Here is a 72,089-nt window from a genome sequence, read left to right on the forward strand (position 1 = left end):
CATATATATAATCATACATAAATAACCAAAATTGGGGTTAGAGATTGAACATATGGACATAAACGTTCGCAATGTTAATTCCACGGAAACATAAATGGTCAGACACGTTACACATGATAGTAGATATCTTTAATAACTGTGATGTAATCTTTAGGTTATCCACTCGATAAAAATGAAAAGTTGACATGCGTTTTTTTCAAAAAAAAAAAATAATAAGAGAGTTGATAGAGACGGTCTACGGAAATGAACAATATAGAATCATACAAATAAACAGTTTAACAATAATGAACAAGCAAGTGGAAAACAATAGCCATGTTACTTGTGATTCCATTTATTTCTTTGCAGTATCTCATAATTTCATGAAAAAATCCCATTGTTATCTACAGGATGATGAACCTTTAAAAGATATAACAAAAGCAAAAGAAAAAACTGAACTCTAGCAAAAATAGAAACCACTCTAATTTTCTTCTTTTTCTTAATGAACTTATCCGAAGAATAACTCTCATAGAATTGTTTGTATCGGATGAGAGTTTTTTTTTGTATCAAATGAGAGTTAATTAATATGCTGATCAAGCAGGATACGAAGCATATAAATTTCTTGGGACACAAGGTGATTCCCTCCAAACCTTTGCGTGAAGCTTAAGTAACTCCTTCGCCTTTTCTTTAGTCTTGTTCCCACAACTCACTTGAAGAACTAAACACATCTTAGCCACAACTCCCAACTGCAACATCTCTTGTAACAAACATGGCGTTGCGCAAAACTTCCCAATAGAAAGCAAAACCCTAACCGCCCTTTCGCTAGTTATCTGAGAGACCCTCAATATCTTCTTAGACACGACCGCAATAGCCGCACCATGATTCAAGAACTCAGCTCTTCCTTCTGCACACTGACATAACATATCAAGAACCACCATCGCCATCTCTGAACTCCTTCTCTCGGACGAGAAACTTTTATCCAGAAGAAGCTCGATTATCATGGAGACCGCTCCAGCTTCCACAGCTTTATGTCTATTCCTTCCCCATGGACATATAATCATCAAGATCTGCATTGCTGATTTCGTTGCCTTATGAGAGATCTGGTCATGCAAGATCTGAACCACCTCATTGAAAAAGTCACGTTCCAACAATATGATTTGCATTGGATCCGCAACTTCAAGAATCTTCTTGAGAAGTAAAGTCGCATAGGCTCTTGACTCGTAGATCCCACGTTGCATAATCTTAGTCAACGTCTTCACAAGATTTGTTCCCTTCTTGTTGTTTAAAAGACTCTTGCGGGCTGTCTCCGATGCGTCGAGATGATAGAGTAAGTTTAACGCTTCGTCCATTAAGCTTCTTGAAGAATCAAACCTACTCTCCAATATGTTTGATATATCATGTAGATTCGATGAGGTATCTACTGCGTTGCTGATGATCTTTTCCAAGAACTCAGGAACTCCTGCGGCTTCTAAACACCGCTTGTTCGTTGTGTTCTCCGATACTATTTGACGAAGTCTTGTGAGGCATTTGACTTGGTTTTGATGTGAAGATGAAGAAACTTTGATGAGTCTTTCGATCTCGGATTTAGAGATTGGAGAGTTAGGGGTTGGGATTGTCTCGATGCCGTGGGATGCGTTGAGAGTACACCAAGATTGGATCAGACGGCGAAGAGTGTGGTTTGGTGTGAGGTCGGTTTCGGTTATGACTTGTTTGGTGACCGGACATGAATCTTTCTTACCGGTGAAGAGCCATTTCTCGATGCTATCTCTGTCGTAGGTTATTCCGGTGGAGACTATCACCGGATCCTTCATGATAGCTAGAGAGATGGGACATAAGAAGAAAGTAGGAATCTCTATCTCTTGATCCATAAGTAAAACTTGGTGAATATATCGACTGACGAACGAATCTCAAATGAAACTTTTGCTTTAAAATGTAGTAGTTGAGAGATTTAAGAGATGAGAATTGGTTTGAATAAGTTAGCAAGAAGAGACAAGGAGGGTTGGGGTTTAAATACGAAGGATAGGAGAAATATTCAGAATTATTACAAAAGTCAAACAAGGGAAATACTTATATTTGTAAACTCTTTTTATATAGCTGTCACTATTTATTATTTATTGTAATCACAGAACAACGAGGATGTATAGAGATTTGACTTTTTAATTATTTTTGGGTGGTGCAACAAAAAACTAAATAATAAATGCTCTGAATAAAAAAAAAAGGTGAAGAGTGTTGACTTGTCAAAACAAATGCGATTAATGCGACGAAAGTGTAAATAGTTAGGAAGTCATTGGTCGAGACGGTGTTGAGCACAAAGTCACTGATTCCTCGCATCTCTTTTTGGACATCCTCTATTTGACTTTTTTTTTTTTGCTTTTTATTGTAAAAAAATTTCGAAGGCATAGTTTTGATTATTGGTGTAACCGAAAGGTCAAATGATATTGGGTTATTAACTTTTTCTTGTCAACTATTGGGTTATTAACTTATTGTCTACAAAAATACGATTACTGTTTTCTTTTGGTGATATATTATCTGGTGCCGACAAAATCTTAAGTGTCATCAACGATCCTTTGTTGGATTTGTACTTTTTCAGGCTGCAACTTTATATTACATTTAAAAGCCTTTTCTCGAAAAAAAAACTTTATATTACATTTAGACCCATACTCCCTTGTTATGCTCACCATGTTTTTTGAAACAATTACACCATAAATCAGTTTTGAGTTTCTTTTTACATAATAGAGCAGTTTATACTATAAAGCAATTTATACTAACAACTTTTCTTTTTTCGTTACTTTGCTTAAACTAATTAGTCACTTAACAACTCTAACCATCAACTTTTTGACTAACTAAAAAATTTTTACTAACTGGAACTTATCCCCACCACACATCTTTCTTTTATCTTTTCTTTTTTTTCTTTTTTTGAATGAATGTTAAATTTTATTCATCAAAAAGCCTTTTTACAAATATTGCATAATGTTTACTTGAACAACAAGCAACAACTTAAGAACTTGAAAACCAACCCTTTCTCTACTACAAACTAAAACCCAAAATCAAGATCAAAAATCTCCTCAAACTTGACCATGTGAAACAAGTCAAGTTTGGAAATGCAATAGGATTCTCCTCATTAAAACCCTCATAAGAGAAAACCCAATTGGGACAAAACTCAAATGAGGGAAAAAGAGTAAGAATCCTAAAGCTAGGGAACCCAACCATTCAACACAACCACACGAGAACTCAACAAAACTCAATATCCCAAAGCTTAGCTCTCCAAGCCATAACACACTTCCCCAGTGTTTCCTTCTTTTTCTCTTTCGTCTTCTTCCTCTTTCAATCTCTATTTTTTTAGAAAATTCAAATCTGACTCTTAAATTTTTTTTCTCAAATTTTTTCTTATGAAATCGTTTTCTCCATCATTCGATCTATCTTTTGAGATCAGTGAAGGTGCATCTCCGATGTTGGTGTACACCTTATTTAATGTACACATGTTATTTTTTGTACGCATTTTGACATATACACGTGTACATTCAAAATGAACCAATATATGTGAATAAGTTGTACTCATAAGGTAGACTGGTTGATTACTAAAAAAATACCAAACTACATAACAATAGGTGTACAAATGGTTTTGTGTGTTATTCATATCAAATGATTTTTAGCTTTGACTTTAGTTCATTTAATTTATTTTCCAATACATTTTATTAGCTTTGAAATTTTGGAAGTAAAAATGAAGCAATAAAAACAAGGATCATCGTGCAATTATGAAGAAGTACTGGAATGAGTAATCAAGGAGTTTGTTGGTTATTTTGTGTACACTTTGTGACATGTACACGTGGACGATATCTAACATCGACGACATCTTACTTTTAAGTCGAAGTAGATCACCAACCTTTAATGTACACATGTACACTAACGAATGTGATGTGCAATAAGCATGTTTCAAATATATGTGTACATAAATAATATATAATATTGTACATAACCACGATTGTACACATGTACATAACCACGAATGTACACATGTTTACACGACCACGATTGTACACATTTACATGTGAGGCCATGACTTCGTAAAATACTTTAAATAGTATGAGGTTGTGCGAGTCTGGTGGTGTGGATGTTGGCAATGGTTGAGATTTATGGCAGAGCTTGATTGAAATGGAAGAACGTGGTGGAAGAGCTGCCTAGAAAAACTTCATGTTGACGAGACGCGACAAAGAGAAACGACCACCGGTGGACGATATCTAACATCAACGACATCTTACTTCTAAGTCGAAGTAGATCATCAACCTTTAATGTACACATGTACACTAACGAATGTACACAATTTTACAATGTACACAATTTTACAATATGTTGACATCTAATATATATTTCAGAACTATAGCTTCACAGAGCTCAGAAGGTAGATTTAATAATAAAGATGCTGATTATAAACATATTTTCTGGAAAAATAACATTCACTTTACAAAAAGAAGAATAAAGAACTCAATAAAAAATGAAGAAAAAAGTACATGAACTTTATTTTATTTAATAGAAATATATGTGATTCATTATCGTCAAAATCATATGTTAAATTGGTTAACAAAGAGTTAATTGCACTGACTAGTTCATTTTAAAAAAAAAAATAATTAGAAAAAACTATCTTCGTAACATAAACTACTTCTTTATGTAATAAAAACTTAAAACTGCCCTATAATGTCACTTATAGTTTTTTTCTAGGCCCTTCGACAATATTCAATTGGTTAATTTATTTTCTCCTGATCTTGTGTCAGTGGAGATAATATGTCCAAATTGGCAAACAATACTACTACTTCCGTTTCACAAATCGTGTCACTTATAAATTTTCATACATTAATAACTGATTGAAATGTATTTATGTTTTCATTAATATCATCAGTTCAACCAATAATATTTTAGATAAATAAATATTTACAAGATCAAGATATTTTGCAATTTATATTGACTTAAAATTCAGTATAAATTACATTGAAATGGTAAAACAACACATTTTATGCAACACGAAAAAATGGTAAAATGACACTTATTATAGGGCTGGGCAATGTATTTTTGATCCGTACATCCGTAAAATGACACATTATAGAGTTATATAACTAGATTTTGATCCGTACATCTGCGTGAATGTATTTTTTATAAATATATTGCTATTTTTTTCATGTTAATATTTAGGGCTGGGCAAAAGAACCTGAATCAAAAAAATCGAATCGATCCCGATCCAAAAAAATAGTATAAAACCCGAATTGAAATTGATTAAATATCCAAATTATTCAAAATTTTGGTATTTAGAGAACTGAAACCGAATCCGATCTGAACAAAAGTATTTTGGATATCCGAATGTATCCAAAATAGAGTTATATACGGATATATATATTAATCATTTTTATATTTAATGTATATAAACACATCCAAAATATATATGGTACTTTTAAGTTGCTTTAAATACTTGAATATATATATAAATAGCTGAAAGTAAATATCTAAAATAGTTAAAGTATACCCAAGACACCAAAAATACTTAAAATAATTATTGATTATCTATCCAAATATTTACATTAAAACAATGTATATGTTAAGTTTAGGTATTTTGACATATGTTATTCAAATTTATATGTAATATATTACTTTGTTTATATATTTTGAGAAATTTAAAGTATATAATGAATTTTAAAATTTAAGAATAATTTAAATAGGTTTATCCCAACCCAAACCGAACATGCAAAGATCCGAATTGAATCCAACGCAAAATTTAGAAATATCCAAATGAAGCTCACATCTTTGACCCCGAAAACTTGAAATCCAAATAGACCCGAACCGAACCAGAACGGGTATCCGAACGCTTATCCCTACTTAAAACCTTAGAAACATAAACACTCAAAAGTAAATAATCATATATTTTATACGTATCATCAAATAAGTAATCATATAATTAATAACATTTTATACGTACTATCATTTAAATAATCACATATACTATATTTTTAAAATTTAATGTGAAATATAATAACCATAATTTGAGTTGGTTTATGAAATTGGAATTTGTATTGTGTTTTTCTTATATATTAAAAACATTTTTAATAATGGTTATTGGATAATACTTTAGTAAAAATAAAATTTTGAATATATGTATATTTTTGAATCAACTTTTGATATAAATCAACTTTAGATGATTATTTTGATTTGAAATACGTATATAAAGTTTAAATTTTATTTTATGATTATTTTAGATAAAATATATTTTCAGATAGTTAGATTAGCTCATTTTCGTATATTTTAAAGCTCGCTCAAATATATAGTTTCTCATAATATAATGAATTTCCAAATTTTCTTAATAACATAAATCGATTTTTTAATATATTGTTATCAATGTTTCCAAACAACATTATATTCTTTTTTATATTGTTATTCATGTTTGCAAACAAACCTCTTTTTTAAACTGTTATATATGTTTTCAAACAAACCTCTTTTTAATAAGGTATCAATGTTCCCAAACAAGTTTTTTAAAAATTACTATTCATGCTTCCAAACAAACTTCTTTTTTCTTTTTAAAACTACTATTCATGTTTCCAAACAAAACCTTCTTTTAATCAGTTATCTATATTTCCAAACAAACATTTTTAAAAAATTACTATCCATATTTCCAAACAAACCTAATTTATAAATCAGTTTTAGTAATATAGACAAATTAATTTCGTAAAAGGTCATTAAGTAAATATTTTGATGAACCGAAATCAAAAATCAATACTATTAAAACAAAAACAATATTATCTACTTGCAAGTAGTTTATGTTGAACTATTACATTTATATGATTTTTCTCTCCTAAACCTAACTTATTATTAAATATACACTATATCCAACCAATAATTTTAATATATCCAAAAAGATTTCTAAAAAGATATCCGTAAGTATTTATTTCTAAGAGTACATTTTAATAATATTTTTATTTTAAATGTAAATATACATTATATTTAATTAAAAATAATAATATTTATAATTTATATTATATTCATTTATTTTCCATTTATATAATAAGAAATAAAATTATATATACATAATTTGTATTCATAAATAAATTACTACACCAAGTAATAAAGAAAAAGTAACTTAATTTATTTATTAAATATTTTACAAAAAAAAAGAAATAAAGGAAAAAAATATTCATGAATTTTACAACATACTTAAACTTAATAAAAAATTAAAGTGATATATAAACTAGTAAATAATTTCATAAGTTAATATATATATATAAATTAAAATATTCAAATATTTTAATATATTTATCAACTATCAAGTATGAGACATGATAAATGACAATAGTTAATTTGTATAATAATGTTGAAAAACACAACAAAAAAATAATATTTTAAAAATATAAAAAATTGAACTATAATTCAAAGTTTTAAATATAAGTAAAATTGTAACGAGGCGGATTGTAAATTATCTTATTTTATAAGAGTATATCATGTAAATTTTAATTTTATTATATAGATTATAAAATATAATTATAATATAAAATATAATTATGTTATAATAGTACTTTTTTACCAATATAAAAATAAAATAATTTTGTACTATAATATAAAGTTTTAAAATATAAGTAAAACTTATAGGAGGAGAGTTATATGAATGAACTATCTTATTTTTATAAATTTATATTCATATAAATTTTAATTTTATTATATATTTTATAAATAAATAATTTTATAAAACAAAAACATATGTATAAGATTTCTAATTTTCAGTAAATAAGTTTTTAAATAAAAAATAATCTCGTGCATAAAAGTGCGGATCAAAATCTAATAATAAACATTATTATTAGATATATAATAAAATATATAAAATTAAAATTAAATATAAAATGTCTAATAATGAATAATGAAATAAAATTTAAAATTTAAAATAAACAAAAAAACATTGAAAAAATACAATCACATGTAGACAATTAAAGTAAACTAAATAAATAAATAAGCAATTATATTTATTTTTGACTTAAATCACTAAATTGTAATAACCGTATATGAATCATTGTTGCTCAAATTTATTTCTATTTTAGTAAGCGTCTTCTCAAATTTTAATCCATTACGCTTACAACAAATTGATAAACTAGTTTGATTACAAATTTGTATGACTAACTTTTGTAAAATTAGAGCATCAGATTTCATAATATATCCACCATTCACTTAAACATTCATGAATTATAAAACTTATGACAATTTAAGTCAAATTATATTACATAATAGGTCACCATAGGTTCAACCGGTATCCGGGTCTCAAGTTTAACGTTTTTTGCGGGTTTTATAAAAATATTTAAAGAACGATATTTTCTTAAACCAATTGGATTACAAATAGAGTCAAGGATTTTATCGGTTTAACCGAGAGTCCGACTCATGTTTCAAACAATGAATATAATGCTTTATGTGTAACATTAAATGCAGATATTAAATAAAAATATAAATTTATATATTATAAATTTGGTTTGTTTTAAAAATAATCATGCACTCTAAAAGCGCAGATCAATATATAGTCTTATCTAGATTAAAAGAGAATTGCAAATTTTATGTACTATAAAAAGTCATATTAGTCTATTTTATTAATTACATTTATTTGATTATTACATTTATCTATTAAATGTATAACATTTCTGAAAAAACCTTAATAGTTATGACGCTATTAATAGTAAATTAATTTAAGGGTTTTTTCAAATATGACTTAAAATTTCAAGGCAAACAAAAAAATAATCCATTCTTTTTTGAAACTTTCATTTTCCATATTCACCCTAAAATTCGAGTTATTCACGAAAAATGTCATTATTATTTTTATTTTTATTTTTAAAAAAAATATTTTACGTTATCATCCTCAGCTTCACCAAATATCTACAATATTGTCATTGTCATTAATACACATACCACCATGAACAATCAATTTGAAGCTCTTAATGCACAAAATAGTCATGGACGTTCGGTTTTCGGTTCGGTTCCAGTTCGGTTTTTTCGTGTTCGGTTTTTCGGTTCTAAAAATATAAGAACCATTCGGTTATATATGAAATTCTGTTCGGATCCGGTTCTGTTCTTTTTGGTTTCGGTTCGGTTTGGGAAACAATTATAAGAACCGACTAATACTCTATAAATTTTTGGTTCCAATTCGGTTAAAGTTCAGTTCCGGTTTTCTGTTAAAATGAAAAACAATAATTGCATTTTTTGTGAATAACTCAAATTTTAGGGTGAATATGGAAAATGAAAGTTTCAAAAAAAAAAGAATGGATTATTTTTGTGTTTGACTTGTAATTTTAGGTCATATTTGAAAAAACCCCTAAAATTAATTTATTACTAATATTGTCATAACTATTAAGGTTTTTTGTGTTAAAAAAGAATGGATTATTTTTGTGTTTGACTTGAAATTTCTTCTATAGAAGTCTTCCCCGAGAAGATTTCCCAAGAAGTCTTCAATAAAAAGTCAAATTTTGACAAAATTTGGTCAATTACAAAATTAACATGTTAATCCGAGAAGATTTCTCGATAAGTCTTTTCTGACATTTTCGAGATTTTTCAAATTCAAAAGTAAACTAATATTTACAAATGAATACTTCTCAAGATGTCTTTTGTAGAGTAGAGTTTTTAAGAAGCCTTCCTTCATAAATTTGCAATTGCAAAAATGACCCAAAGGAAAGACTTTATAGAAAATCTTCTAAGGAAGATTTCTTAAGAAAGCTTCTATGTCAATTTTTATTAAAATTCAATTTTTTTATAAATTCAAAATGGATTTTTAATATTTTTTTGTTAATTCATGTTTATTAGTCAATATTGTGACTTTTTTTTGTAACAAGTCAATATTGTGACTCCTGAATAAAATTCACAACTTAATTTATGATAATTATGAGGTTACAAACATTCATTTTTATTAATTTTTTTAACTAATCCGAGAAGACTTCTAAAAAATTCTTCCCTCACAAGACTTCTGGGAAAGTCTTTTACATTTGTTATTGTATAATTTGTATTTACAAGAGAGTTAAGTAACTTCAAGATATGTTTTTTAATTTTTAAAAGTCTTAAGTAACTTCAAAAATATCAAATCATGTGGTTTAATGTATTTTCTTAGATCATAAGATATATTTTTTAACTTTATGAAATTTAAAATTTTAACTTTAACTTAAAATTTAAGTTTTCCGCTTAAATGTTCCGCTTAAATTTTAGTTTCCTGCTTAATTTGCAAAGAATATTTCTGGAGAAGTCTTCTGAGAGAAGATTTAACTTGTTCTCTGATTAATTTTTAAAGAATTTTATTAACAAATCTTCTGTTATTGATAATATTAAAGGAATATCTCCAATAAGACTTTTAGTGAAATCTTCCAAAAACTATTATAGTGAGACTTATGTGTTGTTTGATCTTTTGTGAGTTTTACAAAGTGTTTTAAGAAGTTTTATCCTTTAGTTTTAGTTAATTTTTGCTATGTAGTATCAATAACTTCACAAGAAATCTTCTATGAGTCTTACAAACCGTATAATCAAATAACTAAGCAAAACACACTCTTAAACTTAAAAAATACTTTTAAATCAAGTTATTAGATAATCAATAAATACATATATGTCAAACTAAAAGAAAGATAAATTTTCAAAATCTAACCCTAAAAATACTAATAATACTATAACATATGTTACCAAATCCTAAACCAAAGACTATCATGACTCAATCTACATACACTTATCTATCTTGAAAATAATTAAATTTTATTAAAACTAAATCCACATCATTCAGAAATGTTTATTAATGCATGATTTCAAAATTTTCTGCTTCAAAATATTTTTATAATATTATAAAATTATTTTAAAGATCTAGTGAACGAGAAAACTTACGAAGAAGTCAGAAGTCTTTTCTCCTTTTTAACGCTGTGTGAACATTGAAAGAAAGGGAGATGAATCTCCAAGGAGCAAACACAAGGTAGGACATGGATACCGGAAGGCCCCTGAACACAAACTAAAAGAGCATAAAAATCAAGACGCCAAAGTGGCATTGAAATACTAGAAACGAGAACAGTTATTCCAAACAAAATGGCTGGAGTCTACTGCAAGGGTGCCTCATGGGTCACTGGTCTTCTCCCAATGCTTCCTCCTGCAACTCCGAAGAGAGCCAGACGGGGCCAGCGCGAGCAATTTACGAGGAGTCATATATAAGTTTTCTCAAGCTGAGGATTGTTATAGTTTTATTAGCCTTTTGGGTTATTTTTGTATTTCACTGAATTTGGGATATACTTTTGTATTCAAAATCAAGTTTTGAGTTATTTTGGAAAATCCCCCTTAATTTTAACTATAAATTTAAATCTTACTTTTAGTTATAATAAAATTTGTTAATAATAACCTTACTTAAAATTCTAGATATTTCTAAAACTAATGCATTAAAATAATAAATGAACTAAATATGAAAATTATATTAGATTTGTAAATTGACATATTTTTGAAAGTACTTTATTTAAATAACTAAAACAAATATAATCATCATTTAAAAATACTAAAATATCAATAACCATTTAAAATAATTAAAATATTTAAATTATGTAATATTTTTCTACCAAAAAATATAGTTGTTAACATATGTCAAACATTATATCTACAAAATTATACAATTTATAAGCTAAAAAGTTATATGTACTGATGTGTGGATCAATATCCAGTCACTATTATAATAAAACAAAAACAAGGGATAGGGGTGGGCACGGAGCAGATATCCAGAATTTTAAAGATATCCGTGACCGATTTGCCCCGTACGAATAATCGATTTTTTGATTCTATTCGATCTGTGATGATTCAGATATTTGGTGTTATGGATATCCGAAAAAATCAATATATTTTACCAGATATCTGATCCGTCGATCCGATAAAAGATAATATAATTTTAATTTTTCAAATATACTAAAATAAAAGGACAAAATTAATATAAAATAATAATATTTCATTACAAATTATTTTTAAAACAGATACTTTTAAAAATTTAATGACCAAATAATTAATTTAATGGATAAAATAACTCAAAAATCTATATAGAGATATTAAATTATATACAATTTTATATATACATGTATATGCATATGTACATTACGGATCAGATCAGATATTTGTTTTTTTAAATAAGTATTTTTAGTTTATTCCTTATTTGACGGATATTAAATTTTAATATTTTCTTTGATTCTTAAAGTTACGGATATCTGGATCTTTTAGATCAAATCAAAATGAATAACGGATCGAATCAAATTTTACAGATATTTTGTCCACCCTAACAGTGGACAGACTATTGTGAATTAAGCACTACCCTTTAGTTATCTAGTAAATGAATATGTCAATTATTTACGCCTTCAGCAATAACAAAGCATTAAACTAGTAGACCATCTATTTGATAAATTAGATTTCCTCGTGGAATATATGTCATAGTGATAGAATGGTATCCGTTCCACAACCGTTAGATGATAGAAGTAAAATGTCCTTTTTCTTCTTCTTTTGAAACACGATAAAAGTAGGGCTTATTGCAAAAGTGACTCAAAACTTGAATTCAAACAGAAAACTAACCTTTTCTTTTGACTCATTTTTTTTTTGAGTTTTTAACCCCACATCTGCATTTTATCTACGAAAATGCCATTAACCCTTTTTTTTTTGTTTTTCGAAAATGGCTTCTTTACTGTCTCAACCTCATTTTCTTCAAGTATTTACAATATTGCCACTGCCGTGAATAGTGGGAACAACCTTGTACGAACTGTTTGGAGCTTTTAATGCCCTTTAATGCATGTAAATCTCTTTACACTCTCTCTGTTTCAATTGTTATGAACTAAAAACAACATTTCTTTCACTTTCTCTCCATATTCATCCAAAAAACTGAAGCTTTTGATTCAAAATATGGTCGATGGTTGACAGAGCCATATTTCTTTCGTTTTGACTTACGGTTGCTTTCGTTTGAGGTTCTGGGTGGTTGGAGAAGACCCTGTGTGCAAACGAAGTCATCTCACCTAGTTTAAGGTACGAATTTGAATTTTTTTCAAAATCTGTTCGCGTAGAAGACTTACAAGTAAGTCATCTGTATGTAGAAGACTTACTGATGAGTCTTCTGGTCAAACGGACGACTTAACCTAAGTCGTCCAGCTTTGTTTGTTGAAAAAAAACAGTCCAGACGACTTATATATAAGTCGTCTACGAGAAACAGGCTAGTTTTGCATTTGACCGAATAGTGTCAGATCTTTGACTATTTCTGGACGACTTATAATTCAGTCGTCTCTCGGAAAGTTAAAATTTCAATATTTTATTAAACTAGACGACTTACGTGTAAGTCGTCTTAGGTTAGTTTTGTAGTTGAAAAATAAAACTTCATAATTTAACTTTTACCAGACGACATAATATAAAGTCGTCCCGTCAGAAGACTTAATTTAAAGTCGTCCGGGGAAAGCAAAGTCGTCCAGAATTTTTCCCAATTAAGTCGTCCAAACCTTGCTTATCCCGAATGACCTTAAATTAAGTCGTCTAGCTGGACGACTTTTAGTTAAGTCGTCTGGAGAAAGTTAAATTTGAAGTTTTATTTTTCAATTACAAAACTAACCTAGGACGACTTACGTGTAAGTCGTCTAGTTTGAATAAAATATTGAAATTTTTACTTTCCAGAGACGACTGAATTATAAGTCGTCCAGAAATAGTCAAAGATCTGACACGATTCGGTCAAATGCAAAACTAGCCCGTTTTTCGTAGACGACTTATATATAAGTCGTCTGAAATTTTTTTTTTAACAAACAAAGCCGGACGACTTAGAATTAAGTCGTCCCTTTTAATTTTCAATTGCAAAAGCGACCTCTTTAGACGACTTACCTTTAAGTCTTCTGGACGACTTAAATCTAAGTCGTCTGCGATAATGTTTATTGAACTTCTTCATTTTCTCTATGTTTACTAATGTGTTTTATTTTGAATATTTGCAGATGATTTTTAAGTTACATGCAGTGTATGGAGAGATGGTTGTTGAGAGATTTCCGTTGGGATTTTGTGGTTGATGATCTCAAAGGAGCAAGATTGTTTTATTGAATGAAGATTCAACACATGCTGAACTTGTTGCAATGGCTCAAGAAGATTATAACCTGGACATGAGATCAGTGACTGTGGAGATTAGCTACTCATTACCAGCAGAAATGATGATGACTCCAGGCAGTCCTCCCATTCATGTTACAAGTGATAGACAAGTTCGAAACTTGCTCGAGATACTCAAAACGCATAGAGTATGTCTTTGTGTATCAAGCCGCAGCAAGGTGGAAACGGTTTTCAGAGAAAAAGAGAAGAAGCTGGTGAATGGGAAAAAGATGTTGGTGATAATGATGAAGCTGGTGAATGGGAAGAAGATGTGGTGATAATGATGAGGCTGATGAATGTTTTGAAGATGTTGGTGATAATGAGTCTGTTGAAGATGAAAATCAAGATGGGGAGGAGGAAAATGGGGAGGAGGAAAATGGGGAGGAGGATGCTGATAACACTATTGTTGGTGAAACGGATCAGAATGGTGGGGATTACAGTCTTTATGGAAAGGTTCTAGATGAGGACGAGGAAGATGATGATAATATTTGTTTTGAAGAAATTGAAAAGACATATGCTAAGACAAATGCTATTGAAGGAGGAAAATCGGATTGTACCAGCATCTATGTCAACCAGAGTTTTGTTAGCAAGGATGCACTGCTTTCAGAGCTGCGGTTGACAGCAGTGAGGGGTAGGTTTTCTTTCAGAATATACAAATCAACAAAACTCTCCTTGTGGCAATATGTCGGGTTAGCGGTTGTGGATGGAAGATCAGAGCGAGTGTGAAACATGGGACAAACACGTTTTGGGTAACAAAGTATAACTTGGAAAAACATTTATGCTCAATTGGAGACCGAATCGCTCGGCGGAGACACTGTACTCCAAAGTATGTTGGTAGTCTTTTCATTGATCGTGTTGGGATCATTGATGGGATAACTCCACAGCATATCACTGATGCAATGAAGAACATGTTTGGCATGACGCTTGATTACACCACTTCATACAGAGCACTGTTATATGCACAAAAATGGTGAGAGGATCAGCAGAAGAAGGGTATTCGCGTCTGCCTTCATATCTCGAGCAAATCTCCATTGCAAATCCTGATTCTATCACGGCTATAGAACTTGATTCTAAGAAAATTTAAGTATCTATTTCTCTCTTTTGGAGCTTCTATCAAAGGTTTTAAGTATCAGAGAAGGGTCATTGTGGTGGATGGAACTCACCTAAGTGGAAAGTATGGAGGTGTTATGTTAGTTGCAGCCGCACAAGATGACAATTTTCAGATATTCCCATTGGCTTTTGGGATCGTAGATGCTGAAGATGAACCTTCTTGGGAATGGTTTTTCACAAAAATTGGCTAGTTGTATATCTCATGACAAGCCTCTGGTGATAGTCTCTGACCGGCACGCGGCCATTAAAAGTGCGTGTGAGAAGGTGTTTCCTTGGGCAACCCGAGGAATATGTTATTATCACCTTCAAGATAACATTGTCAAAAAGTTTAAAGGGAAACATCTCATGTACTTGGTGAAAGGGGCTGCTTATGCGCACACGGTTTACGATTTTAACCGGTACATGGCTGAGATACGGAGTGCAAACCCGGAACTTGCAACGTATTTGGAGAAGGCCGACGCCAAGCTATGGTCAAGGGTTTATTGTAAGGGGAACAGGTTCAACATAAAAACAAGCAACATCGCTGAATCTATTAATTCCGCACTGAAGCGAGCAAGAGGATTTCCGATTCCGTTCCTACTGGAGTTCATAAGGCAGAAGTTAGGAAAATGGTATTGGAAAAGGAGACAAGATGCTTTGAGTCTCCCAACTGTACATAGTCGGGGTGTTGAATACTTGCTTGCTGTTCGATCAGAGATAGCGGATACGATGACGGTCGAACCAATTGATGGATGGCGTTTCTTTGTCAAAGGTGGCAAAATGGACTGTGTGGTTGATTTGGAACATGTAAAGTGTGATTGTGGTGTCTATAGAGTGGAGAAAATACCTTGCTCTCATGCTATAGCAGCTGGAACACATGCTGGTGTGCATATCGACACACTTGTATGTCCACTTTACTCAAAGAATCATCTGTATGCAGGATACTCAGAGAATATATATCTTATCGTGTCACAACATATTGAGGAACGAGAATGCTTTCCTCCAAACGTAAAGCGTGGTCCGGGGAGACAGAAGAAATCAAGATGGCAATCTTGGTTGGAGCTATCTAGGATGAGAGGACACAAACCCAGGAAGAAACACAGGGCACGGAGATGCTCAAACTGCAAGGAAACTGGCCATACGAAACCACAATGTACACAACCAGTTGACTAGTTGTCCAGACGACCTAAATTTAAGTCGTCCAGTCTTGATTACCCGTCCAGACGACTAATTTCTAAGTCGTCCAGTGTTTCGTCTACCTTCTACGAAGTCGTCCAGTGTATTAGACTACCTTCTACTATCCCTTCAAGTGTATTTTTTTTTAGACGACCTTTTACGAAGTCGTCCAGTGTATTTAAGTCGTCCAGTGTATTAGACTACCTTCTACTATCCCTTCAAGTGTATTTATTTTAGACTACCTTATTGTAAGTCGTCCAAACTTCCAGACGACTTATTTGTAAGTCGTCCAGCTGGAAAACCTTCCAGACGACTTATTTGTAAGTCGTCCAGCTGGAAAACCTTCCAGACGACTTATTTGTAAGTCGTCCAGCTGGAAAACCTTCCAGACGACTTATTTGTAAGTCGTCCAGATGGAAAACCTTCCAGACGACTTATTTGTAAGTTAGAAAATCTATACAAGTTAGAAAATCTATACAAGTTAGAAAATCAAATAAATCATACATGCCCACAAACATACAAATAAATTTGTGTAAACAAATAGTTCAAATATACAAATAGATTTGTGTATACAAATAGTTCAAATATACAAATTGATTTGTGTATCTATACAAGTTAAAAAATCTATACAAGTTAAAAAATCTATACAAGTTAAAAAATCTATACAAGACATACAAATTGATTTGTGTATCTAATCATACATGCCCACAAACATACCACCATCCTCATTATCTTTCAGATGCTGATCAACAAGCTCCGTCCATATAACCAAAGCCATATTATCCCTCATAGTCTTCGCATTGGACCTAGCAAAGTCTTTAGGGCTAAAGGGGACCCCAAGAGCATGACATTCAATGTACTTTGCAGCGTACACGCCACAATAACCATTGTTGGCCGTGGGTACATCTTTCAGCAGTCTCTCATATGTGTATCGCTCCAACCCATGCATCTGGTCTCCGCACTCCACAATCAGATAAGGGACCATCTCGAGAAAAGGCTCCATTATCTCATCCCATCTTTCTGGTATGGTAGTTGAAGGTATGCTGTCCCAGACGACTATGTGCCTCTTAGGGATCGATATCCAAATAGCCACCCAATGTTTGTTGTCCAAGTTCAGTGGCGCATAGATATCATCAATGTCCTCCCCCCACTTCTTGTTTGATTGGCAAAATGAAGGCATTGATCCGTCATACAAACTCGCCGCCCCACTAGGTAGCATTTTTCCTAAACCATTGTGATCAGACGACGATGCTTTGAAGACCAGATACTGTTCTCTCCAAGACTGGGTAAAGTTGTGATCCAGGAAGCACATTCGCTCGCTCCGGAAACATTGTGGGTTCTCCTTATACCTCTGCCTCAGCACATTCATCCAAGCATCTATATGCTGCATATAAAATAATACAAGTTAGAACCTTCCAGACGACTTATATATTTACAAATCTATATAAAGACAAGTTACCAGACGACTTATTTGTAAGTCGTCCAGCTGGAAAACCTTCCAGACGACTCATATATTTACAAATCTATACAAAGACAAGTTACCAGACGACTTAAAGATAAGCAGAAGACTTACTACGTCTTCCAGCCATGCTTTGGATGTCCGGAGTTTTTGATACCACCAAGTTGGTGATGTACGTGGTTTGTCCTCTTCCTTAGTGAAATAATCACTGCAAACAAAAAAGCAATCAGTTTTGGTAGACTAAATCAAGCTATTATGGGTAAAGCAATCACTTACGGATCAGTTTTCAACCAATCAGCGAGCTCCTTCATCTTAGGTCTGTTTAGTGTGGGAAATGGATTATACTTTCCCACTCTAAGGAGTTTCCTTCTCTCTGCCGTATAAGGAGATATCTGCGTGGGAGCAGGTTTCTTCGTTCGTTCACTCCTTGCACGCACAGAAGCAGTGGGAGCTGTTTGGTCCAATACAACCAGGCTCGGTTCTGAAACTGGAACGCTTGGATCGGTGGAAGCGAAGCTCGGTTGTTGATCGTTGGAAGCGAAGCTCGGTTGGTCAGTGGAAGTGAGAGGAACAATCTCTTTGGAGGTGACACCATCTGCTTTATCCTCCGGCAAGATCTTATATACCGAGATCGCCTCATCTGCTGTATCCTCCGGCAACAATCTCTGCAATAAAAGAGAACAAGTTAACCCTGGACGACTTAAATAAAAGTTGGGAGAGGATTTGATACTAACCTCTTTGGGCAGAGGAGAAGGCTGTTTCTTTTGAGGAGAAGGCTTTTTCGTTTGAGGAGCAGGCTGTTTCGTTTGAGGAGCAGGCTGTTTAGTTTGAGGAGCAGGCTGTTTAGTTTGAGGAGCAGGCTGTTTCGTTTGAGGAGTAGGCTTTGCCTTTTGAGGAGTAGGCTTTGCCTTTTGAGGAGCAGGCTGTCTGGTGGGAGGAGTAGGATGATTGGTTTGAAGTGTAGGCTGATCCTTTTGAGGAGTAGTCTGTTTGTTACTAACCCCGGTTTCTGGGGCTTGTGGGGTAGGCTGTTTTTTACTAACCCCGGTTTCTGGGGCTTGAGGGGTAGCCTGATTGGTGACACCAACCTTCTTCTCCACAGCTTCCAATCTATCGGAGATCTTCCTAATCTCCCTGATGCACTTCTTAAACCCATCTTTCATCATGTCACCTAAGCCCTTGAACATATTTTCTAACTCCTCTCTGGTCACCCAACTAGCCTCTTCTCTAGCCTCTTCTGTAGCCTCTTCTCTAGCCTCTGTAGGAGCCTCTTCTCTAGCCTCTTTAGGAGCCTCTTTAGGAGCCTCTTTACGAGCTTTCTTCCGAGGTCTCTGATTGTCTTCCTCCACCTCCTCCACAACCATCTCTTTGGCTCTTTTCGATGGAGTCACAAACTTGGGTTTTGTACCAGTGACTTCCCAGCAATCCATGGTCCACTTCCACGGTCTCCGATCATACATGACTTTAATGATGTTCTCCGCGGGCACGTCATCAACCTCAGAGTCCCATTTTGGCCACATTTCACTAATGTCCTTCTCAACAAAGTTGATCACGCGGGTCTGCAGTAAATAGAAGAAGAATCGAGTTAGATATTTGAAACAAAATACTAAATAGACGACTTAATTATAAGTCGTCAACTAAGTCGTCCAGCTGGACGACCTTCCAGACGACTTATTATAAGTCGTCTACTAAGTCGTCCAGCTGGACGACCTTCCAGACGACTTATAATAAGTCGTCTACTAAGTCGTCCAGCTGGAAGACCTTCCAGACGACTTATAATAAGTCGTCTACTAAGTCGTCCAGTTGGAAGACCTTCCAGACGACTTATAATAAGTCGTCTACTAAGTCGTCCAGCTGGAAGACCTTCCAGACGACTTATAATAAGTCGTCTACTAAGTCGTCCAGCTGGAAGACCTTCCAGACGACTTATAATAAGTCGTCTACTAAGTCGTCCAGCTGGAAGACCTTCCAGACGACTTAATTAAGTGAAGATGGAAAGGTACCTGACTCAAGATAGCAGCTTTCATGAATCTGCGGCCTCTGCTGCCGTCGTAAGCCAGAATCGGTGGAGACGGACTGTTTGCTCTGGGTAGACCAATACTAGCACCCAATCCCGGAATAGCTGTGTACGCCCAGACCTGAAGAACTTGTATAAAGCCATCCACGGTGTAACAGCCAGTAATATCTTTGTTCCACAAAGAGTCCATCAGCACCTTAAACGCGACTCTCCCCCATGGATAATTCTCAAACCTTTCTAAATCCATCACTAGCCTTGCGAGAGTAGCTCGTGTAGCGCTTGAGAACTTTTTCCCTTCAATGAATCCAGTGAAGATGGAAAGGTACGCGAGTCGCTTGCGATCTTCCCTGGACCAATCCCCGCATCTCTTCAGTGCTGCTATTATCTGATCAGTACTTGGCCCAGCTTCCCGATGAACTCCCATCATCTCCCAGAAAGAAACCATCTGTGGGGTAACTTCACATTCTGGTGTCTCAAGGTCCTCGATGTAGTCGCAGTTTAGACCAGTGATGTTTTCAAACTCTAACAGTGAAAACCTCGCAGGTTCTGGACCAACGAGACACCACATCTCGTACTTCTTCTTAATGTCCAGCTTTAAACCGAGCAAGTGGTGAACCAGCCTTGAAGCCCAACCAAATCCCTGCTCCTTGAACTTGATGAAAACTCCCAATCTCGACTCCTTGAGCTCTTCAAATTCAGCATCAGTGAGAGCTTCCCTAAGAGCAGTATGCAACTTCGTGTTATCCGTATGATACGAAATGCTATTGTGGGGTTCTGGCTCTTCCCCTAATGTGTATAACCTACGGGGGAGTTCTGGAATATCCATCCTTTTTGTCTGCAAAATAATCAAAGACAACAATAGAAGTCAGAACACAAGCTAAATCAATCACGCCTTAATTGTTACTCCAGACGACTTAGTAGACGACTTAAATATAAGTCGTCTAGAAAGTCGTCCAACTGGACGACTTAGTTGACGACTTATATTTAAGTCGTCTGGAAAGTCTTCCAAATGGACGTACTAAGTCGTCCAGGTTGAAGACTTTCCAGACGACTTACTTACAAGTCTTCCAGTAGAAAAATTTCAAGCGGACCTGATTAGTCGCAGAAGGAGTTCGAGTACTCGTCATTGTGGTTATAGATCTGAAAAAAACAAACGTGAAACGGTGAGAATGAGTAAATTGAAAGAGACAACGTTTTATGTTCATCTTTTCCACGAGTTTGATGACTTACCGGCGTTAGGGTTTATAGAGAAACGGCGCTACGGTTTACAGAGAAGAAGCGGCGGCGCTAGGGTTTAGAAGAAGCGGCGGCGCTAGGGTTTAGAAGAAACGGCGGTGCTAGCTAGTGTTTAGAGTAAGCGGCGGTGAGAACGTTGGTGAGCACGGTGGCGAGGGCGACGGTTTGTTCGGAAATAGTGGAAGCGGGGGCGCTAGGGTTTAGAGGAATCGGCGGCGCTAGGGTTAGAAGAAGCTGCGGCGACAACGGTGAGAATGAAGTGAGATAGATAGCCGACGTTGAGAACGATGGTTGTTCGGAAATAGTGGGAATTCGAATCGCCTTTGATATCGCCGGTGAGAGAGAACTGTTAGGGTTTCTGTTCGCGGAAAATGAAAAAAAAAAAAAAAAAATCACCTTATATATTGGGTAAATAATCCGGTTAGCTTTAAAAGTACATTGGTAAACTTTAAGGTTTGGTCCGGTTTAGACGACTTATTCTGGCTGATAATGTACATCAGACGACCTAATATTTAGTCGTCTGGGAACAGAAGACTAAATATTAAGTCGTCCAATACCCTAAAATGAACCCCTAAACTAAAATGACTAAATTAACTTACTAACCACGTTATAAAATCAAATTATACTTCAATAGTGTTTACTATACACAGAAATGAACACGCCTAGGTAATTTTAAAAATTTTCAAAAACGGTTTTAATGCTTTCCAAAATCTAACCCTAAGAACACATACAATACTACAACATATGTTGATGAAACATAAACTAAAGAATATCATGACTCACTACTTTCACTCATCTGGGCTGAAAACAATTGAAATTTGTTATATATTAATTTATATCTCTTAAGACATATGTTAATTACATAATTCCAATTTTTCACTTATCAAAATATTTTTTACAAAATTTTTAAATTATGTTTAAGAATAACTGTCCAGACGACTTAACTTAAAGTCGTCTGGACGACTTATTTTCAAGTCGTCTGTTTACATACGACTTGCGAGGGGTAGAAACGTAAAAAAAAATCCGTTTTTTTGTTTGTTCACAAGGAGATAGTTGTAATTTCAATAGCCTTTTAGGTTACTTTTGCCTTTGACCCAAGTTGGGATACTCTTTTGGGTTTGACTCCAAGTTTTGAGTCACAATTGATAATTCTCCCATAAAAGTAAAACGTCTAAATCCTCTGTTTGATCAAATAGATGTTTACATAAGAAAATAAAGGTAGTCGCTAGCATAGTCGAGTTAATCAAATAAGTATGAATGGATCACCATTGTGTGGGATAAAGGAAATAGAAAGGTAGATTTATTTTACTAATACTTCTGCAAATTAGGAGACAAATTTATTCATTTTTCAAGTTTTTAGCTTGAACAAGTTAAAATTTTATCTTTTTAAATCAAATGGTAAAAAATTAGAAAGAATGCTATGTTCTACTAAATATTAAAAATCTAAAAGTAGTTCAAATAAACAAAAAGAAAATCTTTTGAATTGAGAAAATAAATAAACTAAAGTAAATTAAACTATTATTATTAGAAAGTCCAAAGGCGACGTGCTATTTTGCTCCAAACAAAATTTAGGTTCACCCTCTTTGGTGAACTTTCAAATTCACTTCAAGTGTTAGCACCAATTAAAGTGTCATGTAAGATTAGTAAAAAAAAACAATTTTTTTTTAAAAAAGGAAAAAGGTGAAAAAGACATCGACTAATTTTTTTTAATGCCATCCATGGTTTCTTCTTCATTATCCACACAGAATATTGAAATCTTTGTTTGTCAAATTGATAAACCCAAAACACTAAATCCTAAATCATTGGATAAACCCTAAACCCTTGGGTAAATCTTAAATATTTGGGTAAACTCTAAACCTTTAGAATATCTCTTTATCCAAAGGTTTAGGGTTTACCCAATGGTTTAAGATTTAATATTTTGGATTTAGTGTTTAATGGTTTAGATTTAGGATATAATGTCATAGGATTGTAGACATCAATTTGACAAATAAAACTTTTAATATTCTGTGTGGGTGATGAAGAAACTTTCTATTATTATGTGTGAGTGATGAAGAAGAAGTCATGGATAGCGTTAAAAAATTAGTCGACGTCTTTTCACTTTTTTCCTTTTTTCTGTTTTTTATTATAGTAAATTTGAGAGTTCATCCCAAAAGATGAATCCAAATCTTGTTCTTTTGCTCCAATAACTTCTGTATCATCGAGAAATAGTAAAAGTGTAGACGAATGTTTAGTTTCACCAATTTATATTTCTTTAAATGTATAATAATCACTTAACATCTCACGGAAGAAAAACTCGTCTTTGTAACATTTAAGTAATTGGACTCCCTCCCACTCAGTATTCTTTATTGCAAATACTACTTTTTGAAGCTTAGACTAACAGCAAAAGTTATGAACGGAGTCAAATTCAAGTTGCTCTAGCCACCACGGATTATTTACATGTTTGTTATTTTTTCCAAATGAAAGCGAAAGCATATAACATGTTTATCATAAAAGAGAGTACCAAAAGTGGCACGTTGTTGCTGTGAGAAATCATGATAGATACAACTTTGGGTTTTCCTAAGTCACTTTTTTTTTTCCATTTGCAATTGTGTGTGCGAATTTTTTCGATACATTAATTAAAAAGGTCAAAATATGCTTTATAGCTTAATAAATTTGGATACTGATTACTTTTATGAAGTTATTAATTATTTGAGAAAGAGTTATGAATATAGTTTCAACTGATATTAGTGTATATATATATATATATATATATATATATATGTGTGTATATGTATATATAAGATTTTCTATAAATTATTTGAGAAAGAGTTATGAATATAAGATTTTCAATATAATTATTTGAGAAAGAGTTATGAATATAGCTTCAACTGATATAAGTATATATATATAAATATAAATTTGAAATCCTGAAATAGTAAACTGAAAGTGATCTTAATGCTTTGAAAAATAACGTAAATGTTAAACCCTATTTTTTTAAAAAAACTAGTTAATAAACACTAAACTTCAACCCCGAAAATTCAAATCCTTAACTTTGCAATCCAAACAAAATGTTTTTGTTCCTTAGTTTCCATAGACTTAAGCAACGAACTTTCCAAATCGCTCTGTATTTGTATTTTCGGGAACAATGAAAGTTAAAACTATATTCTCTTACTTCTAAGATTACGTCTGATCTGATGTCCCTCTTGTCATTTCGGTTCTGGGGATTCTTCATGAGTCATCTAAGCAATATATTCTTCTTTTTATTATGGTCACTCTTTTTTTACATAAAAAAACTTATTAGCCACACATTATTTGAGTGCTCTCCAGTGTTTCAATGCTGGGCTCTATCCTCAATATGGTCACCCTTTTATTAGTATTGTACCTATGTTTTTGTTTATTTTTAGCTCATTTCAGTTAGTTATGGAAACTCATATTTTATAATTTTGAAAGTTTGAAAAATATAATTAAAAGTTCTGACAGAAGTAAACTATTACCGTTGTATTGTTCGATATATTATTGGAAAATGTAATTAAATTAGGCAACTCATGAGCACGACACACCCCACAGAGTCATGAGCAAGTTGCAAACTATGCAATGCAACTAAACAACGATTCAACTAAAGAACGATAATTTATGTAAATAGAAGATTGACTTCATTTTGAGGAAACATTATTTTATTCTTTTTGAGGAAACATTACTTGAGTTCAAAAAAAATATTAGTTGAGTAGTGGTCATATATTACAGCCAGTTAAATAAAAATCTTAATTCAAGTCTAGAGAAGGATGTTTATTTAATAGATGTGCGTTCAAATCTTGACAAAAAAAAATGTGCGTTCAAATCAATTAGGGCATCTCCAACCCTACTCCATTCTCTACTCCAAACATCATTTTGGAGTAAAATCATCTCCAACCCCACTCCATTTTCAACTCCAAAATAGAATAATAGCTAGGGTTACTCTATTTATGGAGTAATCTTACACATTACTCCATTTTAGAGTTGAACTTTTTTTATTTATAAAATATTCCTTTAAATCTTTAATGTTTTTATTTCTTACTTAAGTAATATTTTAAAATGAAAAATAACATGAAAAATAAGATATTTTATTATTTAATAATTTGATATAAAATGCATAACATAATTAAACAACATAAATAATATAAAATAAAAATAACATAAAATAAGTGATTTAAATGTCCGGCTTCAAAATTTGCTTGCTCGATTTAGGAATATCAAAAATAAAGAAGCTCATTTTTTAATTACGAAATGCATTAGTTGATCATTTGTGGAAAGAATATTCTAATACTTATTATTGAACCAACTTATATATTATGTTTTATTCTATTTTTATGATTTTTTGTACCTTTTAATAATAAATATTTAATTTAAATAAATTATATTTTAAGGCATTTTTGCAAACATAAAATAGTTGGGGTTAATTGGTAAACTTTTATAAGTATAAGATATTGCTAACTTTTTTTTTTGTGCAACAAGTATAAGATATTACTAACAATTATTAACTATTTTTGAAGTAAAAAATGGAGTAATACATTGTAGTAAAACCTTACTCCATTTTGGAGTTGCATCATTTTGGAGTAAAATTTGGAGTAATACATTGGAGATGCTCTTACCCCGCGCCGACATATTTTAATAAAAAAATTCCAATATGTGACGTAATCAATAAGTTATAATATGTGATAAAAGTATTCGCAAGGTAAGAGTAAAAGATGTAAGTGCAAAGATGACACCACAATTAAGTAATGGAGAAGGTAGACCAAGAGAGATAATTACACAAGTACACACTAATAGCTTCAGTAGAAATCGCCTTGTACAACTCAATTACAAGTTCTGCTTAATCAGCCTCGCTAGACTGTTAACACCCTAACAGCTGCTACTGAACAATTCCTAAGCTACCCGCTTATGTCTCTCCACCGTTAAGTACTTCAGCCCCTGCTTCAGCACGACTCAGAACACTTCTCTATAAGATCAGCTTATGTGTCTCTGTCTCTCTACAGACGACCACATAGCTATCTTATACTAACTCCACGTTCCCGAAACCCTAGTCTCCAAGGAACCAAAATATGGACATCTTCCATATCAATAAGTGCAACTTTCCTTTTCTTGAAATGCACTTATTCCACTTCCTTTAAGTCATAAACTTACTCCCCAAGTTTATTCCTCTTTGCTTTTTCTCCAAAATACTCCTTTGCTCTCCAAGTCTACAGGACTCCAGCTCAGCATCTCGACTCCACATGGTCTTCACCACTCTACACGACGTCTGCTTTAGCAACTACGTCAGCGACTACTTCAGGGCGGACATCTTTACATCAACAATCTCCCCCTTTTAGCTTTGTGTGCCAATCAAGCATAACCTTCTTCTGGTTCAACAACCATGTTCCCCACCTGGAAACTTCCACGCTTAATGTGCTTTTCTCCCCCACGAAATGTGCACCACACCATGCTTTTCTCCCCCATGAGACAAGCATCATCTACTTCAGGACGTCCATCACTATGCTCTTCTCCCCCATGAGATATGCACTCCTTGGACCAGAACGTCAACATTCTCCCCCTGCTTGATTGCATACTAAGCTAAAACAAATGCTTAGATGTCAAGCCTTACAGACAAAACCGTCTCATATTCCATGTGTAATCATGATACAGCCTCTGCTGCAGCGGAATAGATTACACTTACTGCATCACGATCTGACGCACCTGTCGAGCTACCTCTCGACCCACTTCTGTTGAGGACCAGGCTTTCTTCATGCGTCGTCTCTTTGACCATGAGCCTCTTCTCAACCACCCTGAGTGCCCTCTGCACTCGTTGCTACTGCCTTGGAGTGATTTCGCTATCACCCTCTTGAAGATCCTCTCGCATCACTTCCTGACGCACTTCGATCTCCTTCCTCTTTGTGCTATGGCCAACTTCGTGTCCTAGCTCCAGACTTGATGCTTCTTGATCTTCCTCAAGATCACTCCTACCAGAGCTGCATCCATCTTCTGATGTCTTCTCCTTGATTCTATCAAGTAAGCCACTCTTGGCTATAGAAACCTTTTCAACCCTCTTGGGTTTAGTGAACGCCTTGTTCACCTTCTTGGCCATGTTTCTGCTCTTCTCACGAGCAAAAACTCCACCTTCTTGTATCCAACATTTCCACAGAACCAGCAGCACATCCGATGTTGCTTCTTCTTTGGCCTGACACAGTTGCTGATGCACCGATCAGTCTCCTTCCTTGTACCAGCTGCACACCCATGCTTCAGAACCCCCTGTCTGACCTTCATGTTGCTGCACTGATGTACTACTTTCGGCTTGTTACTCACAGCCACGCGCTGTAGAACTTCCTGCCGTACTTCTTGTCGTACGTCCCGACGCACTTCCTGACAAGTCTCTTTGGCTCCACTTTTTGATGTGATCCCCAGCACAAAATGTGACAGCCCCTTCTGTACTTCCTTAGTACCCTCAGCTCCTCGATATCCTAGACCCCAGTTCACCTTGGCTGGTTGTCCCATCGAGAGTATCTTATCCAACTCCTTGGATCCACTATTGAGCATTCTGATCTGTTTGCGATTCTCAGCCAAATCACGATCCAGCATCCTTACTCTCTCTTGTTCCCCAGTAACAACTTCCCTCAACTCGCTCACCTTCTTCTCTAGAGACTCATTCTTCTCATTCACAGCAGCAAGTTCTTCACGAAGTTCTTCACGAAGTTCTTCAAGCAGCTCGTTCTGCTTCTGAGCCATATCCTCCAATCTCAGATTCTGATCCTTGATCCTCACCACTTGTTAAGCAGCACGTGATACTCCTCATCATTTGTGCTGAGATCTAAATCAGAGGATTCAGATCCCTCCTTGCGTGCACCAAATGCAACAAGATTCACCTTTCCATCTTCTTCAGACTCTGAATCATCAAACGACTGCAATGGACTACCTTTACCCTTCCTTGAGTTTGGACAGTCATAGCCGTGTGTGTCCAACACCTCTACACTCAGAGCACTTGAGCTCTCTTCGTTGTACCAACGTACAGTTAGCCATTATATGACCAACTCCTTCACACTCGTAGCACTTGAGACCTTCTCTTCTTCTGCTACTGTCACGATCACCTCCCTGGCGACCATATTGTTTCATCTCCTCAGGGTGATTCATCCTCTTTCCAAGATTCCTGACTATCCACCCCAAGGCATTTTCAACCTTCCGAAGTCTATCAACTTCTTTGTCAGCTACAAGGGCTATACTCCCTGGCATACCTCCTGATGTAGACACCGAGCCATTGTCTGTCTCCATCTCTTCCGCCTTCAGCATACCCACAACCTTGTCAAACTTGAGCTCATCCGTGTTTGCAGTCATATTTAGGACCGCCTTCTGAGCTCCAAACCTTGCTGGAAGACAGCGTAGCAACTTCTTCACCAGCTTCTTCTCCTTGTACTTATTTCTAAGTACACATGCTTCATGCGCCATAGCACTGAGTTTGGCACTGAAGCTCGCCACCGTATCCGCATCTGACCACTTCAGATTCTCAAACTGCGACCCAAGATGATCCAGACGTGTCCTCTTGACACTATCATCTCCTTCAAACGAATTCAGCAGGATCTCCCACGCCTCTTTAGCTGAAGTACTCCCCTGAATCAGCTGGAACTGCTCTACTTCAACAGCTCCGAAAATCGTCGAAAGCACCTTTGCATTAAATTTTGATGCACTGCGCCCTGCCTCTGACAAATCCTCCTTTGGCTTTGGCTTCTTCCCATCTGCTGTGACTATGGTAGGTTCCTCCCAACCAGTCTCCACAGCTGTCCACACATCTTCATTGATTCCTCGAATCAACTACTTCATGCGAGCCTTCTGATAGAACCAAAATCGGGATCACTCTTTCGGTAAGGTTGATATGAACTCTGATCCGGAAGGATAGAGAACTGGTGGGATGAATGGTGACACAATGGGATGCGGAAAGGCCCAATGATACTACCAGACTTCAAATGTTGCCGGATGTGACGCACCGGTCCAACAAAGGAAGGATCGAGACTTGGAGATAACCTCACCAAGAAACTAGAAATGTTCTTGACAAAGAACAGAGAGTAAAACTCATAAAAAAGAAAGGAAATTCGTTGATTATTTATTCATGAGAGACATCACATATATATAGTGTTTGTGAGTCAAAGAAACATAAAGAGAAATGTTGGAAATGACAACATAGAAAATATAAATCAATGAAAACAAGACATGGATTTCTGAATTTTGACCAAGACTAGTCAATGGTGCGGATGCTCATGTTGACTGGTTGACTGGTCTTGATTCATAGAAATGTCCAGATTCATTCTGTGATGATCAGGTCGTCCGCGGACAGAAGTAGGACGGACGTAAGGCTGCCCGTATGGTTGATCGATGATGATCCATGAACGGATGAAGAGATAGCTCGACCCAAATCTTCAGAGAGCCTAAGTATCATCCCTTTGGAGAAGTTGGATGCATCGATCATCATGAATTCATCAAACTGGTTGGAAAGGTCGTGATCAGCCTGATCCGGGTGATGATCATGATGATCCGGGTGATGATCACGATGATCCGGGTGGTGATCACGATGATCCGGGTGATGACCACGATGATCATGGATTCTGGCTTGACTGTCAGTCCTAGAATGATGAATGGGTCGGGAAAGAAGTGATGTGGGTCGATCAATTCCATCGTCTGGTCGTGGATCCGGCCCTAGGTCCTTCCCGGGTGTACGCGGGTCGATCCGGTACACGGCTTGGTCTGTCTATCTGGTGCGGACGGATGGATGAACCTCGGCTGAACTGATCTGGACGTCCTGAACTCCATGCTGAGCCGGTTCCATGTACTGATCCTTGGGCCGGGGTCTATCATTCCCTCCCTCTTCAAAAGGATTTGTCCTCAAATCGATTGTACCTGTATCAAAAGGAAATAAATCAGATTCAGAGGAATTAAGGTTCAAAGAAAAATCAGTGAATGAAAAGTTTGGACAGAAACTTCCTTGGAGTTTAGAAGTCCTTTTCATCAAGTAAGTCCAAGTCCTTTGGCATCCATCATTGCTTGCTCTCCTTTGAAACTGATCATGCTTATCCTGTTCATCCAAAACAACTAGAGAAACCACATCAAATCTGACAAAGAAATAATCAAAGGGTTTCTCTATCCTTAAGACATCAAAAACAGGATCCAAGCTCTTAGGATAATCATCAAGCACGTGGGCAAGCATCAAGCAAGTAAACTGAGTGCCAAAAATCGGTTTATCAAATTCAAAATCAGGCCAAGGTGTCAAACTGCTAGGAAAAGAATGAGATAATGCCAAATTTGTAAAATTCTCATCATGAACGAAATCAAAAGAATTCTTTGGCCTAAGCAATTTGGGTTCATGCTTGTTCCTACACCAAATCTCTTTCAAAGCACAGCTCAATGAAAACAATTCATGAAAAGGTTTAAGCAAAACGTTTTTCAACCAAGTAAAGACTTGTTTTTGCTTAGAAATTCTCGGTTTCAAAACATTTTCATGAAGAGTAGAGACAATCAACCCATGATCCTTACAGTGCTTTTGGTTTGGACAGGAGGTGGACTGAGGAGACACCTTTGGTTCATGGAGGATCGGTTTTGGCTCAGGTCGTTCCCTTCTTGGGCATGAATCTCCTTTAGAAATCTTGTACTCGCGGATAGATGGGCTGGAGAACCTCTGATTTGAAAAATTCATATCTCCTTCATCCGCGAAGCTTTTCAAGTGATTCCAAGCCTCACAGAATACTTGGTGAGTTGGCTTTCTAGCAAAATTGGAATCAAGACGAAAGACCTTCTGGAAGTTGAGATACCCTTCGTGGACTGAACCTCTGTCGCTGGCATCTCCAAGGTAGCCGGTTTGGACAACAATGCTTCTCCCAGACTCAGGCTGTTGGGCACGATCAATGCTTTCATTCAGAGGCTGAACCTGTCTTTCCTGGATACTCAAAACAAATACTAAAAGACCAGGATCATATGTGCAAGAGAGATACTTGTTCAAATCAAAAATCAAGATATCTTTTCCAAGAACAAGAAGCACACATTTCAGCCTTTCAAGATGATCATCAAAATAGATGTTACAGACCAGAATTTTCTCAAGACATGCAAAAATATTATACATTTTCAGAAAGTGCATATCCTGCTCAACATCTGAACACACAAGCTTAAGTTCAGATTGAGAAACATTTATCAAAGACTTAAGAGACTTATCAAAGAATGTGTTGTAAACCAAAATATCATCAAGGCTCAAAACAACACATTGATCACGAGATGATCTCAAAAGATGACAAGTTTTATCAGTTTCAAAACACACAAGATCAGGCTGCAAAACATAATCACAAGAATCAAGATCACAAAAATCATTTTCAGTTCTAAGTGATTCATGTTCCAGCAACTTCTTAACCAAAATTCCGTCCAAGACAAAAGAGGATGCAAATAAATTATCAGTGATCAGTGCATGAATATAAGAACTCAGATCAAAGCCAATGCCTTTGAAGACAAATAAGTCAAACGGTTTTCTAGCATAGAAATCAGGCAGCTGCAAATCAAGTTCAAGAGTCTCTTCAAAATGATCAAAACATTTGCTATGTGTCAAGAACTGATCAAAGGTCAAGATAATTTCAGAGTTGATGCCTTTATCATTTTGAAAACAGTTATGATCAAGAAGTTCATCAGGTTTAAAGATTTTAAAAGAATTAATCATGTTTTCAAAAACAGACTTTGAAACACAAAATTCTTTCATCTTGTCAAGACCAAAACGAGTCACATCATGAGAACTAATCTTGACAAACATGATAGGCAGAGAATTAAACAAATCAGAGTTCTCACTGTGCTTTTGAAGATCAGGAGACAAAGGGAGAGGAGATGTGCCGGGATCAAAGCATAGATGACTCTCCATAGCTATGGGTATGATGCTTGTTGCTTCCTCATCAAAGACTGGACCAGGGTCGTCCTCCTCATCAAAGATAGGACCTAGATCATCATCCAAAGGTGTCCTAGTTCCAGGAAGTCGTCCATGATGTGGATGGTTGAATGGCTCTTCCTCAAAAACCTGTGGAGACAAAACAAGACTACTCGGAAGCTCCGGTTGCAAAACAGTTAGTTCTACATTAGCTTGCTCATTTTCAAACACAAACTCAGGTTCAAGAGAGGAAAGATCACATTTATCCTCACAAGTGATCAAGCTTTCAATTAGCTCTTCATCAGATTCATCATAAATGGGTAAAGAATCTGAAAAATCTTTAAGCTTTTCAAAATGGTTTTCAGATTCACCTTGAGTTTTCTCACTGATGAACAAGGATGGCTCAGCTACATGTGCACGTGTGGATGTGCTCTTCTTGTGGCTCTTGCTGACGTCCTTGAGGGCTTGCATCATTCCCTTCTCAAAGTTGTCACAGATCTCTTGGACATCAAACTGAAAGGATCGCCTCTTTGGATCAGCCACATCTTTGACCTTTTCTTTGCACCTTTGGTTTGGCTTTTCCTGCACACTAACAAACTCATCAAAATTGTTCAAAGAATATTTAAATGGAGTTTGAGAGACAGATGGTCGTGGGGAGTTCCTCTTGCTACTTCTCCGGTGAAAACCAAACATTTTAACCTGAAAATCTCAACACAAAAGTTAGTAGATAAAATTCCTCACTCTCTCAAGTGTAAAATCTCACCCACTCAAGTGTTTTCTCTCAGATTTTATGGTGATCACACAAGGTTTATACTCAAAGTTCTAAGAGAACAGATCAAGAATCCCAATAGGCAAATCCAAGCAAGATCAAAGGTTTAAGATAGAAAGATAAGAGATTTCAAAGGGGAACCCGCCTTAACCACCTCAAAGGCCGGATTTCTCTTCGGCCAGCAGGCTTACTCTTCCACCACCACACCACAATCAACAAACTTTGAAACTTTTTTTTTTTTTTTATATATTTTTCTTTTTTTTTTTTTTTTTTTTTTTACTGCATAAACTTAGATCTTATTTTTTTTTTTTAAATATGGTGGGTAATGAGGGGCCCGGGTTCAAGATAGATAGATGAAGAAGTGTTTAGAAGAAATGGAGAGATGAGAAATATGGATAGAAAAAGAGTTACCGGAAGAGTGGCTCTGATACCACTTGATAGAACCAAAATCGGGATCACTCTTTCGGTAAGGTTGATATGAACTCTGATCCGGAAGGATAGAGAACTGGTGGGATGAATGGTGACACAATGGGATGCGGAAAGGCCCAATGATACTACCAGACTTCAAATGTTGCCGGATGTGACGCACCGGTCCAACAAAGGAAGGATCGAGACTTGGAGATAACCTCACCAAGAAACTAGAAATGTTCTTGACAAAGAACAGAGAGTAAAACTCATAAAAAAGAAAGGAAATTCGTTGATTATTTATTCATGAGAGACATCACATATATATAGTGTTTGTGAGTCAAAGAAACATAAAGAAAAATGTTGGAAATGACAACATAGAAAATATAAATCAATGAAAACAAGACATGGATTTCTGAATTTTGACCAAGACTAGTCAATGGTGCAGATGCTCATGTTGACTGGTTGACTGGTCTTGATTCATAGAAATGTCCAGATTCATTCTGTGATGATCAGGTCGTCCGCGGACAGAAGTAGGACGGACGTAAGGCTGCCCGTATGGTTGATCGATGATGATCCATGAACGGATGAAGAGATAGCTCGACCCAAATCTTCAGAGAGCCTAAGTATCATCCCTTTGGAGAAGTTGGATGCATCGATCATCATGAATTCATCAAACTGGTTGGAAAGGTCGTGATCAGCCTGATCCGGGTGATGATCATGATGATCCGGGTGATGATCACGATGATCCGGGTGGTGATCACGATGATCCGGGTGATGACCACGATGATCATGGATTCTGGCTTGACTGTCAGTCCTAGAATGATGAATGGGTCGGGAAAGAAGTGATGTGGGTCGATCAATTCCATCGTCTGGTCGTGGATCCGGCCCTAGGTCCTTCCCGGGTGTACGCGGGTCGATCCGGTACACGGCTTGGTCTGTCTGTCTGGTGCGGACGGATGGATGAACCTCGGCTGAACTGATCTGGACGTCCTGAACTCCATGCTGAGCCGGTTCCATGTACTGATCCTTGGGCCGGGGTCTATCACCTTCCAATGACCATACTGGTCCGCTTTCAACACGATTGCCTTCTGCACAGAAATAACCGTGTCCATCTTCACCTCTAGGATCACACCAGTAACTTAGGTGACCCGCTCTGATACCACTTGTAAGTGCAAAGATGACAACACAATTAAGTAATACAGAAGGTAAACCAAGATAGACAATTACACAAGCACACACCAATAGCTTTATTAGAAATTGCCTTGTACAACTCAATTACAAGTTCTGCTTAATCAGCCTCGCTAGCCTGTTAACACCCTAACAGCTGCTACTGAACAATTCTTAAGCTACCTGCTTATGTCTCTCCACCGTCAAGTACTTCAGCCCCTGCTTCAGCACGATCCAGAATACTTCCAAGCGCTTCTCTCTCTCTATAAGATCAGCCTTTGTGTCTCTGTCTCTCTACAGACGACCACATAGCTATCTTATACTAACTCCACGTTCCCGAAACCCTAGTCTCCAAGGAACCACAATATGGACATCTTCCATATCAATAAGTGCAACTTTCCTTTTCTTGAAATGCACTTATTCCACTTCCTTTAAGTAATAAACTTGTTCCCCAAGTTTATTCATCTTTGCATTTTCTCCAAGATACTCCCTTGCTCTCCAAGTCTACACGACTCCAGCTCAGCATCTCGACTCCACATGGTCTTCACCACTCCACATGACGTCTGCTTCAGCAACTACGTCAGCGACTACTTCAGAGCGGACATCTTTACATCAACAAAAGACATCATATCAAAGAATTTTATATACCATTTCGAAATACTTTACTAATCACATAAATAGAACTAATTTATATTAAGGTGGTTATCAATTTTGTTAGCTGAATGACCAGATAAAACATTTGGCTTCTCTTAAAAATATAGTGACCAACTTCTTCATATCATCAAAACAATAGTAATATTTCTTGTAAGACATTTTATTTTCACCATTTTAATATTTTCAATGTTTTTCCGTTCATTATTTTTTCGCATTTCTCTCACTCGCCACAATTTGCACCCTAAAACTCATGTTTATCTATTTATTTGATCACTAATAAAAAATGAAGATCAACATATCAAGTTTGACAAAAGAAAAAAATCAACATATCAAGTTCATCACACCACTAACTTAACTTCCAGGTCAGGACGAATGTGAACATGTGCCTGATCAACTTTATTTTAATTATATTTAAATTTAACTGATTCCCCACAAATCGGTCAGAAAATTACCACCAATACATAAAGAAGAAAGCGGCCGTTTTAAAGTAGTTATTAAAACAGCTACACTATCGCATTGATGAGGTCACTCGTCAAGAGTGGTACAAGAAGGAAGAGTTGGAGAATCTAAGACAGGAGTTGAATGAGGAGTACCACAATGAAGAGGTCTACTGGTTGCTGCAGAGTAGATTAACATGGCTGAGAGCTGGTGATAAGAATACCAAATTCTTCCATGCAGTGACAAAGAACAGGAGAGCTCATAATACAATCCACAGCCTGATCGATGATGAAGGGAAAGAGTGGTATGCAGAGAAGGATCTGGGAGCAATTGCAGAACAGTACTTCAAACTACTATTCACATCAGAGGACGTTGGGATTGAATTTGAGGACTGGAATGACATACCTCCAGTAGTGACTGCTGCGCAAAATGAAAAGCTCCTGGAACCGGTAACCATGGAGGAGGTCAGAAAAGCTGTTTTTGACATTAATCCACAAAAATGTCCCGGCCCAGATGGTATGAATGGTATGTTCTTTCAACAGTTTTGGGAGACAAGTGCGGAGGACATCACCAGAATGGTGGATAATTTCTTCAAATCAGGGAAGATGGAGGATGGACTAAACTGCACTAACATATGCTTAATTCCCAAAATCCCTGGTGCGAAAAGAATGAGTGAGTTTCGACCAATAAGCCTCTGCAATGTCGCTTTCAAGGTGATATCCAAGCTGTTGGCTAAGCGCTTGAAGAAGATAATGTCGTCTGTGATCTCAGAGACTCAAGCAGCTTTTGTGGAGGGGAGACTGATCTCCGACAACATTTTAGTGGCACATGAACTCTTGCATGCTCTTAGCTCAAATAATAAATGTCCAGAAGAGTTCATAGCCATTAAACTGATATTTCCAAAGCCTACGATCAGGTGGAGTGGAGATTCCTGGACAAGACAATGGCGACTCTAGGCTTTGCGGAGGGTTGGAGGAAGCTCATCATGAGCTGTGTCTCTTCGGTTCAATATCAGGTTCTCATTAACGGTACTCCCTATGGACACATTGAACCAACAAGAGGACTCAGACAGGGGGACCCTCTATCCCCCTATCTCTTTGTGATGTGCACGGAAATGTTGGTTCAAAGGCTGAAAAAAGCAGAGAATGAAGGTCAGATATCAGGTCTCCAAGTTGCACGAGGAGCTCCTCCGGTCTCACACTTACTTTTCGCTGATGACAGTATGCTGTACTGTAAAGGAGACAGTGTGGAATTGGATAGAATGATTCAGGTGCTTCACCAATATAGTCTCCTATCAGGACAGCAAATCAATTATCAAAAATCGAGTGTGTATTTTGGTAAGCGCATCCCGCAAGAGAAGAGACAGGAGATCATGGCAAAGCTGAAAATAGACAAGCTGGGTGGAGACGGGATCTATCTGGGCTTACCTGAGGCATTTGGAGGATCAAAGGTCTCTGTTCTCCAATATCTGAAAGAGAACCTGAATAAGAAGATGCAAGGATGGCAGATGAAGTTCTTGTCTCCGGGGGGGGGGGTGGTAAGGAGATTTTATTAAAGGCAGTAGCTATGGCCCTACCGACATATACAATGTCTTGCTTCTTGCTACCCAAGACCATCTGCAAACAGATTATGTCCCTCATGTCGGAATTTTGGTGGAAGGAGACGAGAGGAATGCACTGGACAAGCTGGGAGGCAATGTGTAAACCTAAAGAGTGCGGAGGTTTAGGATTCAAAGACCTTGAAGCCTTCAACCTAGCACTCTTAGGCAAGCAATTGTGGAGAATGATCATCAACAAAAATTCATTGCTTGCCAGAATCTACAAGAGTAGATACTTTAAAAACACAGACCCTCTCAATGCTAAACTCGGATCCCGACCCTTATACGCTTGGAGAAGCATTCATGCGGCTCAGAAACTGATTCAAGCAGGCGCGAGGGTCATCATAGGGAATGGGAAGGGGACAAAGTTATGGCAGGAGAGATGGTTAAACAGGAAACCGGCTTCAAAGGTCCAATCAATGAAAAGGCAACAGTCACCAACCTCAGTATGTCTAGCAGATGATATGAAGGTTAGCGAACTCCTGCAAAGTAATGGCAGAGATTGGAACACTGAGCTGATAGAGGAGCTGTTTAGTGAGGAAGTGAGAGATAAAATATATGATATAACTCCGGCAGGAAAGGAGAGTGATGATTCATATGCTTGGGATTACACAAAAACTGGGCATTATACAGTCAAGTCCGGGTACTGGGTACAAGTTAACATCATCAATGCAAGACAAGAGACTCAGGAAATCTTACAACCGGGTCTTGATGTATTGTACCAAATGATCTGGAAACTGGAAACAAGTCCCAAGATTCACCCCTTCCTCTGGAGATGCCTTAAAAACTCTCTACCAGTTGCAGGGAATATGTATAGTAGACATATTTCAAAAGATAGCAGGTGCATTAGATGTGGCCAAGAAGATGAGACAGTCAATCACCTGCTATTTACATGCCCATATGCAAGGCTTATCTGGGCTATGTCGCCTATCCACGCCCCACCTCAGGGTACTTACTCCAACTCTCTCTACACTAATCTTCACTGGGTCTTAAATTTAAAAAAAGAGTACCCAAATGAAGAAGTGTATGAATTGTTGGTTCCTTGGCTTTTGTGGAGAATTCGGAAGAATAGGAATGAGTATCTGTTCAGGGGAAAAGACTATTCTGCTCATGATACAATTCAAAAAGCTAAGGAAGATGAGGCGGAGTGGAGAGGAAGAAATGAGGCTGAGGTAGTAGAGGTCAAACATCCACTGACAAAGACTGCTGGAGCAAGATGGAAACCACCTCCAAACCAATGGCTCATGTGTAATTCTGATGGAGCATGGAGAAAAGAGAGCAGGGATGGAGGTGTAGGTTGGGTCTTAAGGAACAACCAAGGTCTTTTGTCATGGATAGGGGCGAAGAAAGTGAGGGGAATGAACTAAGCTATAGAGATGGAAGCAGAAGCAATGAGATGGGCAATGCAAATGCTAGCGGGGTTTGGCTACACTAAGGTAATCTTTGAGACAGATTCTCAGGAACTAAGCAAGATGATAAATGGAGAACAAGAAGTGTGGTCTTGCTTAAAACCGTTGGCACAAGAAACTTTCCATCTTCTAAAGCATAACAGTGAGTTTATTGTGCAGTTCCATGACCGGAGTGGTAATAAAGTAGTGGATAGGGTAGCTAAGGAGACTTCGACCTTTGTGTCCAATGTCCCTAAGTTGTACTCTATTTTGCCTGTGTGGTTACAATCTTTGTTTGAGTTGGATAAGTTGCATGTAAGAAACTGAGTTGTGTGAATGAAGAGTTTGTTGTTGAGTAAAAAAAAAAAGTAGTTATTAAAAATGAATTTGTCCTCTGTGCCAAAAAATAAAACGTTTTGATTTATAAAGATCGATGACTTGTCCTTCTTTTAGAAAATGTAAGATAACTATACTTTTGGTCAACCAAGTGAAACCATAACATGGACGATGGTAAACCAATCTGTACATACATATATAACATAATTAAGTCAATCAAGTATTTTAATATACAATAAAAATGTATTATAATTTTCGAACTAAATATTGAAACTGGTCATTGTTAAATGAAAAAAGCGTCTCTCTCTAGAAGATTTGCTCTAATCTCTCACTAAAAAAAAAAAAAAAACCATGTGTTCTTGTCTTCCGGCCGGTGGTTCTGGCTCTTACAGCCACCATCGGTCTGGCACTTCTAGGTTTCTTTTTCTCCCATGTTTTACATGGGGTTTGCGGCGAGAAAGAGACAAGCAAATCTCTTTTTCTTTCGTTTTCCTTCGGCTCCGGAGTGTAGAGGTGGTCCTCGCTCTCTCATCGTCGGCTGTTTGCTTCCGGCATCGCGTCTCTGTTTTGATGGATGGCTGGCAATAGATTCTGGGACCGCGCCGTTTTCTCTTCGATGGTGGTCGCCGGCTTCGACTCCTTGGAAGTGTTCGCACTGTATGAAGGCTCGTCTTTGGGTTTGGTGGCCGACACTACAAGAAAACATGTCTACTGCAAGAGAAAAAAGCATCGCAATTTCGTTGCAAATCCTTACTCGCAAATAAAAAACTCTTGCAATTCTCTCGCAAATTTGCAACGGAATAATTTCAATCGCAAATTTGCAAGAGAATAATTTTCGTTGCAAATTTGCGAGTAAAATAAAAAAATGTAAATAAATATATATAACGAAATATATATACATACAGATACATATTTAAATACATGAATATATTAAAAGCCTAAAAAAATTATAATAAGCTAAAAAATTATAATAAGCTGGCTTAGTTAAATAAACCGGTTTAACTAAACCTAATTAAGCTAACCTAACTAAACTTAACCAAACCTAATTCTAAAAAAAAAATTAACCCTAGAAAATAAATCAGCCGACTCCTTGCGTCCTCCGCCGCACCACCACCAGAGCCGAACCACAACCACAGCCGCACCACCACCGGCCCTGTCTCCTTAACCATCAAGCTTCTTCTCAATCCTTCATTTCCCTTCACAAAAACAAAAAAATATTAGATATAAATAGAGGGAGAGACAGAGAGATAGAGAAAGAGAGAGGACTAACCATGGAAGTGTGGCTCCGGCCTCATCGTGCCTTGCTTCCTCCAACCTGAAAACAAACAAATTCAGTTCAAAACAGAGAGACAGAGACAGAAGGACAGAGGGAAGAGATAGAGATAGAGAAAGGTCGAACCATGGTGGTGTGGGGCGTGAGATAAAGTAGATCCGGCTGTGTGTGAGAGAGAGGAGAGCTGGCGACAAGGAGAGATGTCATGGCGGCAGAGAGGAGAGGCGGGAGAGAGAGCCCGAGAGAGGAGAGATGGTGGGAGAAAAAAATCCCTTGTTTTTTTTTTCTTGACGGCTCCAACAAATGAAAAGAATTAGGTTTGTGTCTTTATATACTAACCCTAGTTCTAGAAACTCGTTTGTCATTTTCTTTTTCTTTTATGGAGGGGAAAATAGTTTTGCAAGGAAAGTGCAAGAGATCCCTTGCAATTCCCTTGCAAATTGCGTCCGAAATCAATTCCTTGCAAATTTGCAAGAGAATTGCGAGGGAGTCATTGCAATTTCCTTGCAAAATTTTGGTTAAAGTGTTTTAGAGTTTCGTTTTGAGTTTTTTATGTTTTGTATATACTAATATGGTTCTTGATATTTTTTTTTCGAAAAATTATTTACATGAATATGTTTAACAAAGTACAGTAATTTAGTTAACATGTATTGAATATATAAATTATAAAGTTTGTATTTTGTATTAAGTAATTAGTTCAAGTGTCGAGAATTGAATTTATAACTAAAATTTTGTATTTTCAAAAATATTTAACAATGTACATTTTAAACACTAAATATTTTAACAAAATGTGTTATACGAAACCAAAGTCTTTAACAAAACCCTAAAACCGTTCAAGTGGAAAAAACATGATTTTGCAAGGAAATTGCAAGGGATTCCTCGCAATTCTCTTGCAAATTTGCAAGGCAATCAAAAACCCTCGCAAATTTGCAAGGGAATTGCGAAAGATCCCTTGCAATTCCCTTGCAAATTGCGACGGAAATGAATCGCTTGCAAATTTGCAAGACAATTGCGAGGGAGTCATTGCAATTTCCTTGCAAAATTTTAATAAAAGTGTTTTAGGGTTTCGTTTAGGGTTTTATTAGTTTTGTATACACTAATTGTTTCTTGATATTTCTTTTTCGAAAAATTATTTACATGAATATGTTTAAGAAAGTTATAGTAATTTAGTTAACATGTATTGAATATATAAATTATAAAGTTTGTATTTTGTATTAAGTAATTAGTTCAAGTGTCGAGAATTGAATTTATAACTAAAATCTGTATTTTCAAAAATATTGATCGACATACATTTTAAACACTAAATATTTTAACTAAATGTGTTATATGACACCAAATCTTTAACAAAACCCTAAAACCGTTCAAGTGGAGAAAACATGTTTTTGCAAGGAAATTGCAAGGGATTCCTCGCAATTCTTTTGCAAATTTGCAAGGTAACCAAAAATCCTTGCAAATTTGCAAGGAAATTGCGAGAGTTCCCTTGCAACTCCCTTGCAAATTATGACGGAAATCAATCCCTTGCAAATTTGCAAGACAATTGCGAGGGAGTCATTGCAATTTTCTTACAATTGCCTTGCAAATTAATAATTCAATGTGTTTTAGGGTTTCATTTGTGCTTTTGATACATTTTCGGTGGAGTAATATTTTTCTTTATATTTAGTTTCAGAAAAATTATTTAATGTAAAAATATTATTTTTTTAAACTCGTAATTTAAGTGATGTATATTAAATATATAAGTTATATAGTTTTGATGTTTAATATTCATAATTCTAAATCAAGTGTCGGGAATTGAGTCTATAACCGTTAATTGGTGTATTTTCAAAAATATTTATAGATGTATACATTAAACACTAAATATTTTAATTAAATGTGTTATATGACACCAAATTTTTTAACAAAATCTCAAGCGGTTTAAGTGGTGAAACATGGTTTTTCAAGCAAATTGCAATGGATTCCTTGCAATTCCCTTGCAAATTTGCGTTGTTTTCAAAAACTCTTGCAAATTTGCAAGAGAATTGCGAGAGGTCCCTTGCAATTTTCTTGCAAATTCATAACTCAATGTATTTTAGGGTTTCATTTGTGGTTTTGTTACGTTTTCAGTGGAGTAATATGTTTTTTTATATTTAATTTAGAAAAGTTATTTAACGTAAAAATATATTTTTAAAAAGTTCTGTTAATTTAATTGATGTATATTGAATGTTTAAGTTATATATTTTTGATGTTAGTATTTTGTAATACTAATTCAAGTGTCGGAAATTGAGTTTATAGATGTTAATTAATGAAATTTTCAAAAATAGTCATCGACATAATTTTTAAATATTAAATATTTTAAGTAAACGTGTTATAAGACACCAAAGTCATTAGCAAAATTCCAAACCGTCAAGTGCAGAAAACATGATTTTGAAAGAAAAAAAATTGCAAGGAATACAAAACCCTCGCAATTCTGTTGCAAATTTGCAAGGAATACAAAACCGTCGCAATTTTGCAAGAGGATTACGACGAAACTAGTTTTCTCGTAAATTTGCGTTTGAATTGCGAGGAAACTGTATTTTCTCTCGCGAATTCCTTACAAATTTGCGAGTGAATTTTTTTCCTCGCAAATTTGCAACGAATTTGCGAAGATTATATATTTCCTTGCAGTTCCGTTGCAAATCCCTTGCAAATTTGCAAGGGAAATTTTTCCTCGCAAATTTTCCTTGCAAATCAATTGTTTTCTTGTAGTGCGAGATTGGAGGAGATCTCGATTTAAGAAATCGATGGATGCTTTCTGATGCTGCGGCGTGTGTGTTGAAGAAACTGCCTATACTTCTAGCGCTGTTGTTGGAAGTGGTTGTCGGATTTCGTTGGAATTTCCCGGTGGTTTTGGCCGGAGGTTTTGTCTCGTTTGAATCAGTGACGACTTTCACTAGGAGGGAAGATGGTGGTTACCGTTCCGGTGGAGAAGCGACTGCAGGTCCTAGCGGTGCTTTCCGGTCATCGGGGATGACGTCTCTGCAACCATCGCCACGCGTTCCTCTGCGGTTTCTAGACTCAACACGTGGAGCGGTGTGAGTTGGGTCTGCATGTTGTGTTTTGGGCCGGGTTTAAGTGTGTGGCCTGTTGGGCTTTTTAGTTTTCAGTTTGGGCTCGGCTTTTTGGGCCTATTGTGTATAAGTTCTCTTAGCCCTTTGGGCTTTAATAATATCAATAATAGATGGCAAAAAAAAAGAAACTGGTCATTGTTCTCGGTATGTCAACTTGAAAAATGGAGAGCATGGTATTGCCCAGTAGAACTGGATATTTTATCATTTAAATTTGATTCGATTCGTTATTTGTTGCTATACGATCCGAAAATTCCGGATATCCATAAGCTTTCGAAGCAAAGCAAATACTAAAGTTCAATATCCGTTAAAATCGAAGAAAATCACAAATATTAAAATTTTGGAAAGCAAATATCCGATCCGATCCGTCAATATATAAATACATGTATATTTTGATTATATTTAAAGTTTTAAATGTATAAAATTATATAATTATTATTCTAATATATGAGTTGACAGATTCTATTCACACTATTACTTATATAAAAGTATTACATAAAAAGAAGAGAAAACATTTATGACAGTTATAATTTTTTCTTAAGTTTTGTGATATTATAATTGTTAACTAAGTTTAAATTTTTTTTAAATATGTAGATTCACTACTTATTTTAATTTTTGTCCTTTCTATCATGCAAGAAAAATATTTTACAAAACAAATTTGTATCGAATTTTTAAGATTATTTGTATTGATCTGTAAATATCCGCAAATATTTATTTATTTTTCGGATATCAGTTTTTCCGAATATTCGTATTTTTCTGAAATAAAGCAAATCAGAAAATTAGATATCTGTAACATTCGAAGTAAATCACAAATATCTTTAAAACCCCGGATATCCGATCCATACTCAGACCTATTGCCCAGTTGATGTATTCTGTATATAATTTTAGTACGTTGGATGGTATAAATTGACGTAGTCTAGTCTGATACAAGTTGATAGAAAATTCAAGTCAAAACCTATAAGATGTAATTTATAAAAAAAAACGTAAGATAGATTTTGCAAGGGTGGAATGCGTTAGTAATAGAAAAAAATAAATAGAAATGAGTGGCGTAAAGATGATTTATTTGATATGGGACCAAAATGAAAATGATGTGTATACAACTAAAACCCCTTAAAAATTGGTCAGGCAACCACATGGGCTTGGTTGTTCTAATTGTTAGAATTCGCAGATTTGAGCAAGTTAATTGGTTATTATATTGATAATTATCCACATGCATGCAATCAATTAATTTTTTTTTTACTATGTCATGGCTGTAATGTGAATTTTTGTTGCTTTTCGTAATGTTGTGACTTGTGATACCAAAACGTCTATATTATACACGATCGTCAATATTGCTAAACATATATGAATTCGATGAAAAAAGAGAAATGAATTAAAAAGTATATATATATATATAACTGATATATAATTTGAGACCTATAAGGCCAATTAATATTATAAAGGCCTATTAGTTCAAAACTTTTTTCTACGAGGCCCATTTAAATCATTCTGAAGATAAGTATAAAATCAAACCAAATTGGGAAATTAGCTGTTTACTATGTTTCGAAGCAACATATTAACAGAGTTTATGCAGAGAGTTGTCGGACAAGGGAATTAGTTGATCAAGATCACACATCAAAGCAGGATATCTTTATTAATGAGTCGAACTCGTCAAGATGATATCACATGTCGAATGTTGATTATCAATATTAGACAATGAACGCAGACAGAGAATTAGATAATAAGAATGCTAACTTGATTCAAGAGAAAGATAATCAGTCCTGTTAAATGTTCTGGGATAAGTGTGTTACATATTTTATGTTTCATGATGTAGGATTTTTTCCAACATTCTTCCTCTAGAAAATGGTTCTTTTAGTCATTAATTTCGATAGAATCTGAATCCATCTGAAATCAGAATTAAACGTTTATTGGACCATCAACTAATGATCAGACCACTTTTCGGATTAGATTAATAGGAAAATGTAACACTGATTCCATATAAAAACCCAGCTTTGTTTCAAGGCTTTGTTGTTTATTAATTAAGGAGACTCTTTTATACATGAGTTTAACCTAATTTTATATTACTTACAGTTCTGTGTCTAGACATGTGCAAGAGGAACATTTTGCATTAGGTCCGAATTGTTTTTGCAAAATTTCTTATAACAATTTTAGAGTTCTTCAAAAAATTTGGGTTATCTTTACAAAACTATTTGACTTGTTCCTATAAAAATAAAATTTGCACAAGGTCTACAGAAATAATGAGACATACACACTTTATACATAGCGGACCGTGGGGCATCATTAAATATGAGAAGGTGTTCAAGAATGGAATGATGGATTTAAGGTAGATTCATTAGGTCTAAGGGCTACCCGATAACATAACAACGAAAACTTGGAATTTGAAGGTAATTCGGTTTTTAGTAGATTCTCATGCGAAAATTATAAAAAGCATATTTTTGATCTAGACGCAGTTTACTGACAGGGACGGATTGTACTTCACAAATAAATGGAAAATACATGGTTAAATTTGAATATCAAGTGGAACAAATTTATTCTGGCAAAGAAAAAGTACCCCATTGTATGGATCTATGATCGCTCCGCTGAAAACATTTTGCTGGAAAATAAGATGTCCATCGAAAATAATGCACTTTCTATGAAAAATAGTGATATCATACATAGCGGTCAAGAAAAAAATATGTTCGAAAACGTGGATGAGGCAGCCAAGTACGCGGCGGAACGGCGTTTCTGGTGATCAACTGTGGTGATTTTAAATATTAGAAACCCCATTTTTATGGTTTAAAATCAAATATTTAATGGTATATCTGTCATAAGTGATTCAAAACTATGTTAATAACAAAGAAAAATAATGATAATCATCGAAAAATAATGTTGATGGCTGAAAATTATGTCAGAAAATTGCAAGAAATGAAAATATAAGACGAGGCAAACTGGTAATTTACACATCATTTTAGAAAAAAATGATATATAGTAAAAACATATATTGAGCATCAAACTCATGTTATAGGTCTTAGAAATAACTCAAAATGCCACTAGACCAATGAAAATTTTTAGTTATGTTCTTATTTTTTAATAAATACATATATATAATGCATATATATGTACTTATTAATAAATAAGAATATAACTAAAAATTTTAATTGATTCAGTGTTATATATATAAATGATAGAAAATTAATCTCTGATTAATAGTCGATCGCACGTGTAGCGCCTAGTAGTCCTTTACTTGTCAACAAGTAAACTTTCAAGAACCAAGGAGAAAAAGTTTGAAAATGGGGACTCCCAACCAAAAGAAACTCTCTTAGTTCTCAACCTAACAACCTTGCATAATCATACCAAATAGCAAGAGCAAAGATTTTATCCATCTCTAACTTCTCTAAACCTATCTCAGCTCCTTTGATCTCTACACTCATTAACCATGCATCTACAAACCACAAATCCACATCTCTCTAACATTTATGAAGCAAACTCAATAGACATCTCACAAATGGTCAACTGGTCCAAGTCATTTGGTTTGGTAAGACAAAGGCTTTAATGCAAGTGAAATCAGAGGTTCAAAATGATATTTTATGGTGGTTTACTCTCAAAACAAAGTAGCTTTGACATTACACATAATATATCTAAGAAAGGGATCAACTCATGCATACAATGCTCAATCTCCATTGTTCTACCCTTTCCCAAACACACAAGATATTCAATTATTCCTCAATGTCAAACCCAACTCACATCTCTCACCAAAAGATCCCAAGAACATTTTTCACATCAGACTCTTTCTTTTTGAAATCAATAAGGGATTTTCACAATTTTAAAACAAATCTGAGCTCCTAACAACTTTGCTAACCCCCTTTTTATTCTTTTTTTTTCCTTTTTTTTCTTTCTTTTTTTTTTATATTTGGGGGTCAAGACTTTTCACAATAAGAGCTAGATACTTCTCCACTTATCCCAAAAAGACTAATCACTTAAGCACAAAGAGTCAAACCTTTCATATTCCCAAATCACAATCACAACACTCACCCCCTTCCTATAGCTAGACAATAGAGTGACTAATCTAGCAAGAATGGAGACTAAACATTGTCGTTCCCAATACTCTCAACATTATGCACATGTAAAGTTTTCCAAAGAGGCCTCACTCAACAAATAATGATGGTTTAAAAATGAGGTATGGGTTTTGGGAGTGGAGTACCACTTGAGTTTGTCAAAAAGATTGGTAAAACAGATGGGACAACTCAAGTGTGTATATCCATGACTTAGTACACAGGAGACCATATGCAAGAGACATTAAAACAGGAGCTTGCTTCAAAGAGAGAGTATCAACAGTCAAATGAGTTTCAAGAGGAGCATTCAAGGCGCGAAGTTTACAAGCTTTCTAAAGGGTGCTCAAGCTACTTGTCATGATTACAAAGATCAACAAATTCAGTACTTAGCATGAGCTCTTTACAAGGTTGAAATCCTCCTAATGCATGAATGCAACCTATATGCTTCTAGACTCAATCCTAAAAATGCAAATGATGCAACTAAATGATTCTTTTTGTGTTTTTCAAAATTTTTTTATTTTTTTTCTACGCAAATAAGAATGTAATATGCAATGCATGAGACTCAAAATCATAGAAACAAACATGATCAAATACTTGGTACCTCCCCCACACTTAAATCACACAGTCTCTGTGTGAGTGAGGTACCCAATGGAAATGTGAAATACAAAGAAAAGTGGGATTGTGTGTTACCTTCCGTGGAGCGAGGTGTGAACGTCGCTGCGACAGGTCGCTCCCAGCTGGAGCGACTTTGGTATGTCGCTGTGAGAAGATCGCTCTGAGGTCGGTTTCTGTGTTTCCACTCGCGTGTGATGCGAGCGACCTCGGCATCTCGCTCTGGACATGTCGCTCCCAGGTGGAGCGACCTAGAGGTGTCGCTGTGATGAGATCGCTCTGGTGTCCGACTTTCTGCTCAATACCTGCACACAACTTCACTTTCCCATTGTTTTATGCAATAAAATGATAATGCAAATACTAATGCAATATATACAAGGATACTCATGGGACTTCCTCCCAAGTGAGCTTGTTTTAAGTCTCTAGCTTGACTTTGCCTCCTTTGGATCAGGCGGGACTAGGTGCAGAGAGTGGAGTTGACACCCCATCTTCCTCAGGTGGTAGCTCATCAAAGTGATCATCAGCAGGAGGAGGATTCATCTCTTCAATGGTGAAGGCTTGTCCAAATACAGTGGGGTTCCTCATCTTCTCCTTGATGTCAAAGTGGAGGATGTTCTCCTTGCCCAAATGGAGGTCAATCTTCCCTTCCTTCACATTCACAATAGCTCCTGCTGTAGCTAAGAATGGCCTTCCAAGAATCAATGGGTCTTGAGCCTCCTCACCCATTTCAAGCACCACAAAATCTGTAGGTATCTCATACCTTCCAATCTTCACAGGGAGGTTCTCTAGGATGCCCACAGGGTACTTCACTGATCGATCAGCCAACACAGCCTACACTTCTTGTATTGAGTGAAGCCAAGCTTCTTTGCCACAGACAAAGGCATCAAGCTGACACTAGCTCCCAAATCGCAGAGACATTTCTCAAATACCATAGGTCCAAGAGCACATGGGAGTGTGAAGCATCCTGGATCTTCTAGCTTCTCTGGAGCATCAAGCCTCTGAATGATGGCATTGCACTCATGACTCAGAACCATCATGCCCTCCATCTCCTTCTTCTTAGCAGCTACAACATCTTTCAGGAGTTTGCTGTATTGAGGAATCAGCATGAAAGCATCAATGATGGGCATTGTAACCTGAGCTTCACTCATCTGCTTCTCAAACAAAGCCTTGTACTTCTGTAGCAGCTGCTTCTTGAATCTACCAGGGAATGGAAGCTTTGGTTCATAGGGAGGGGGGACAGGAGAGCTCTCACTTGCTGGAGCAGCAGATTCACCATCTTTTGTTGTTTTCTTCTCTTCTCCAACCCTTCCTTTACCCTTGGTTTTCACAATCTTCTCCAAGATCTCAGCATCTGTCTTCTCATCAACAATGACCACTTCATCATCTAGGTTAATGGCCACATCCTCACCTTGTTTCTCAGCATCCTTGGTGAGGGTTACAGGAGTCAACTGCTTACCACTCCTAAGTGTGACAGCTTTTGCTTCCTTGGGATTTTGATCTGACTTTCCAGGTAGAGATCCTTGCTGGCGGTTCTGGTGGAAGCTCATGGAAGCAAACTGATTCTCCAAATTCTTGACAGAAGAAGCAAGGTGAGAGAATTTGTTGTTGAGCTCATTGTAGCTCCCATCAATCTTGGAGTGAAGATTCTTCAGCTCATAGCCCACATGCTTCTCACTTCTAGTCTGAGACTCCAAGATCTGTTTCAGTAAGGCATCAGTGCTGCTCTGTTGAGGGGCAGACACTACAAGAAATATCAACATTGTTAGCTCACGATAAACGCTATCGTAGGGTTTTCATAGCGTTTTACGATCTGCTATGTCATCGGCAGCCATCGTAGGTACCCCTTCTACGATAGCACTTTTCAATGACGCTATTTAATGTTTCATACGATAGCGATAGTTTAATGCTGTTATTAACTTTAATATAACATTATTTTTTTGTTACAAATTGATTACGATTCATATATTTGTGCTATGATAGATCTTTCTATAATAAATCAAAAAATAATTATAATTATAATAAAATAATTGAAAATTAAATCAAAAATTAATTTATACTGAAAATGAAATAAATTTTATTTATAAATTAAAATTGGGTTACAAATTAACTTGGGTTTACATTACTAAACCAGAAATTAAAAATAAATTTAGACCACTACAATTTCCCCAACCCGGTTTACACTAAACCAAATTTAAAAAGAAAAAAAAAAACTAAACCTAAAAAACTAAGACTGCAGCCGCCGCCTCCTCTACGGCCTTGCAGCCCTTGCCCCTCTTCCAACAGTCATGAGTTTGCCTCCTCCTGGCCGCCGTCCTCAAGCCGCCATGAACCTTGCCTACTGCAGCCACCAAGATCCTTGACTCCTCACCTATCTTTACCAAAAACAAAATAAATTCAGATTCATAAGAGGAAAACAGATACGAAAAGGGAGAGAGGGAGAGAAGGCGAACGTGGCGGTGGTGGGAGGGCGAACGTGGCGGTGGTGGGAGGGCGACCGCGGTGGTGGTTGTGGGGGTGCGATGCGATGGGAGTGATGGGAGACGAAGAGAAGATGCGATGGGAGAAATATGGGAGAGATGAGAGAGGCGTGCAAAGAGATAGGAGTGATGAGAGAAACAGTAAGCTTGGAGAGAGATGGGAGTTATGAGAGATATGAGAGATGAGACTGAAGAAGATGAAGTTTCAGATCTGTCGTGGAGAAAAGAGAGATAGGGGGAGAAAAAATAAAAATTAAAAGGAATAAATCTCAACCCTTAGATCTAATTTAATCTAATGGTTCAGAAGTGTGATCCGTGTATCTCAATCTGATTGGTCAGAAAATTTTGTTTTTTCTTTTTCTTTTTCTATTTTTGTTTTTGTTTTATCCTTTAATATTTTGATAATTTGTTTTGCAAATAATTTTTCTTAGTTATGTCTTATTTCAGGTCGGGTTGTTCGTAGCCAAGTGGCTGCTGAGCTCTGTCTTCGGTCCCTGACGTCGGGGGTTCGAACCCCACTTACCTCAGTTTGAGGATTAAAGGTCCAAAAGTGACCAGTTGACAAAAAAAAAAAGTTATGTCTTATTTCAGAATTTATATTTTGTAGGTTATAATTTAAATCTAAAGTTTATTTTTGAACATAGTAAATTGTTATTTATTTAGGAATTGATGTATAATTAAGTTCGAATATATATTAGATTAATATCAAAATTATGATTTTGGTGATCATTTTAAAAATTTATATGCTTACACAGAAATCTGATATATAATTCATTTATAAATTTGTTTGTTTGATTCAAAAGTTGAAATTTTTTAAATTTAAATTTTATGGTTTATAAAAAACATTATGATTAAGAGTAAAGTTTAGTTTTGTGATTTAAGGTTTGGATATTGGAAATGAGATTTAGGATTAAAATTTAGTATTTTGGATTAAAATTGGAAAATAATAGATTTGAAGACTAGATACAATATTTATAGTCAAATATTTAACAATCTAGATTATAGGTTTATATTTAGAGTATTGAAAGTATAGTTTATGTTTGAAGTTAGGAGTTAGGATATAGAATTTGATTAAGGATTAAAGATATGTGTTTAGGAGATTATAGTTTTAAAATTAGAAATATAAAATTATGAGTTTAATTTTAATATTTGAAGTTATAATATGAAAATATTAGATTTATAAGGGTTGTCTTAAGAGTTAAGGGTTTAAAACTATGCTTAGGGTTTAAAACATGTTTAGGGTTAGGAGTTCGAATAGCTTTTCTTAGCATTATAAAAATGCTATTACATGTTTTTTATAGCATTACTAAAGTCGTTTCAATATTATCTTTGGCGCTTGAATCTCATTTCCCGGTAAATATTGGTGGAATCGGTGACTTTAAATTCCCGCTCATTTAATTTTCAAAATAACATTAGTTAAGTGTTATTTTAGGTTTCGCTCTACCATTGCGTTTATCTAACGCTATTATAAAATATAAAAATATTTAACTTATCTACGATAGCAGTTCAGTAAAACGTGCTATAATAATCTGCTATCAATGTAGACTTTTTTTGTAGTGAGAAGAGCTAGGAGAGGAGTTTTGCTGAGGCTGATAGTTGCTCTGCTGGTTATTTCGAGGCTGATAACCACTCTGCTGATTGTTTGAATAGGACTTCTGTTGGTAGTTGTTGTACTGAAAGTTGGGTTCCTTCTTGTACCAGCTACCATTACTGTTGATGAAACATAATTCTTCTTGCCCTTCTAAACCATCAACCTCATTGACAGTAGGAGGTATCTCCAGGCTTGGGTTGCCAACAAAGTTCACTTGCGCTTGCGTGGCCATATCAGCAAGGAGTGTGTCAATCTTCTCTTGAAGAGCCTTTATCTCATTCCTTGTTTGCTTGTCATCACCTCTACTGCTTCTGTCATGGTCTCCACTGTAGACTGCATCACTCTTAACCATGTTGTCAACCAGAGCCTCTGCCTCTTCCTCATTTCTCCCCAAAAAGAACCCATTGCTAGATGTATCCAGTCTGGCTCCGTACTTAGGAAGAGCACCTCTGTAGAATGTGCTCAGCAAGCTCTCCTTAGAGAATCCATGGTGTGGGCACTGAGCTTGGTAACCATTGAATCTCTCCACAGCCAGACCATGATACTTGTTGTTCTCTATGCAGTTTAGCAGTCCTCACTTGATCTCAAAGTTGTTAGCAGCCACAGCTGGTGCTCGGATTCCAAGTCTAGGACCATGGATGTTGGGGCGGTCATAAGTGCCAATGGGGCGAGCTGCTCGCTGTTGTGCCCCGTGGGGTGGAAGATTTTTGACTCCATTGGGGTTCTGAGGATTTTGTTGTTCTTCCATTGCAGCTTCCAGTGTCTGCAGTTGAGCTTGTTGCTCTTCTTCTCTTCTTTTTCTAGCACACTCTCTCTCTAAAGCTCTGATATCTGCGGCTCTTGGAACAAGGTTTGATGTACCTTTGCTCCTCAAGTTCATACACCTGAAAATCACAAAGAGGTGAAGAAGAGAATCAGTAACTTACAAAAATAAAAATGACTTAGTCTCAAGCAAATGACTAAATCTCAATGTTCAAATCAAACTCAGAATTTGGCAACGGCGCCAATTTGATGTTAGGAGTTTTGAGGCTCCTAAGTCAAATGATAGTAAAGTGGAAGTAAGTTGTCGAACCAGTTCTGAGGGACTCAAATGCAGAGAGAATGCAAGTATTTGCCTAATCTAAGTGCAGCCAGTGATTTGATGATTTCTAAACTAATGATTAAAGCTAATGCAAAGCAATAAAAATGATACTTTTAAACTATTGGAAAGGAGAACTCGTGGGTATACGGATTTAGACCTTGGGTGATCAGGTTTCGAACTAAGGAATGTAAATGATAAATCAAACTATCAACCTTAAGCCTAAACACAATTCTAAGCAAGCTCTATGTCTAGATGAATGCTCATTTGCTAACATGTCTCAAACATCAAATGTATTTGGTTGAATAACATGCAAGCAATCATTACTAACAAGTCTATTAGCTATCTTAGCATCTTTAACAACAAATCTCTTTGGCAAAGTACACTAAAAGCCTAGGAGAGTTGACTCAGGCATTTCATCAAACACCTGTCGGGTGAGAAATGCCTAGAGATCACCCTTTGAGTGGCCTACTCAAATGATGCATTAAGATCACTCTACTATGCAAGGAACAAGTATGATCTATACCTAAAACATCCTAGAACTAGCCTAATCACCCTTAATCACCCTAACCCATGAATCCAAAAGGTGATTACTCACTAATCTCCATGATTCCTCTTAAACCCATGGTGGATTTCAGATGAATCATATAGAGAACTAGAAGAGAAAATCACAAGAACACAAGAACAATCAAAACCAAAAGAGAACTTTTTTTGAGAGAGTTTTGTGTATTCCCATGTCAAAAGATCCTCCTGCCAATGGTGGCTACAAAGAATACTTAAACATTAGGTTTTTCAGTGCAAAAACGTGCACAATAAATTGCAAAAAGGTCCTTGAAAATAATAAAAATCGTGCACTGATAACGCGGAGGAACCTCGGCCAGTCGCTCCGAGAGGTCGCTCTGGGCTTCGGGAGCGACCTCGGGTGGTCGCTGCGAGGCGTCGCTCCGGAGGCATTTTCTTTGTCTTTGAGCCGTGTAAAGCCGAGCGACTTGGAGTGGTCGCTCCAGCTTTGGTCGTCAAGGTCGCTCCGGCTGGAGCGAGGTCTCACAGCGACCTCTGCAGGTCGCTCCAGGCTCCTCTCGTCCAATCATCCTCCTTTTCACATCTTTTGAGCTCCAAGTGCATCCAAATGTCTCCAATAACCTCACTTGGCACTCCAGTACCTAATAGAGACTTATGCATGCAAAATGCAACCTAAACATGTCTAAATCCTATTCTATATGATGAAAATGCTTATGAATGAATGGTTAAAACAATGCAAATATACAAGACATCACCTAGCGCAATTTCAAATATTGAGAAGAACCTACAAGAAAGAGGAATCAATGGGGATATATGTTGTGCTAGATGTAGCACACTAGAGAAAGTAATAAATTATGTGTGTTTAAAATGTCCACCAACGGTTTAAGTTTGGACACTCTCGAAATACCCATCGAGTTCAGACATATTTCTTGGACAATCATTCTTCGCAAATATGAACTATATATATTGGAGAGTCCTCCTTCGAATGGAAGATCATCAATTTGCATGGATACTTTGGTATACTTGGAAGGGATGAAATAATAAAGTGTTTAGTAATATAGATACTGATCCCATTTTAAATTGGCGTAAAATAGAATCATTAATTTGGACGGAAGCACATGAATCGATAACATCGAGGGTTACCCAAAATAAAGAGGTGGCACACTACTTTACCTTCCATCCTAGGAAGATAGTGATTTACGGATGGATTATGGAAAAAACATGATAGTCATCCGGGCATGATTGGTATAGTACATTAGATGGCTTTGATGGATTGATGGAGGTAAGAAGCACTAAGGCAAGTCTGTCACCATTTCATTCCGAAGTAGAAGCTCTAAAATGGGATTGGAATGTATGAGGAATTTACGTCAATTTTAGGTCACATTTGTAAAATCTCAATTGATGAAGATGATTTCAGAAAGATGATTTCAGAACGAGAAGAATGACTAGTTTATGTAAGTTATTTGGAAGATATCAAGATTATGAAATGAAGTTTTCAGAACTCAGAAATCATTCATATACCAAGAACGCATAGTTTAATAGTGGATAATCTAACATGCAAATCAAGAAAACACTTATAATTCATCGTTTATATGGATGCAGAATTAGTTATTTAGTTTGCAGATTCATGATGATAAAGAAAAGGGCTACCCGATAGTTGAACGAAGGGATTGAGGGTAAATGAATATTACACAGTTGTTTATTATTGAACTATAGTACAAGCGCAAAACCAAAGACCAGAAAGTTTCACAATAATTCAATGGGCTATGGTTCAAACACACACTCAGAAAAGCTTTCAAAGAGTTTTGTAAAAAAGGATATATTCTTGGTCTTGGTTTAAACTAAATCTGAATAGTGGTATCTACAAGTCTACGAGACTATTAGCGAAAGGCGAGATATATGACTCTTGGTCTTGTTTCACAAGGAAACTCGAAATAAATGCTAGAACCAAATCATAAAGGAAACTGAAGTATAAATAATATAGCCGTTATCGTTGGTGTTTTGGATATTTGAATATGAACCATTGGATCAATTCATCTTGCCGACTCTTGTGTAGGTTGAATCAAGAAAAAGCCGTCAGAGCTCTTAAATAGGAAATGTTGGTTTCATGAATCTGCATATGGCTGAGATTAAAAGAAAATATTGAATGGGGCTGACCATGTAAAAAATTAAGAACGTGAGTGTTCATTGCCGTTGGGACTCCTAGTGAACACTGAACACATACACAGACCACGTTTCTAGGACATGAAACATCATGCTGGAAACTTCTTGTTTTGTAGTGTCACATTGCGTCAAAATGCATTAGAGAATTCACACCTTGTTTCTCTATGCTAATTTAAAATGTAATATATTCAGTTTCGACTTTTTGAGTCGAGCTTAAAGAAAATAAAAAGTCCAAATTTCTCTGAATCAACTACCTTACCTTTTCATTTTATCAATTAAATTTCGTCATTTTAGATACCATGAAAACAAAAAACCTATTAGCAGAACAACAAGCTATTTATATTTTTGATTATTGAACTAAATATTGGTAAATAAATTGTAAATCTTTACAAAACAAATTAGTAGTATTTCTTACTCCCTCTGTTTTTTAAAATTACATATTCTAATTTTTTCACACATTTAATAAAACACATTAAATTTGCATAATTTTTTGTGTTTATCTTTCTTCCATAATTTTAAGCCAATAAAAATTCAATAAGTGCAATTAAGTTTTTTGAAGTTTTCAATTAGATAATAAAACATGCATTGAAAATGTTAAAAAAAAAATTGAAACAATTTTTTAAATTTTTTTTTCTAGAATATGTAACTTAAAAAAAAACGGAGGAGTATTTTTTTGTATAGTACTTAGGTCTTGTGTGAGTGAGTGCAGTGTAGATAATCGCATTTGGTTGTAATCATCTTCTTCTTTTTTGACAACGGTTGTAATCAACTTAAGTAAATAGGGGCATCCCCTGTATATTAATCTTGGAACATTGCAACATTGTTTGGTAGCCACGTGTCATCATGAGAATTATTCTGAGGATTGTTAGAGAAATAAGTTGGTCCATCTACACATATATTATAGTTTTTATTAAATAATTATTAAATCAATTATTAATATACAAAATAATATTCTCTATTGTTTTCTTAAATAAAAGCTACGGAACTTCCTAATATGATTGACATATATATATCACCATTAATGATTATGAATAATAAAGATTTGATAATAGTTTTTTATCCTCTATACTTTTCGTTTAATTTTATTTGTTAAAATAAATTAAACAATCACATTAAGCATATAATAAAAAAAAAATATTTTTTCTTATATGTTGTATTTTGAATTTTTTAAAACGATTATAAATTACTAAAAATGGTACAAGCCTCACATTGAAAATTTTGTGATCAATGGTAACTTTTTTTCAGTTCAACCTATCGTTTTTAATGGGTCTTGAACATTTTTTAATGATTAACTAAATAAATCACGTACATAAAAGAAAGTGTTGGTTTAAAAATTGTTGCATACCCAAAATCAGTATGAACCATCGTCACTTTCATTTAAAATTTGGTTACAATAAAAAATATATGGTTGAAAAAAAAATCCGAATCCAAATAACCGAACCAAATCCAATCTAGAAAATAGTATAGAACTTTAATCAATTTGGTTAGATATCTGAACATGTTTAAAATTTTGGTATCTAAAAACCAGAACCGAACCCGATTCGGATCAAAATATTTTGGGTATCCGAGTATATTCGAACCAAATTTATATACTTAAATATATTATTTAAAAAATTAATATCTAAAAGAAATATACAAAATACTTAAGATGTTTTTAAATTGTCCAAAATATTTAGAAATATATAAAAATAGTAAAAATTATATATTTAAAATAACTAAACATTACTCAAAATACCAAAATACTGAAAATATCTATTCATTTTCTATCCAAATATTTAAGTTAAACCAATTTTTATGTTAAATTTAAGTATTTTGGTATACATTATTCAAATTTATATGTAACATATTATTTTTATTTTTATGTTTTGAGAAATTTAAAGTATATATGAACTTTAAGTTTTTAAAAAAATAAATGGGTTATCTGAATCTAAGACCAAACTGAACATATAAAGATTCGAACCAAATTTGCAAAGATCCAAACCGAATCTAACCAAACCAAATGATACCTACCTACATGTCATCTCTAATCAAATGTAAAAAAAATTATTGATAACAAAAAAATGTATTATTTATTTAGATACAACATATTTTAAAAAAGTTCACTCTGCGCAAGGCGCGGGTTATCATCTAGTATACAATATATACCAGAGCCGACTACTATACAAAGATACTTGTTATTAGGGTTTATTTATTTCTCTCTATATTTGCATGATTGATATATTTTCGTTGGTAATGCGTAATTTTAAATAGAAATAATAGGGTTGGTGGTTTGTCTTTTTGTAATAAACCTAACGAAATGAAAATGTAATGAAGGAAAAGACACTTTGCATTATGATCAAATGTTACTTTAAGAGATTCGAAGTCTCTAGTTGAGCTGTGGGGATAGAAGTTGTAGCCTATAAACGTGACCGCGTGGGTCCTAGCTACTCTGTATTAACGAGAGAAAATGCGGAGACGTGTACGTTTTCGAGTCAATAGTCAACATCCGACGCAGACGCAACACAACAAAGCATTGCATTCGCTCTTGTTCTGTAGACGAGTTGGCTCTCGCTAAAATGTTTGTGGGATATGTCCATAGGAGTAGGTAGCTAATGTTTAATACACCAATGGTTTGATGTACTTATTCCTCTAAACATTAGTGAACTTGAGAAGAATTAAAAGAATCGTCGACATTACATTCAAATATCTACTATGCTCCTGTAATGATGAACATACCTGTGTGTATATGTATATATATTTATGTATTTTATTAGAAAAGGTATATTTATATATTTAAAACTTAACATGGAAATCTAATTTATTCATATTTAAGAATACATTGTATGTATTTGATTAGGTATATACCACAAATATCAATAGATTGTTTCCCAGGTAAAATTGATTTTCCTCTTGCTGGTGAAACGGACAATTTTACAACCGCGTCTGTAATGAACTAATCACTATCAACCATTGGTAAAATGGCTTATTCTCCTACGAAATAGTTGTTCCCGGCTTTTTCACACACGAACTTTTAAACCATGCCAAAAACCACACGAACAATGGAAATATTACTTATTTCCTTATGAACTAATTATTTCCAGCTTTTTCACACACAAATTTTTAAACTTTGCAAAAAAACCACATAAACTATGCTATTTTTAATTACACACACAAACTATCAATTTTAAGCTAATTTCTCTAAAATCGTAAATTGTGTTATTTAAACATTAACTTAGTTTATAACAGGTGGATAGCTGATTTAATTTGGGTTGATAAAAAAAAGATAATACATCATTTTTTTCTTTTTCTTTTCTTTTCTTCTTCAAAAATCGTTTTACTCTTCATCATCAATTGGAAATAAAATTTATTATTTTGTAAAAGATTAAACGTTTTACATGATGCATAAAGAAAGAAGAGCAACAACATAGCGGATTGGTAAATTAGTAGTTGCTGCTCTTTTTTTTATGCATCATGTAAAACATTTAATCTTCTACAAAATAATAAATTTTATTCCCAATTGATGATGAAGAGTAAAACGATTTTTGAAGAAAAACAACAGTTGACAAAAAGAAAAAAAATAACAAAACGATGTATTATCCTTTTTATCAACCAAAATTAAACCGGCTATCCACCTATCATAAACTAAGTTAATGTTTAAATAACACAATTTACGATTTTAGGAGAATTAGCTTAAAATTGATAGTTTGTGTATGTAATTAAAAAAAATAGCGTAGTTCATGTGGTTTTTGGCAAAATTTAAAAATTTGTGTGTGAAAAAGCTGGAAATAATTAGTTCATAAGGGAATAAGCAATATTTCCGTTGTTCATGTGGTTTTTGGCATGGCTTAAAAGTTCGTGTGTGAAAAAGCCGGAACAACTAGTTCGTAGGGGAATAAGCCATTTTCCCATCAACCATTCCCAATACAAACTTAAAACACTTCTCTACTTTCTTCATTTTAGTAAAGACATGTTAAAGGATTTTAAATTAATTAATTAATGTGTTGAGTGTTTTTGAAGTATTAACCTCAAAGGATTTTAAATTAATTAATTAATGCCTTCGATCCAGTTTAACTATATATGTAATAATACTTACAAATAGTTTGTGTAAACTTAGTATAAAATTATTGAATACATTTTATCATGCGGAAGAAACTTGCAAAACCAAATTATATATTATATTTATTCTAAATCAAATTAATTACTTTCATAGCTTTTTCTGAAAAGAAAGATAACATATTTTTTCTCAATATAGTCTATACTAAACTACGAATCCTGAATCCAAAAACCAATTAAGTGGAATTATATCGATATAAACTATACCATAAGATTGAATCCTAACACTTCGCGTAAACTTGTCAACTATTATATTCTTTAATCCTCGTGAGAAAAGAAAATATTTATTCTGAATACCTTTTTGAAATTTTTTTAAAAATTTTGTTGAATCGAGGGGAGTCGCAAGCACGCGGATGGACTCCTTCTTTGGGATATTTAAATGGGTCTTAAAGCATGGAACTATATCCGCATTAGGTGAATAGAATAATGTGATTTAATTTCACATAATATGAGGATCGAACCTAAAATATGTTAGCGTCTAAAACCCGTCCACTGCCACTTGACTATAATGTCCGTTCTTATTTTGAATACTTGATTAGGGGTTGGTCTAATATATTATATATAATAACAGTCATATAAATATTTTAGTATAGAATGCGAGAAATATTAACATGTAAACATTGTAGTTAATGTTAAATTAAAAAAAAATATTCTCAATTAATATTATAAGAGATCAGAATTAAAGGGAAAGAAAATAGAAAACAAGATTACAAAATTGTTAAAGTGCGGCAATTTCATACAAAAGTTTGATCACCGACACCAGGTATGTTACCAGGAATCATACTAGTTTTGTTTCCATGCGAGAACATAAATAAAACCGTTAATGCCGATAGCCGACCTGCCAATTTTACTTCCAGCATGATAAATCACACACTAAGATAAAATTTTCTTTTATTTGACAAATGGTTGTACCAAACTCCAAACATAAAATGACACATGTCTAAACACGAAATTAAATTTATTTTTCGAATTGAATTTTCTTGATTTACAAAGTTGTAGTTTCAGTATAAGAATACATGCACATGTGCCATGTTCTTGTTTGGACTAAAATAATAATATCAAAACAATAAACACCAAAAATAGACGCATTGTATTTTAACCGAATCAATCATGATGGAAACTTCGCAAAAAATAAAAATAAAATTGATCCACAAGATAAAGACTCCACTAATTGTTAAAAGCCATTTCCCAACAATAATACACAATCTTATACTAAGGTTGGGCAAAAAATCCGAATCCAAAAAACCGAACCGAACCCGATCCAAAAAAGTAGCACCGAACCCGAACCAAAATTGATTAAATATCCGAACGGGTTCAAAATTTCGGTATTTAAAGAACCGAAATCGAACCCGATCCGGACCGAAATATTTTGGGTACCCGAATGTATCCGAAATAAATTTATATACTTAAATATATACATTATTTTTATATATAATGTATATTAAAAATATTAAAAATATATAAGATACCTTTAAGTTTTCCAAAATACTCGAAAAATATATGCAAATAGTCAAAAGTAAATGTTTAAAATAACTAAAATATACTAAAAACACCAAAATAGTTAAATATCTATTGATTCTTTATCCAAATATTCAAAGAAAACCAATTTATGTATTAAATTAAGGTATTTTGACATATATGTTATGAAAATTTATATGTAATATATTATCTTTTTATAGATTTTGAAAATTTAAAGTATATAATGGATTTTGAAAATTTAAAAACATTTTAAATAGGTTATCCAAACCCGAACCGAACCCGTAAAGATCTGAACCGAACCCGAACCAAAATTTAAAAATATCTGAATGGGGCTGAAATCTTTGACTCCGAAAACCTGAAACCCGAATGGACTGAACCGAAACCCGAATAGATACCCGAACGCCCAGCCCAATCTTATACACCCATTTATTATATTTTCTTTTGTTTTGTAAAAGATTTATTATTCTTTTAGACATACACTTATGTTTTAAACCATTTCTTCCCTTTCTTCACACGTATAGGCGACATAACCGCAACGGTACTATTGCTGCAAAAGACACTGAAATAATTTAGAGAATTTGCACTCTCTACCCATCATTTTTTTTGTAATTAGGTAAATACACAAAGGTACTGTGTTGCACTGTTTAACAATATTTTAATACATTATTGCCCCTCTCTCTTCTTCTCTTTTCTTTTCTCCTTGCGCTTCAACCTCTCCCTCTCCTAACCACCTCCTCTGCACAGATTCAGAACCTAAAAAATGGATTTCAGGAAGAAAGTGATAAGAAGAGAAAGACTCCAAACGTAAAACGAGATGTTTATTATCTCAATCTATCTCCCAATCCCAAAATCCCTTCCTCCCTCTCAAATGTCAACGCCACCACACCCGTCCATGACCACCACCAACACCCACCCCTGAATCTGCCAACAACCCAGCCCCAATCACCGTCCATGGCTTCCGCAGCGCGTCCTTTCCCACTCCCGCGCTGTCATCTTAGCTCCCCTCTTCTCTTCTGCTGCCGTTTCAGTCGCCGCCTCCGCTCCCTCCACCCAGCTCTCAAAGTTCCCTCCTCTCCAGACCCCCAAGTCCGACTCCTCCGATTTCTCCGGCCACCGCTCGACCTGCTTCGTCTCCAAGATCCGTCAACGTCTCCGTCGTGTTACCTATAAAATTTAAATTTTTATCCATGGGTTTATAAATCCATAGGGGGGTTAGGGTTTAGTTTTGATGAGAGGGGAGAATTTGAGAGAAGAAGAAAAAATAAATATAATCAAACTCATGATCTAAGGTGAAATTGAGAAGAGAAGAAAACGGAAGAGAAGAAAGCGGAGAGATGAGAGAGGATGTTGTTGGAGTCTCTCTCTCCTGTCAAAATTGTAATTTATTTGTGAAAAAAAGCAGTATAAGAATATTAATATTAATTTGCTAGAGTCTTCTACCATTTTAAAAAAAATGGTAGATCATTAATATTGACTTCTTTTAGGTATATACAGTAAGAACTTAAATCTAAAAATAAATATACAAAAGGTTAATTGATCTACGACTCTACAGTCTAGAGACTAAACAACACGCATTTAGTAGTTAGTACTTATAGTGTGCATATAGTATATTTACACACAATTATAATATAAATAATACACAACCATCTTTCTCATACACATTTTTTCCTTCCATCATCACTAGTCACGACCAAACCCAAAAAGGGAGAAACATATTATATAGAGAGAGAAAGAAGCATACCAGTGGCAGAACCGTAAATAAAAAATGTCTAAAGATTGCGGCAACCACGGTGGTGGAAAAGAAGCAGCCGTCCGGCGAATCTGCGGCGCCGTGATCGCCTTCATCATAATAGTTCTAATCACCATCTTCCTAGTTTGGGTCATACTCAGGCCAACTAAACCAAGATTCATCCTCCAAGACGCCACCGTCTTCGCCTTCAACCTCTCGCAACCAAACCTCCTCACCACAAACTTTCAGATCACATTCGTATCTCGTAACCCTAACTCCAAGATCGGTATCTACTACGACCGTCTCCACGTCTACGCTACGTACCATAACCAGCAGATAACTCTCAGGACAGCAATCCCTCCGACGTACCAAGGGCACAAAGAAGACAACGTCTGGTCTCCGTTTGTGTACGGAACCGCTGTTCCGATCGCGCCGTACAACTCCGTCGCTTTGGGAGACGAGCAAAGTCATGGACTCGTTCGGTTGATGATACGCGCCGATGGGCGCGTGAGATGGAAAGTAGGGACGTTGATCACAGGAAAATATCATATCCATGTTCGGTGTCCGGCTATCATCGATCTTGGGAACAAAGCTGCTGGTGTTATTGTCGGTGATAACGCCGTTAAGTATACGTTGATTACTAAATGCAGTGTGAACGTTTAGAACTTTGACGCCGTTAAGTTGCTACTATCTTCTTTTTATTATTATTATTATATAATCAAAATCATTTTCTATTTACAAAAGCAAATTTTACCAAACTTCTTCTTCCACCAACATGATAATAAGCTTATTGTTGATTACTATAGAATAATTACAAACACGAACGTTGAAATTATTGGCGGATTGGGTCTAGTTCTTTGTGTTTATTTTGTATTTTCTTAATAATTTTACTGCTTCGTATTCATCAATAATCTTGTGCCACATCGAAGACCGTAACTCAGTAGGATTCGCTATTGAGTTATGAAATATATAAAATATCTTTAGCAACAATACTAAAACATTTTTTAGCAAAAAAAAAACAATACTAAAACATTTTAACAAAATAAAACATTTTAACAAAATAAAGTATACACCTAAACTTTAGTTTCTTCAACTTGTGAAAGGTGATCTAAAGAGGAATATATTATCCGCAGGGAGAATAATGATTCGAATGAAATTAATATAAAGTCGTAATATTTTAGGGAAGTTGGCTTCAGCAGACATTAAATAAAATATAATTAGATATCTAATTAAAAAAAAACACTCTCCTTTATTACTACAATATATACTATATTATCCATACTTTCCGGTTAATACTAGCACAAACCTTTTCTTCTTCACTTATCTACCAACATCATTTCTTCCAATCCACTACCATTTTTTGTTAAAAAAATACCAATCATTTGGATATCTATTACCATAGGAATTATCATCATTGTTCTTAATTACTAATCTATTTCCCTAAAAAATCACAATCTCTGTGATATCAGTCACCATCTCTTCCGTCATAATCATCACCACTCGTCTGTATTGTAAGTTCTCGGTTGTACTATGTTATTTGAAGAATATATATTATGTTATTTCTTTGTTCCTATTCTATTGATTTTAGTAATGCTTCATATTATGTATTATGTACATATTTTGATATTTAGCTTAAGATTTATATTTCTTTTTAGAGTTTAGTGATTAGTGTTTTGAGTTTAGTTAATCGAAGGTTTAGATTGATGTTGGGGTAAGTATTACCTCTTCTCTACAACTGTAGACATTTCAAAATTTGAATAATATGTACTATGCTATTTATTTTGTTACTATTCTATTTTTATAATGCTTTATATTGTGTACTATGTGCATATTTTGATATTTTGGTGAGAATTTATATTTTTAGGATTAGTGATTAATTTTTTGGATTTAGTTTATGAAAAGTTTAGGTGGACATTGTGGTAAATATGACCTTATTCCCTATATAATCTTAAACATTTCAAAATTTGAACAATATGTACTATGCTATTCGTTTGTTACTATTCTATTTTGATTATGTTTCATGTTATGTAATATTTACATATTTTGATATTTGAATTAGGGTTTATATTTCTTTTTAGGGTTTAGTGATTATTGTTTTGTGTTTAGTTTATGAAAAAATTGGGTTGACATGCATTAAATTTAGTTTTATTAATTTTAGACATACATAATATATTAATATATTTAAATAATTATTTTATAATTTCACGAATATGAACTATATCATTTAACATATTCTATTCTATTTATATAGTACCATCATAATTACCATCATCATGGATACCATAACCACCACCAAGTTTACAACACTTTATTTAAGTGACAAATGCTTTTGATATGCTATCACCGGTAACTTGAAGGATATAACCGGAAGAAAAGGGAACAAATGCTATTAAATCTAATTATGTTAAATCATATGATATATTCTTATTTTTTCTCCAAAATTGGCTATGTCGCCAATAAACCCATATTTTTATAGGAAAAAGTAGTATACTATTTTTTGATGGCAACATGTTAGGAGGCCTGAATGTCAAATAATCGGAATGGCTTCATGAGGCATAAAAGTATCTAGTCAACCAATTAAACTGGTTTACGTTTTCACATTTTTCGTATGTGACACTTTGACATGGTTTTTGGGTGAAAAGTTGGAAATTTTTGATCTTTTAGGTAGGGTTCTGCATTTTATCTGTTAAATTTAATTTGATTTTTTTCATCATTTTGATTCAATCTAAAAAATCTGGATATCCGTAAGTCTTCAAACTAAAGTTAATAATAAAAAAATATCCATAAAAATAATACAATCATAAATACTAAAAAATTAGAAATGGATATTCGATCCGTTCCGACTTTTATTCAAATAAATGTATTTCTATAATTAAATATAAAGTTTTAAATGTATAATAGTATATAAATATTATTTAACATATACTTTCTTAAATTTTATTTAAAAATTTGCTTATAAAAATATTTAATTGAAAAATATAATTTTTATACAAAACTGAAATTTTTCCTAAAACGTTTGTTTTATAAGAAAAATTATTAATTTTAAAAATTTATAAAACATATAGTCTCATTAATTTTTACTTAATATTTTAATTATGTAAAAGATATTTCAAAAATAAATTGGTATTATTATTTATAGATTTACTTGTATTGAACAAAGTGGATGAAGTATCCATAAATATCCGTAACTATTTGCAAATATCAAGAAAATTTCCGGATATCCGTATTTTTGCGAAGCAAAACAAATTGTGAAGTACAAAACAAATCATAAATACTGAAAAATATGATACTACTCGATTTGGGCCTAAACCGTACTTTTAGGACATACACTCAATATCACTCTGTTAGGACTCTGTTATCTTTATGTGTGTTTTACGTATATTAAAAATGTGAAAAAACTTAAACTATATATATTTTAGAGATATATTTTTATTTTAAAACATTTATCCTCGAACATAAGGAAGATGAAGTGGTACCTACTAAAGATGGGGGGCAACTCTCCGGAAACCACCTGATGGGCAATTCAAAGAGAAATAGATCATCTTCATGGAAGAGGAAGTTGAGCTCCAAACCAAATGTCTTTCCAGCTGCCTTTGTTCCTCAAGTCAGAGCGCAGGCAACGCAATTCAGCATGAAACGAAAATCCTCTCCAGCTCATCCTGCCTCAGAAACCAAAACTCCGAAATACACATAATCTTCGGTGCCTTCCGTAATTAATCCGCCCCCATCTTTAGTATGTACCACTCCATCTTCCTTATGTTTTAGGATAAATGTTTTAAAATAAAAATTTATCTCTGAAAAATATATATGTTAAGTTTTTCACATTTTTTTAATATACGTAAAACACACATTCACAAAGAATGCTGCATCCCCAATGAGCATTCTTTGCTGGAACTGTCAAGGGGCGGGTAGTCCTGAGACAATTCAACAACTCCAGGAGTTCAGAAGAAAGTTCTATCCGGATTTTATGTTCTTGAGTGAAATAAAGCAAAAGTTTGGTTACATGAAAGGTTTACAGCGAAATTTGGGATACAATCACTTGATTACTGTGGAGCCGCTGGGATTGAGTGGAGGTTTGGCGGTGTTGTGGAAAGATTATTACGCTTTCTTGGTTATCTTGAGTGACAAACGCATTATTGACTTGGAAGTAAAGTTTGGTTCGATAAATTTTTTCCTGACTTGTGTCTATGGAGATCTTGTTGCAGCAAAATGACAAGCGGTTTGGGATCGTCTGGTCGCATTTGGACTGATGAGAAATGAAGCTTGGGTTCTTGTAGGGGACTTCAATGAAATGATGTCCAATGAGGAGAAATCTGGATGCCCTAAATGTAGTGATTCTAGCTTTTGGGACTTCAGAAACATGGCTCAGAACTGCAAGATTAAAGAGATTCGCTACACAGGCAACTGTCTCTCGTGTGGAGGATGGAGGGAGAAAGTTTGGGTCCAGTGTAGATTGGATCGCAGCTTCGTAAACGATGGATGGTTCTCATTGTTCCCAAGATCAAACATGGAATATATATGGAGATATGGGCCTATGACCATCGCCCCATCAGGATATGATTTGCTTTGGAAAGAGATGATCCTAAGAGGAACCGTTCCTTCTTTGATAAAAGACTGATATACAAGGCAGGGTTTGACTGAGGAGCTAGTGAAACAGAGCTGGGGAGAGGAGATATCAGACTCAAGTAATACAATGGATCGGATCGCGAGATGCAGGAAAAACATCTTAAAGTGGAAGAAGAACTCGGATACAAACTCCACGAATAAGATTATTTGTTTATCTGCAGCCCTTGAGAAGGAGGTAGCAAAAGTTAATCTCTCAAGTAATCGTATGAAAAAGCTGAAAAAGATTCTGGGTGAAGCTATTAGAGAAGAAGAAGATATTGGAGGCAAAAATGTCGGGAAGAATGGTTAAAATCTGGAGATCTTAATACCAAGTTCGTGCCTAAGTGACGCCTAGCTCGTCTGAAAACGACATGAAGTTCATCTATTTGAATCGATATGCGGAGAAAGTTTCTCAACGCACCACTCCCGAGATTTCCGAGAGATTTTCAGTACAGTTTCGAAAAACCGCTCCACTACTCCTCTTTAAATAACTCATATTTTTCACACTGAAAACCAACAGAGAAAATTCTTAGTGTACGTCTAAGTTCGTTAGGGCTTTTATGAGTAAAACTTGAATCGTCTGCCATGGTTGTAACAACACCCTAATTTTTGGCTATCACATAAAAGTAAAAAACAAAAATGATTTTGATCTTTCACATATAACCTAGATTAACAACTATAAAATTCATTTCCTATATACTCTCACTTAAGGGGGTGTTATTGGATTGTGAATTTACAAAGAGTTATATAGTTTATAAGTTTTGATGATTCTAGTGTTATTCATTTACAACTTCTCAAAAGTATGTTAACTTATGGTGTTATTGGTTTATAAATTTGTAATAAGTAGTTAAGTTTATAAAAATCTAGATTTATTGAATTCATTATTTTACATAGTCAATAAAAGTCTTGTGTTAATTAAAAGAAATGAAAGTTAACTGATTATGTCATATTTTAAAGTCTGTCGTTATTGGATTGTTGACATAAAATCTGTTTATCAAAGTATTGCAAGTTGATCAATATTTCCAAAGTCTTTTTTTTAACAAAAATTAATTGCAGTTGACACAAATCTGTAATTGCAGCACGTCCATCTCACTAGCTGTCGTAAAATTGTAAAACACCACTTCCTTCTTCCCTCACCCACTCACCCCCACCGTAAAGTGTAGACAAATATACGACCTAATTAGTGAAACCACCATTTTTGAGAGAAACAGGTTATAAATATCACCACAAGATTCTGGCACAAACAAAAATATCCTCATAATGAAATATAATCTGGGATGAAAGCCAACAACATTGAATGAGACCAAATATTTTATAATTCATCTCAGAAATTCACAAGCCAAAACCAAAACCAAAACCAAAACCAAATGAGAAACATATTATTTAATGAAATCAAAAACCAAAACTTAAATAAAATTTCAAGCTTCAACTACAAGCACTATTGTCAACCTTCAACCACGAACTTCAAATTTCAATCTTCAAGACATAAGTAAAATCGGTTCTTTAATTTTAAAATACTTGATTTGTACATATTTTGAAACCAAAACATAAGTAAAATCGATTCAAAAATAAGAAATGAACATCAACCTTGATAACTCAAAATCAAACAAAAAATTAAACATATTTATCGATAAGAATAAAACTAAATAAATGAAAGTATAAAACGAAAATCAATTTCTCATGAAATGAGAAACATTATTCAATGGAAACAAAACCAAAATATAAGAACTTCAAACTTCAATGGCCACCTTCAACCATCAACTTTCATTTTATAGAACCACTAACCTTTATGTAATAGATAATAATTTAGATGTTCAATATATCTTAGTGTATTTTGGATACATATTCGGAATTGAGATCATGTTTGGTACAAGATCTTTTGGAGTTTTGAATGTTTTGGGTTCTATCAGATATCCATTTAAATTTGGGTTCGGTTCAGATGATACCCAAAACCCGAAATACCACAAAACAAGATCCATTCGGTGTTTATGTCGGATTCAGATCGGTTCGGATTTATTTTTATCGGATCGGAATCGGTTCGGATTTTCGGGTTCGGTTTATTTGCCCAGCCCTAATTGCAATACTTAAAAATAAAATCTACAAGTTTATAGTTATCCTCAGTTAATAATATGTAACAATCTACAAAACTCTTTAACTAATTTTATAAAAGTCTAAATCAGCAAAAATCTAACACCCCCTAAATGGAAAATAAATAGCTTTTTTTGATAAAAAAAATAGCTTTCTTTTAAAGAAATTATATAACCTTTAAAAATATTATACAAAATTCCTATTTATAAGGAAGATTATCGTTTACTAGGATACAAAAATGGATATTATATGGACTACACCAATCATAATCAGTTTTGTAAAGTATTGATTCAAATATAAAAAAAAATCTAAGCTTAACTAGCTAAATATGATATAATTAAAAAATATAAGAATCGGTAATTTCTATAGATTTTTGTCATCGAATTGTATTGTTCAAAAATATACGTTAAACTAATAATTTGATTAGAAAGTGTATAGAATGTATACATTCAATAGTATAGAACAAATTTAAAAATTATAAAAGTGAAAGAAAACACATGTGCAGATGCGCTGATCAGAATATAATATTTTTAAAAATAGTTAGATTTGAGTTTATTAAAAAGAATTTAAAATTTAGTATTTAAAAAGTGAGATTAGGATAAGAATTTAGGATTATTTATTTAGTTTATCATTTAGTTGGTGATATTTTAGAAATTTGATTTATGTTAATTTCTTCATAAAGTTATTATTATGGTATCTAAGAGATTTGTCCCAGCTCTCTCTTTAATAAGATAACTACTATGTGTTTAAGATAACTCCTACTATTTCTGATATGTATCTAAGATAATGAAAGAACTTGTCCTACTTGTTATCTCTTTAGGAGTTCTAAGCTTGTATATATAAAGGCTATTTGCCTAAGGAATCAATGACACAACTATACTTTTACATTCTAAAGATATTTCATGGTATTAGAGCAAAAGTTCCTAAAACCCCAATTTTTTTTTTAAACGGCGTTTCTTGACATTCAAGAAACATGGCCGCCACTAATTCTTCTACCGCATCTACTCTAGTTCCTGCAGTAACTGGAGATATTCCTTCTTCTTTAAATAAACTAATAACGACTTCCGGAAAATGATGCTTGATCTTTCTTTCTTTTTTTTCGTAAGAAAGTTAAGCTATGATGCTTGAATTTTTTTTTTTTTTGATTACCAAAAAAGAAAAAAAAAAATCTTTGTCAAAAAAAAGAAAAGTGATGCTTGACTCGTGAGTTATATGTGAGAAGAACATCACGTTTCAATGGCTACGTCGTGTGTTTCCTCGACATTCGACAATAAGACTTTGGGTCATTTGAATATGGAAAAGACGAAATGATTATCAAACTAACATCATGTTGAAAGGCCATTTTAGTAATACTCTCACGGTTTAAGATTACATCAGTTTTTTATATTTCATATACATATATAGCCCGTTGAACAAAAATACATATATAGCCTAGGACATACGTATTTTGTTATTGGGCTCAAGGATGCACCACAGAATGAATGTGTTGGATTCATGTGTTAGTTACATTCTAATAAGAAAATATTACATCCAAATGCAATTTTAATTTTTTATTAACAAAATAGGACAGTTGTTACTACTAGAATAATTTTGTTTAACCAAATCTATTTTACGTTATAAACTAACTAAATTAATCTCGATACAGGTGTCTATTACTTTAACTAAATTTAATATATGTTTCTAATTTATTTAACTTTAACTCTTACTCACAAATAAAACATTTTTGTTTTTCGTCTTCTTCATCTCAAGTTGACAACCATTTTTTATAAAATGAAATATGTTTCTTCAGATTTTCTTTTTCAAAAAAAAATTAATCAATTATTATCTCTATTTTTAAGATATGTCAAACTATATTTCTAATGGTGTAAAAGTCATGTACACAACAATATCAATGACGGATATTGATTAAAGCTACAAAAATGATGTCGTTATCTTTTCCTCCTCGTGCTCTGCTCCTCCGTCCAAGATGTCGTCGATGTGAGGCCTCGTCCACCGGTGATCATTGCTCTTCGTCGTGTATCGTCAACCGGTCCATTTCCAAATCGTGTTCTCAGCCTTCGCTGCAGTGTCTCTTCTCCGTTGTAAGCTGACTCTCTATTTTTGTCAACAAGATCTGACGAGAAGTGCGATCTGCAACATCAATGGAGGAATATCACCTCTTTCACTTTTGATCCTCTCGTTTTCTGTTTTTTTCACAATATGCCTCAAACTTCTATACATATACACATGTATTCTACTTGTACATCAAAATTATATCTTAATCTTAATCTTGTATTCTAATTGTACATCACTTCAATATTATACACATATATACAAGTAAATATGTACACATATACACAAGTAAACACACACATACACACACATATATATATAAATATATATATTATATATATATATAAAAGTAAACATGTACACATAGAAACAAGTAAACATGTATATGTGTAAATGTGTACACCTTTCCATGTACTGCAACTGAAGTTAATATACACATTTATATATATAATTTGTACATGGTTACCAAACCACATAACTCAATATCGTGTTCTACTTGTACATCGCTTTAAAACTATATATATACATATGTATTTTACT

At 34.6% G+C, this 72,089-nt stretch overlaps 5 protein-coding genes and 2 long non-coding RNA genes across 7 annotated transcripts; 3 read left to right on the forward strand and 4 right to left on the reverse strand.

The window, feature by feature from the left end:
* Nucleotides 1-444: 444 nt before the first annotated feature.
* Nucleotides 445-1,979, reverse strand: LOC108837770 (E3 ubiquitin-protein ligase PUB22). Its single transcript, XM_018610788.2, has one exon. The coding sequence runs from the start codon at nt 1,842-1,844 to the stop codon at nt 570-572; it is 1,275 nt and encodes a 424-aa protein (XP_018466290.2). The 5' UTR covers nt 1,845-1,979; the 3' UTR covers nt 445-569.
* Nucleotides 1,980-17,006: 15,027 nt separating this feature from the next.
* Nucleotides 17,007-26,811, reverse strand: LOC130511389 (uncharacterized). Its single transcript, XM_057008352.1, has 5 exons — nt 26,722-26,811; nt 18,535-18,639; nt 18,077-18,465; nt 17,915-18,008; nt 17,007-17,725 (listed from the first exon to the last, which is right to left on the reverse strand). The coding sequence occupies exons 1-5, from the start codon at nt 26,809-26,811 to the stop codon at nt 17,033-17,035; spliced, it is 1,371 nt and encodes a 456-aa protein (XP_056864332.1). The 3' UTR covers nt 17,007-17,032.
* Nucleotides 26,812-34,274: 7,463 nt separating this feature from the next.
* Nucleotides 34,275-38,320, forward strand: LOC130511390 (uncharacterized). Its single transcript, XM_057008353.1, has 4 exons — nt 34,275-34,302; nt 35,456-36,180; nt 36,273-36,893; nt 36,983-38,320. Exons 1-4 carry the CDS (start codon nt 34,275-34,277, stop codon nt 38,318-38,320), a joined length of 2,712 nt encoding a protein of 903 aa, XP_056864333.1.
* A 9-nt stretch (nt 38,321-38,329) lies between these two features.
* On the forward strand, nt 38,330-38,668 carry LOC108831231 (uncharacterized). The gene has a single exon (XM_018604793.1). It carries the CDS (start codon nt 38,330-38,332, stop codon nt 38,666-38,668), a length of 339 nt encoding a protein of 112 aa, XP_018460295.1.
* Nucleotides 38,669-39,609: 941 nt separating this feature from the next.
* Nucleotides 39,610-40,220, reverse strand: LOC108831232 (uncharacterized). The gene is made up of 3 exons (XR_001946317.2): nt 40,077-40,220; nt 39,948-39,992; nt 39,610-39,873 (listed from the first exon to the last, which is right to left on the reverse strand). It is a non-coding gene; the product is annotated as an uncharacterized LOC108831232 (long non-coding RNA).
* Nucleotides 40,221-49,707: 9,487 nt separating this feature from the next.
* Nucleotides 49,708-50,355, reverse strand: LOC130510779 (uncharacterized). The gene is made up of 2 exons (XR_008944530.1): nt 50,124-50,355; nt 49,708-50,041 (listed from the first exon to the last, which is right to left on the reverse strand). It is a non-coding gene; the product is annotated as an uncharacterized LOC130510779 (long non-coding RNA).
* A 12,369-nt stretch (nt 50,356-62,724) lies between these two features.
* LOC108831230 (NDR1/HIN1-like protein 12) lies at nt 62,725-63,562 on the forward strand. The gene has a single exon (XM_018604792.2). The coding sequence runs from the start codon at nt 62,841-62,843 to the stop codon at nt 63,465-63,467; it is 627 nt and encodes a 208-aa protein (XP_018460294.1). The 5' UTR covers nt 62,725-62,840; the 3' UTR covers nt 63,468-63,562.
* The last annotated feature ends 8,527 nt before the right edge of the window (nt 63,563-72,089 follow it).

This window comes from Raphanus sativus, chromosome 4 (assembly GCF_000801105.2).
Source record: "Raphanus sativus cultivar WK10039 chromosome 4, ASM80110v3, whole genome shotgun sequence".
In the NCBI taxonomy this organism is placed as follows: Eukaryota; Viridiplantae; Streptophyta; class Magnoliopsida; order Brassicales; family Brassicaceae; genus Raphanus; species Raphanus sativus.

What these genes read in the sequence shown, in the direction of transcription:
- LOC130511389 (XM_057008352.1), bottom strand. Translation starts at nt 26,811, where the DNA reads ATGGTCAAAGAGACGACGCATGAAGAAAGCCTGGTCCTCAACAGAAGT. An exon ending in GATTGGTTGAAAACTGATCC is followed by an intron (nt 18,009 to 18,076) that starts GTAAGTGATTGC and finishes TTTTGTTTGCAG; the next exon opens with TGATTATTTCACTAAGGAAG. An exon ending in AAGCATGGCTGGAAGACGTA is followed by an intron (nt 17,726 to 17,914) that starts GTAAGTCTTCTG and finishes TTTTATATGCAG; the next exon opens with CATATAGATGCTTGGATGAA.
- LOC130511390 (XM_057008353.1), top strand. Translation starts at nt 34,275, where the DNA reads ATGACAACACAATTAAGTAATACAGAAG. An exon ending in TCTCCGACAACATTTTAGTG is followed by an intron (nt 36,181 to 36,272) that starts GCACATGAACTC and finishes GCCTACGATCAG; the next exon opens with GTGGAGTGGAGATTCCTGGA. An exon ending in TGTCTCCGGGGGGGGGGGTG is followed by an intron (nt 36,894 to 36,982) that starts GTAAGGAGATTT and finishes ATCTGCAAACAG; the next exon opens with ATTATGTCCCTCATGTCGGA.
- LOC108831230 (XM_018604792.2), top strand. Translation starts at nt 62,841, where the DNA reads ATGTCTAAAGATTGCGGCAACCACGGTGGTGGAAAAGAAGCAGCCGTC.
- LOC108837770 (XM_018610788.2), bottom strand. Translation starts at nt 1,844, where the DNA reads ATGGATCAAGAGATAGAGATTCCTACTTTCTTCTTATGTCCCATCTCT.
- LOC108831231 (XM_018604793.1), top strand. Translation starts at nt 38,330, where the DNA reads ATGGAAGCAGAAGCAATGAGATGGGCAATGCAAATGCTAGCGGGGTTT.